Source organism: Tachypleus tridentatus, chromosome 2 (assembly GCF_004210375.1).
Source record: "Tachypleus tridentatus isolate NWPU-2018 chromosome 2, ASM421037v1, whole genome shotgun sequence".
Lineage (NCBI taxonomy): Eukaryota > Metazoa > Arthropoda > Merostomata > Xiphosura > Limulidae > Tachypleus > Tachypleus tridentatus.
Genome location: NC_134826.1, coordinates 4,508,794 through 4,580,882, shown reverse-complemented (window position 1 = coordinate 4,580,882; position 72,089 = coordinate 4,508,794). Strand labels below are relative to the sequence as shown.

General features: G+C 33.4%; 1 protein-coding gene across 1 annotated transcript; it reads left to right on the top strand.

The window, feature by feature from the left end:
- Positions 1-18,899: 18,899 nt before the first annotated feature.
- Positions 18,900-70,421, top strand: LOC143237438 (neogenin-like). Its single transcript, XM_076476685.1, has 25 exons — positions 18,900-19,061; positions 19,341-19,486; positions 21,207-21,491; positions 26,684-26,837; positions 30,712-30,854; positions 34,578-34,853; positions 36,220-36,442; positions 37,476-37,630; positions 38,296-38,583; positions 39,853-39,902; positions 40,195-40,339; positions 42,690-42,800; positions 50,278-50,472; positions 51,171-51,266; positions 53,115-53,435; positions 56,661-56,768; positions 57,891-58,085; positions 58,359-58,391; positions 60,223-60,364; positions 61,178-61,380; positions 63,326-63,442; positions 64,414-64,554; positions 66,495-66,716; positions 67,338-67,480; positions 69,650-70,421. Exons 3-25 carry the CDS (start codon positions 21,353-21,355, stop codon positions 69,746-69,748), a joined length of 3,699 nt encoding a protein of 1,232 aa, XP_076332800.1. The 5' UTR covers positions 18,900-19,061; positions 19,341-19,486; positions 21,207-21,352; the 3' UTR covers positions 69,749-70,421.
- Positions 70,422-72,089: the final 1,668 nt, after the last annotated feature.

Below are 72,089 nucleotides of genomic sequence, written 5' to 3'. Positions count from 1 at the left end.
ATAATGAACGTTGTTGATCTACTAGGTTTGTTTTACTTAAGTATTACCACTTTCCCACATCGTGTGTGTTTCTACGTAAGTAAGGTTCTTATGGAGACATTATAATGAACGTTGTTGATCTACTAGGTTTGTTTTACTTAAGTATTACCACTTTCCCACATCGTGTGTGTTTCTACGTAAGTAAGGTTCTTATGGAGACATTATAATGAACGTTGTTGATCTACTAGATTTGTTTTACTTAAGTATTACCACTTTCCCACATCGTGTGTGTTTCTACGTACGTAAGGTTCTTATGGAGACATTATAATGAACGTTGTTGATCTACTAGGTTTGTTTTACTTAAGTATTACCACTTTCCCACATCGTGTGTGTTTCTACGTAAGTAAGGTTCTTATGGAGACATTATAATGAACGTTGTTGATCTACTAGGTTTGTTTTACCACTTTTCCATATTTTTCACATTTCTTTTCTTTTATTCAGACTTTTTTTACTTATTTCAAATTTTCGCTGAAAAGCTACACAACTTCTAACTACGCATTAAATCCTTTTAATTTTGAACTGTTAGACCACAAGGTAGGTCTAACAACACCCACCGCCAACAGTTTGGCTACTCTTGTCTGCTCAAACATTATTAATTGGCATCCACGGCCTTAAAGATAAGAACGTGTGTTTTCTTATAGCAAAGCCACATCGGGGTGTCTGCTAAGTCCACCGATAGAGTTAAGAACATCTTTTTGTTTTTTGCAGCCATGGGTCGCTAACAAAGAATCCGAAGATTCACAGTCCGAGCAGTTTAAGTTATTCAGAGATTAATTGTGTATCAAGACGAGGGCGCATGCTTGTTGCAAAAGTAACTTCAAAGGTCAGAGCCCACGTGACTGCTCGTTGTCTAGAGGTCGGATTCTGAACCGTGAATCCGGATATTGACGGTTAACGCATCGTTGCTCCAAAACTTCTAAGGCTCAAAATAGAGACGTTCGGATTCTGGTATTCGATCAGTTGGTCTGCATTTCAAACTAGAGAAATATCTTTTTAACGCCATCAAACATTTCGAAATGTCATTATTCTCTCTGTGTTAGTAGATCCGCATTTATATTACAGTTTGAAATATGCGTCTCGCTTTAAAATGTTTCAGCAACACATATTTTGACAAGAGTTTGGTTTGCTGTGAGTTTCGCGCAAAGTTACACGAGAACTATTTGCGTTAGCCGTCCTTAATTGAGCAGTGATACACTAGAGAAAAGGCAGCTAGTCATCATCATCCACCGCCATCTCTTGGGTTACTCTTTTTAATAACAAATAGTAAGATTGATAGATACGTTACAATGCCCTCACGGCTAAAAAGGAGAGAATGCTAGGGGATTCGAACCTGCGACCTATAGATTGTGAGTCGAGCGCCCCCTAACCACTAGGCCACAGTAAGAGCATAATTACCATACAGAAGAGATGTATCTCATTTATATCATCAGGAACGTGATAAACGGTAAATAGAAGCTGCAGATGTTCTGAGTTTTAATAGGAAGGATAACAATTGGATACTTGTATTAGCAGCTACAGATGTTCTGAGTTTTAACAGGAAGGATAACAATTGGATACTTGTATTAGCAGCTACAGATGTCCTGAGTTTTAATAGGAAGGATAACAATTGGATACTTGTATTAGAAGCTACAGATGCTCTGAGTTTTAATAGGAAGGATAACAATTGGATAGTTGTATTAGAAGCTACAGATGCTCTGAGTTTTAATAGGAAGGATAACAATTGGATACTTGTATTAGAAGCTACAGATGTCCTGGGTTTTAATAGGAAGGATAACAATTGGATACTTGTATTAGAAGCTACAGATGTTCTGAGTTTTAACAGGAAGGATAACAATTGGATACTTGTATTAGAAGCTACAGATGTCCTCAGTTTTAATAGGAAGGATAACAATTGGATACATGTATTAGAAGCTACAGATGTCCTGAGTTTTAATAGGAAGGATAACAATTGGATACTTGTATTAGAAGCTACAGATGACCCGAGTTTTAATAGGAAGGATAACAATTGGATACTTGTATTAGAAGCTACAGATGTCCCGAGTTTTAATAGGAAGGATAACAATTGGATACTTGTATTAGAAGCTACAGATGTCCTGAGTTTTAATAGGAAGGATAACAATTGGATACATGTATTAGAAGCTACAGATGTCCTGAGTTTTAATAGGAAGGATAACAATTGGGTACTTGTATTAGAAGCTACAGATGCTCTGAGTTTTAATAGGAAGGATAACAATTGGATACTTGTATTAGCAGCTACAGATGTCCTGAGTTTTAATAGGAAGAATAACAATTGGATACTTGTATTAGAAGCTACAGATGTCCTGAATTTTAATAGGAAGGATAACAATTGGATAATTGTATTAGAAGCTACAGATGTCCTGGGTTTTAATAGGAAGGATAACAATTTGATACTTGTATTAGAAGCTACGGATGTTCTGAGTTTTAATAGGAGGGATAACAATTGGATACTTGTATTAGAAGCTACAGATGTTCTGAGTTTTAATAGGAGGGATAACAATTGGATACTTGTATTATTACCAAGTTATAACCAGTGCTCTTCCCACTACTACTCAAATACCAAGTTTTAATTTCTATTGTTATGTCTTTCATTAAACTTAGCTTAGTTCGTTATATATGGCCCGGCATGGCCAAGCGTGTTAAGGCGTGCGTCTCGTAATCTGAGGGTCGCGGGTTCGCATCCCCGTCGCGCCAAATATGCTCGCTATTTCAGCTGTGGGGCGTTATAATGTGACGGTGAATCCCACTATTCGTTGGTAAAAAAAGTAGCCCAAGAGTTGGTGGTGGGTGGTGATGACTAGCTGCCTTCCCTCTAGTCTTACACTACTAAATTAGGGACGGCTAGTACAGATAGTCTTCGAGTAGCTTTGTGCGAAATTCAAAAACAAACAAACAATTGTAGAATTTCTAAGCGTAAAAATTAGAAAATGTAAGTTATATATATTTTCTCATATAACTCTACGTGTATTTATTAGCCTATCGACGTCATAGTGCATTTCCTTATAAGGCAATGGGATCCTGACGTCACAGTATAGTCTCGTGGTTTCTCCTTAAGGCAGTGGTTGCTAGGAGTTACGCGAGAGTTTCAACAAACGGTGAAAAATTAGGAAGAGAAAGATAAAACTATTCAAAAAAACAACATTGCTTGTAATGACAAGTGTGTCATTCAAATCAAGGGCTAGGGTGTCGTCTGTGAAAATGTTTGGAAAATAGCCTTAAGGTGACGAATAATGAAACTTTAATTAATCAAAGCAAAACGAACAATGAAACTGTAATTAATCAAAGCAAAACGAATAATGAAACTGTAATTAATCAAAGCAAAAACTATAGAAATATATTCCCTGCAAGACTTCATGAACACGAATATTTTCATTTTAATACAACCCTACAAATTCTTTAAACCATTTTTCTATTCCTGTGTTTGTTTTTCTTTATACACAATGGGCTATTTATGCTCTGCCCACTGCAGATTCTTAGAATTATGAGCCGTCAGACTTCCCATTAAGCCACCTATTGGGAGGGGGTGTCTATTAACCAGTCATGTTTGGACTGCTAATTCAATTTCAACGCATATTTTATGAACTCTTGATGTAGTTCAAACTTTGCCCAACCCGTCTGAGACACTGATGACTTCCTACCAATTCACTGGGTTGCTGTAAATATTTGGACAAAGTCTGCTGGATCTTCATATTATGAATTACCAGTCTATTCCTCTGTACACGAGGTCTGTCGTTTACGACATCGTCAGGAAATGTTCCAAAGAGTTGAGGAATGCTCTTGGACAAAACGTGTTTAGGGAGTCTCTTTTATTTATTTATTTTTAATAAAGCATCTGGCTCTCTCGAGATCTAAATATTTTTTATTTTTTTAAGAAAGCGCTAGTATTAGAAGAACTTAGTTAAGTTTAGGTAAAGTATTTGTGGGAAACTGCTGGAGTTATAATTTCTCTAAACTCTGTTTTGTAGTATTTCTAAGCGTAAAAATTAGAAAATGTAAGTTAGATACTTTCCCACCCAAGTAGCTCATCGGCAAAAATGAGGGCTCATACCTTAAAAAAACAAACAAATCGGTTTTTGTGACGTAAGGTGAGAAACGTGGCCGTTAGTTTAATACGTAAATTATGGTTCGGGTTGCCATGGTTTCGTTATTAAGGCATTCGACCGGTAATGTTAAGTAATAGTTAGAATCCCGGTCACCGAAGATGTTTGTCTTTTCGGCCCAGTGCGGCGTAGGGGTGAGTGGAGAGGGAGTTATAATGTAACTGTTAATTCCACTATTTGTTGGTATTGATTGATTAAAATTAAAAATTAGTTTAATATATCATTTGTTGGTTTATTGTAAGTTCTTTCTGTTTTTAACCTGATGCAACCCGTGGGCTAAACGCCCGGGCGTGGACCAGGTCCTTAAGTCACAATTTTGAAATGTTGACCAGAGAGAAAGGATCTTAATAGCAGCAGTGCCAAGCTACTCTGAACCGACTAACACGGCTGATCGTCACAATTATGGCGCGACCAGTAACCTGTCGGATCTCACGATATGCAGAGCGACTTCCGAGTCACCTTTAAATAAAATCAATACAAGAATGTCTGACCTCATGTATTGAAATGATAAGAGTGGAGGGAAGACAGCTAGTTAATACAGAGTTCCTGTCAACTATAGGGCTACTTAACCGAATAGTGGAAATTGGCGCATTAAAAAGCCGCAGAGCGAGCATATTTGACGATGGGTTTAGATCCCGTGACCTGCATAAAGAGAGACGGTTCAAACTGTCTGATAATCCTGTATCTCTTGAACCTTTCATCAACCCTAACTGAGAATGCCGATATAATATTAAATTAAAACAAAACATAGCAGTCACACAGCAGATATTTACCAACGAGTACATTCGACACGTTGCACTTAGTTGTTGTTTTTTACATTATGTCCCTTGAGAGCTTGTAGAAAATATCTGTGTTTATAGCCATGACGAAAATTAGGACTATAATTTGGTGTGAATTTAGTGATTTGTTAAGCACAGAGCTACAGAATGGGCTATTCGTGCTCTGATCACTACAGGTATGGAAACCCGATTTCTATCACTCTAAGTCTGTTGAGGGGATGTGTTTCGTGAAATGACACGAACTTGTTTGATCTAACCCAACCAAGTTTGTCATTCTTTCTTTTAACATAATCTCATATTATTATTTTTGCTCTCGATTTCTAAGTTTTTATTATATATGTAGAAACTTGATTATTTAGAGTTTTTTTTTTGCTCAAATATGCATAATGGATTATCTGCGCAGGCTCCACCACAAGTTTCGAACTCAATAATTTTAATGTCATGAGCCTTGAAGTTCACTGTTGAGCCAACAAGGAAGGGCGGTTATCTACTGGTCAGTTGTTTCTAAAATCACCGGTTTCTTAAGTATGCTTACAAATAACCAGACTTGTATTTCTGTACACAAAACCAGAAATTAACAGATCCCTGATAAACAAGGATTCTGTTCATAAAGGTAATTCACCAGTTTCGGATCTTTGTGTTAATCACGGATCTGTTTCTTGGACCGTTGTTGTTTTTACACAGGATTTTTGTTTTGTTTGTTTTAGAGGTAAAATAACATTAGGCTATCTGCTATGTCCCTTTTATGGTATAGAACCCCGGATTTAATACTTTAAATCCATAAACTTAATGCTGTTCCACTGGTTAGTTTCAATACATCTTTCCGTATTACCAATCCTATGGAACCTCCTTCTTGCTTGTAGTTTGTTTCAATACATCTTTCCGTATTACCAATCCTATGGAACCTCCTTCTTGCTTGTAGTTTGTTTCAATACATCTTTCCGTATTACCAATCCTATGGAACCTCCTTCTTGCTTGTAGTTTGTTTCAATACATCTTTCCGTATTACCAATCCTATGGAACCTCCTTCTTGCTTGTAGTTTGTTTCAATACATCTTTCCGTATTACCAATCCTATGGAACCTCCTTCTTGCTTGTAGTTTGTTTCAATACATCTTTCTGTATTACCAATCCTATGGAACCTCCTTCTTGCTTGTAGTTTGTTTCAATACATCTTTCCGTATTACCAATCCTATGGACCTCCTTCTTGCTTGTAGTTTGTTTCAATACATCTTTCTTATCCGTATTACCAATCCTATGGAACCTCCTTCTTGCTTGTAGTTTGTTTCAATACATCTTTCCGTATTACCAATCCTATGGAACCTCCTTCTTGCTTGTAGTTTGTTTCAATACATCTTTCCGTATTACCAATCCTATGGAACCTCCTTCTTGCTTGTAGTTTGTTTCAATACATCTTTCCGTATTACCAATCCTATGGAACCTCCTTCTTGCTTGTAGTTTGTTTCAATACATCTTTCCGTATTACCAATCCTATGGAACCTCCTTCTTGCTTGTAGTTTGTTTCAATACATCTTTCCGTATTACCAATCCTATGGAACCTCCTTCTTGCTTGTAGTTTGTTTCAATACATCTTTCCGTATTACCAATCCTATGGAACCTCCTTCTTGCTTGTAGTTTGTTTCAATACATCTTTCCGTATTACCAATCCTATGGAACCTCCTTCTTGCTTGTAGTTTGTTTCAATACATCTTTCCGTATTACCAATCCTATGGAACCTCCTTCTTGCTTGTAGTTTGTTTCAATACATCTTTCCGTATTACCAATCCTATGGAACCTCCTTCTTGCTTGTAGTTTGTTTCAATACATCTTTCCGTATTACCAATCCTATGGAACCTCCTTCTTGCTTGTAGTTTGTTTCAATACATCTTTCCGTATTACCAATCCTATGGAACCTCCTTCTTGCTTGTAGTTTGTTTCAATACATCTTTCCGTATTACCAATCCTATGGAATCTCCTCCTTGCTTGTAGTTTGTTTCAATACATCTTTCCGTATTACCAATCCTATGGAACCTCCTTCTTGCTTGTAGTTTGTTTCAATACATCTTTCCGTATTACCAATTCTATGGAACCTCCTTCTTGCTTGTAGTTTGTTTCAATACATCTTTCCGTATTACCAATCCTATGGAACCTCCTTCTTGCTTGTAGTTTGTTTCAATACATCTTTCCGTATTACCAAATTCCTCGAACAACGTCACGGTATCAAGGGCTTGAAACAGTACCCCCTTCCTCTTCCCTCGAGCAACGTCACGGTATCAAGGGCTTGAAACAGTTCCCCCTTTTTCTTCCCTCGAACAACGTCACGGTATCAAGGGCTTGAAACAGTACCCCCTTCCTCTTCCCTCGAGCAACGTCACGGTATCAAGGGCTTGAAACAGTTCCCTCTTCCTCTACCCTCGAGCAACGTCACGGTATCAAGGGCTTGAAACAGTTCCCCCTTCCTCTTCCCTCGAACAACGTCACGGTATCAAGGGCTTGAAACAGTCCCCCTTTCTCTTCCCTCGAACAACGTCACGGTATCAAGGGCTTGAAACAGTCCTCCTTCCTCTACCCTCGAGCAACGTCACGGTATCAAGGGCTTGAAACAGTCTCTCCTTCCTCTTCCCACGAACAACGTCACGGTATCAAGGGCTTGAAACAGTTCCCCCTTCCTCTTCCCTCGAACAACGTTACGGTATCAAGGGCTTGAAACAGTCCCTTCTTCCTCTTCCCACGAACAACGTCACGGTATCAAGGGCTTGAAACAGTTCCCCTTTTTTCTGCCCTCGAACAACGTCACGGTATCAAGGGCTTGAAAGAGTCCCTCCTTCCTCTTCCCACGAACAACGTCACGGTATCAAGGGCTTGAAACAGTCCCTTCTTCCTCTTCCCACGAACAACGTCACGGTATCAAGGGCTTGAAACAGTCCCTCCTTCCTCTTCCCACGAACAACGTCACGGTATCAAGGGCTTGAAACAGTTCCCCCTTCCTCTTCTCTCGAACAACGTCACGGTATCAATGGCTTGAAACAGTCCCTCCTTCCTCTTCCCTCGAACAACGTCACGGTATCCTGTTCCAGACATCACATTTCAATACTTTTCTCTAGGTGGGTTAAGGCGTTCGACTCGTAACCTGAGGGTCGCGAGCTAGAATCTTCGTCACAACATACATGTTCGCCCTTTCAGCCGTGGGGGCGTTGTAATGTTGCGGTCACTCCCATTATTCATTGGAAAAAGAGTAGCCCAAGAGTTGGCGGTGGGTGGTGACCACTAGCTGTCTTCCCTCTGGTCACACACTGCTAAATTAGGGACGGCTAACGCAGATAGCCCTCGTGTAGCTTTGCGCGAATTTTAAAAAAAGAAACAAACAATTCTCGAACGCATAGTATAAAATAACTATATTATCTATATGTTGAACGAGAGCCAAACATTGATGGATCAAAGAAAGTCCATAACTGTAAAGACGAGAATCTATTGATGCCCAATGTATAATCGCTACCGACACAAATAACTGGTATAATCTCTTTTAGTGTTGGCATAGGGGAATAAAGACCAGGATGAAACCCGGGGAAAAAAACAACGACAACTGACCTTTAGGGCTATAATCATCACAAGAAATATCGCACTCGAAAAGTTTATCAAGGCGTAATTTAAATGATAGCTCAGTAACAGCTGTTCAACACTACCTTTCTGTGTTAATAATGCTATGTTTCATTAGCCTTGGTCTTCACCAATACTGTTAGATAATGATAGCTCAGTAACAGCTGTTTAACACTACCTTTCTGTGTTAATAATGCTATTTTTCATTAGCCTTGGTCTTCACCAATACTGTTAGATAATGATAGCTCAGTAACAGCTGTTCAACACTACCTTTCTGTGTTAATAATGCTATGTTTCATTAGCCTTGGTCTTCACCAATACTGTTAGATAATGATAGCTCAGTAACAGCTGTTCAACACTACCTTTCTGTGTTAATAATGCTATGTTTCATTAGCCTTGGTCTTCACCAATACTGTTAGATAATGATAGCTCAGTAACAGCTGTTCAACACTACCTTTCTGTGTTAATAATGCCATGTTTCATTAGCCTTGGTCTTCACCAATACTGTTAGATAATGATAGCTCAGTAACAGCTGTTCAACACTACCTTTCTGTGTTAATAATGCCATGTTTCATTAGCCTTGGTCTCCACCAATACTGTTAGATAATGATAGCTCAGTAACAGCTGTTTAACACTACCTTTCTGTGTTAATAATGCTATGTTTCATTAGCCTTGGTCTTCACCAATACTGTTAGATAATGATAGCTCAGTAACAGCTGTTCAACACTACCTTTCTGTGTTAATAATGCTATGTTTCATTAGCCTTGGTCTTCACCAATACTGTTAGATAATGATAGCTCAGTAACAGCTGTTCAACACTACCTTTCTGTGTTAATAATGCTATGTTTCATTAGCCTTGGTCTTCACCAATACTGTTAGATAATGATAGCTCAGTAACAGCTGTTCAACACTACCTTTCTGTGTTAATAATGCTATGTTTCATTAGTCTTGGTCTTCACCAATACTGTTAGATAATGATAGCTCAGTAACAGCTGTTCAACACTACCTTTCTGTGTTAATAATGCTATGTTTCATTAGCCTTGGTCTTCACCAATACTGTTAGATAATGATAGCTCAGTAACAGCTGTTCAACACTACCTTTCTGTGTTAATAATGCTATGTTTCATTAGCCTTGGTCTTCACCAATACTGTTAGATAATGATAGCTCAGTAACAGCTGTTCAACACTACCTTTCTGTGTTAATAATGCTATGTTTCATTAGCCTTGGTCTTCACCAATACTGTAAGATAATGAGTGCAGAGCTAAAGGTCACAGGATTCTGTGGGTTATACATAACCTTATTTGTTTACATAAACATGTATAAGATTTTTTGTGGTCTACTTGAAACGTTGGTTATTCACCGTAGAGAATGTTTTTCTAAAGCAGTTCTCACACTTTAGATACGAAGTTTGTTTACAGTGGAAAACGTAATGACGTCAAGTGTAACTGTTGACAAAGATTTTGAAATAAGTATTCGTCATATTCAGTCAGTAAATGAACAACATATCGTGTTTTGATTTATTAAAACATATCTAACCTCTCCTATCGTGAGGTAAGCATATCTGGCAGAATTAGATGAAAACAAAATTGAATAATTGTATCTTTGCACTTTGACAAAATTTTAGCATCCATGTGGAGTGGCGTTCACCAACCTTTTTACGCGCAGCGCTGCCTTCAGCAAACAACGAGCACAAGTGCTCCCTTCTAATATATTTTCAGACCAATTTACTAAAGTGAAAGTTGTAAGGCAATAATGATCAATTATTTTGGTTGAATTTTAACAAATATAACTTTGAAACCCTGAACACTTTTCTGTCCACCTCTGCTCTCCCCTCAACATTTACTTCCCCTTGAACTTTAAAATTAGACTTAATACGTACTGGATTTTCATTTATAGAAGAAACTGTTTTACTTTTTATTTACCTCCCCCCTCATTCTTTAGAAATATTCACATTTATATTTAGATTGATCTAGACTTAATACGGACTGGATTTTCATTTATGGAAGAAACTGTTTTACTTTTTATTTACCTCCCCCCTCATTCTCCAGAAATATTTACATTTATATTTATATTGATCTAGACTTAATACGTACTGGATTTTCATTTATGGAAGAAACAGTTTTACTTTTTATTTACCTCCCCCCTCATTCTTTAGAAATATTCACATTTATATTTAGATTGATCTAGACTTAATACGTACTGGATTTTCATTTATGGAAGAAACTGTTTTACTTTTTATTTACCTCCCCCCTCATTCTCCAGAAATATTTACATTTATATTTAGATTGATCTAGACTTAATACGTACTGTATTTTCATTTATAGAAGAAACTGTTTTACTTTTTATTTACCTCCCCCCTTATTCTCCAGAAATATTTACATTTATATTTAGATTGATCTAGACTTAATACGTACTGTATTTTCATTTATGGAATAAACTGTTTTACTTTTTATTTACCTCCCCCCTCATTCTCCAGAAATATTTATATTTAGATTGATCTAGACTTAATACGTACTGGATTTTCATTTATAGAAGAAACTGTTTTACTTTTTATTTACCTCTCCCCTCATTCTCCAGAAATATTTACATTCATATTTAGATTGATCTAGACTTAATACTTACTAGATTTTCATTTATGGAAGAAACTGTTTTACTTTTTATTTACCTCCTTCCTCATTCTCCAGAAATATTTACATTTATATTTAGATTGATCTAGACTTAATACGTACTGTATTTTCATTTATAGAAGAAACTGTTTTACTTTTTATTTATCTCCCTTTCATTCTCCAGAAATATTTACATTTATATTTAGATTGATCTAGACTTAATACGTACTGGATTTTCATTTATAGAAGAAACTGTTTTACTTTTTATTTACCTCCCCCCTCATTCTCCAGAAATATTTATATTTATATTTAGATTGATCTAGACTTAATACGTACTGTATTTTCATTTATAGAAGAAACTGTTTTACTTTTTATTTACCTCCCTTTCATTCTCCAGAAATATTTACATTTATATTTAGATTGATCTAGACTCAATACGTACTGGATTTTCATTTATAGAAGAAACTGTTTTACTTTTTATTTACCTCCCCCCTCATTCTCCAGAAATATTTATATTTATATTTAGATTGATTTAGACTTAATACGTACTGGATTTTCATTTATGGAAGAAACTGTTTTACTTTTTATTTACCTCCCCCCTCATTCTTCAGAAATATTTACATTTATATTTAGATTGATCTAGACTTAATACGTACTGGATTTTCATTTATAGAAGAAACTGTTTTACTTTTTATTTACCTCCCCCTTCATTCTCCAGAAATATTTACATTTATATTTAGATTGATCTAGACTTAATACGTACTGGATTTTCATTTATAGAAGAAACTGTTTTACTTTTTATTTACCTCCCTCCTCATTCTCCAGAAATATTTATATTTATATTGATCTAGCTTAATACGTACTGGATTTTCATTTATGGAAGAAACTGTTTTACTTTTTAGTTACCTCCCCCTTCATTCTCCAGAAATATTTACATTCATATTTAGATTGATCTAGACTTAATACGTACCAGATTTTCATTTATGGAAGAAACTGTTTTACTTTTTATTTACCTCCTTCCTCATTCTCCAGAAATATTCACATTTATATTTAGATTGACCTAGACTTAATACGTACTGGATTTTCATTTATGGAAGAAACTGTTTTACTTTTTATTTACCTCCCCCCTCATTCTCCAGAAATATTTATATTTATATTTAGATTGATCTAGACTTAATACGTACTGTATTTTCATTTATAGAAGAAACTGTTTTACTTTTTATTTACCTCCCTTTCATTCTCCAGAAATATTTACATTTATATTTAGATTGATCTAGACTCAATACGTACTGGATTTTCATTTATAGAAGAAACTGTTTTACTTTTTATTTACCTCCCCCCTCATTCTCCAGAAATATTTATATTTATATTTAGATTGATTTAGACTTAATACGTACTGGATTTTCATTTATGGAAGAAACTGTTTTACTTTTTATTTACCTCCCCCCTCATTCTTCAGAAATATTTACATTTATATTTAGATTGATCTAGACTTAATACGTACTGGATTTTCATTTATAGAAGAAACTGTTTTACTTTTTATTTACCTCCCCCTTCATTCTCCAGAAATATTTACATTTATATTTAGATTGATCTAGACTTAATACGTACTGGATTTTCATTTATAGAAGAAACTGTTTTACTTTTTATTTACCTCCCCCCTCATTCTCCAGAAATATTTATATTTATATTGATCTAGCTTAATACGTACTGGATTTTCATTTATGGAAGAAACTGTTTTACTTTTTAGTTACCTCCCCCTTCATTCTCCAGAAATATTTACATTCATATTTAGATTGATCTAGACTTAATACGTACTAGATTTTCATTTATGGAAGAAACTGTTTTACTTTTTATTTACCTCCTTCCTCATTCTCCAGAAATATTCACATTTATATTTAGATTGATCTAGACTTAATACGTACTGGATTTTCATTTATGGAAGAAACTGTTTTACTTTTTATTTACCTCCCCCCTCATTTTTCAGAAATATTTACATTTATATTTAGATTGATCTAGACTTAATACGTACTGGATTTTCATTTATGGAAGAAACTGTTTTACTTTTTATTTACCTCCCCCCTCATTCTCCAGAAATATTTATATTTATATTTAGATTGATCTAGACTTAATACGTACTGTATTTTCATTTATAGAAGAAACTGTTTTACTTTTTATTTACCTCCCCCCTCATTCTCCAGAAATATTCACATTTATATTTAGATTGATCTAGACTTAATACGTACTGGATTTTCATTTATGGAAGAAACTGTTTTACTTTTATTTACCTCCCCTCATTTTCAGAAATATTTACATTTATATTTAGATTGATCTAGACTTAATACGTACTGGATTTTCATTTATGGAAGAAACTGTTTTACTTTTTATTTACCTCCCCCCTCATTCTCCAGAAATATTTATATTTATGTTTAGATTGATCTAGACTTAATACGTACTGGATTTTCTTTTATGGAAGAAACTGTTTTACTTTTTATTAACTCCCCCCTCATTCTCCAGAAATATTTGGCCTGGCATGGCTAAGCGCGTAAGGCGTGCGACTCGTAATCTGAGGGTCGCGGGTTCGTGCCCGCGTCACACCAAACATGCTCCCCCTTTTAGTCGTGGGGGCGTTCTAATGTGTAGTCAGTCTCACTATTCGTTGGTAAAAGAGTAGCCCAAGAGTTGGCGGTGGGTGGTGATGACTAGCTGCGTTCCCTCTAGTCTTACACTGCTAAATTAGGGACGGCTAGCACAGATAGCCCTTGAGTAGCTTTGTGCGAAATTCCAAAACAAACAAACAAACCAGAAATATTTACATTTATATTTAGATTGATCTAGACTTAATACGTACTAGACTTTCATTTATAGAAGAAACTGTTTTACTTTTTATTTACCTCCCCCCTCATTCTCCAGAAATATTTATATTTAGATTGATCTAGACTTAATACGTACTGGTTTTTCATTTATGGAAGAAACTGTTTTACTTTTTATTTACCTCTCCCTTCATTCTCCAGAAAAATTTACAACTTACTTATTCATTTCTTTACAAAAATGAAAATAGTTCATAGTATTAAATATAATATTTTAGTTATTCAAACTATTTTCAATACAAAAATAATTACTGTACATTACATTTCCTGTATGTTCTAGTACTTATCGGCATGAACAAGGTGGTTAAGGTACTCGACTCGTAATGCGAGGGTCGCGGGTTCAAATCCGCATCAAACACTCGCCCTTTCAGCCGTGGGAGCATTAAAATAAGACGGTAAATTCCGCTATTCGTTGGTAAAAGAGTAGCTCAAAAGTTGGCGGTGGGTGGTGATGACTAGCTACTTTCCCTTTAGTCTTGCATTGCTAATTAAGGGACGACTAGCGCAGTTAGCCCTCGTGTATCTTTGCGCAAAATTCAAACAATAGTACTTAGTGGTCATAGGCTATGTTTATTTTAAAGAGTGAATATTTTTATTCTTTAAATAGCTGAGACGAAAACGAAATAGCAGTATTTATTTTTTGTACAAAAAAGTTTGTTTTTATTGCTAAACAAAAACATCCACAATGGAATATCTAACTCTGTCAATCGTAGGTATCTATACCAAATTTTTACCGATATAAGCCTGTCTATTTACCGCTAAGCCATCGGAGCAAATATAAAAATAACTACAACATAATGTTTGTAGCGTGATATTCGTAACGACCCAAAAGGCAACTTAAAGCACAAAAAACACAAACGAATGTTTCTGCGTGACGTAAGGTTGAGTAATTTGATTGATCGCTGCAGTTCGAATAGCCTGATTAGTTTTTACGATCGAGAGTTTATCCGCTTTAATATTCTCGGTGTCTAACCGTAAATACGATAATTTTTGTTAGTGGTTCGATTTTTTCTTTCGCATAAAAAACCAAAATAACTGATAAAAATTACTGATTTTCTATATATCTCTTAAAATGTTCCTTTTTTTTTAAATCAGAGGTGAAATTGAAAAGATAATCTGTGACGTAGAGGCCTAATGCATGCTTTGATTGGTTGTATCTTTCAGTGTGGACTGCAGTTTTACCTATTCAAAGCTCATCAGAACAGCTTGGGTCAGCAGTCGAAATAGATACCACCTCTGGTGGAGAATAAAATAAATATTTAACACATATATACAGATATTAAATATTGAATAATGGATTGGACTAAATACCATAGCATTATTCACAAACCTAACTTAATTTAGGTTACTATATAGTGAAGTAAAACGAACATTAAAACCACCTAATGACTTAGCTTTATTAAAACCAGCATCGTTTTCTAGAATATTTGACTGAGAGAAGGTATAAGAGAAAATACTGGATATACCTTTCTATGTATCCAGTTTAAATGTGTGGATGTTATATGTTATATGATATATATATATACACAGGTAGATACGGATATGTGTGTGCTAATGTATTTGTAACCATGTAAATGTATATACACTTTCTCAGAAATGTTTGCTGATAAAAACTCCACAACGGAAACTACATTTAATTTACAAACTTGCAGTTCACTTACAGATTTTACACTTGTAGTGTCTGAAAGAATCTTAGACTTGTTTCCTTATGTTTAACATGTTGAAAATCTTTTGGCTTCCAAAAGGAAAAAGTTCCTTTGACTTCCGTTGCATGTTATCCGACTTCGGAGCGGAAGTTGACGAATTGATAAGTACGCTTTCTGGCGAAACTCGTGCTAGAAGCGGTTCATATGCGACAGCAGAACGTTCGCTTTCCCGCCACATGAAACAGACGTTTTTTTTGTATTTTTTCACGAAGCTGCGATATATAGAAAAGTCGTTGACTTGTGCACGAGTTGTTTTGTTTTTGTTTTAATATTTATTTTTATACACGAGTAATTTCTTAAAAGACCGAAATGAGATTGATTTATCAGGTGAATGAATGTATTTTTAGTGCAAGTTTTGATGTTACATCTATTTAAATGATGTACAGAATCGGGATGATATATTTAAACGTAAGCGACGCGGAAGAGACACATAAAAGTTTGTGCATGCTACACTGAACCTACACAAAACTTACTCGATTTAATTCTTGGGAATAATTTTCTTTCAAGCAGTGAAAATGGACATCTCTTCTTCCATTTCTCTTTTACGTTGTAACTCGAAACTATTAAACTTGTTTGTTTTCTGCTTTGAAGAACTCAAACAATTGTAATTAACTTTTGAATTTTTGGGCATATTTTTGAAAAAAGATAAAATTCTTGCTTAATGTACATAAATGGTGCTTGACTCAGAAGCGTCGTAACACAAAGTTTATGTTCCTATCGACGTCTACAGTGCGACACTTTTAAATCTCTCGAAGTACATTTCCGCCCCATTCAACTCATAATATCTTCTAAGACATTAGTTCTATTAACTCACGCTTCTGTGCTTATTTGTTGAGTTTAATTTGTCTTGTATTTGTTTGAATTTCGAGCAAAGCTACTTGAGAGCTATCAGTGCTAACTGTCCACAGTCTTTAAGCGATATGTTAGAGGGAAGACAGCTAGTCAACACTACCCACTGCTGACTTGTGGACTACTCTTTACTAGCGAAGAGTGGGATTGATCGTTACATTATAACACTCCAATGGCTGAAAGGATGAAAAGGTTTAGGGACTGGATTCGTATCCGTGACCCATAAGTTGTAAGTGTAGCACACTAACCACCAGACCATCCGAGACATTCTGTTTAGGATGAATCAACACCGTAACGTTGTTAAACATTTACAGTAGTGCTTGTTTAGGATGAATTAACACCATAACACTGTTAAACATTTACAGTAGTGCTTGTTTAGGATGAATTAACACCGTTACGTTGTTAAACATTTACAGTAGTGCTTGTTTAGGATGAATTAACACCGTAACACTGTTAAACATTTTTAGTAGTGCTTGTTTAAGATGAATTAACACCGTAACGTTGTTAAACATTTACAGTAGTGCTTGTTTAGGATGAATTAACACCGTAACGTTGTTAAACATTTACAGTAGTGCTTGTTTAGGATGAATTAACACCGTAACACTGTTAAACATTTATAGTAGTGCTTGTTTAAGATGAATTAACACCGTAACGTTGTTAAACATTTACAGTAGTGCTTGTTTAGGATGAATTAACACCGTAACGTTGTTAAACATTTACAGTAGTGCTTGTTTAGGATAAATTAACACCGTAACGTTGTTATTACTGGGATTATTTTGACGTGGTTACTTTATGTCAAAACCACATATGCTGTGTACACCGTGAAGACTCGAACCTTGGATTTTAGCATTGTAAATATGTAGGCTTACCATTGTCCCTCTGATGGTCGAAACAGTGGAATTGAGTAAAAATAATTATTTTCATAAAACTCTTCGAATGAGTAAAATTGAGTTATTTAATAAAGTAAGAGAATATTTTGGAAATATAATTTTTCCATGTTGGGGGAAAACAGTCAATCCGAAAAATAAAAATATGTATTTATATATTTTTTACTGAATAATATTAAATGAGTTGAAGATTGGATACAATCATGGAGCTTATTTATCTTATCATAAACATACGCCCCTTCCCCCGTTGGTATAGCGGTAAGTCTACGGTTTTACAACGCTAAAATCGGAGGTTCGATTCCCTTTACTGGACTCAGCAAATAGCCTGGTGTGGTTTTGTTATAAGAAAACACACACATAAGCATGCGCTATTGGCTGTTTATATTCACAATGGAATTTTGTTCGAAATCTTTTCACGAACATTGAATTATATTTGTTTGCTTGTTTTAGACACTTCTACAAAGTTACATAGGGTATAATTTCGCCAGCAGTTTCTAATTTTTCTTTCACAGACTAGAGAGAAGGCGGCTATTTCAAATCACTTTCCGCCAACACTTTGGTCACTTTAATCAAATAGTGGAGTTTGATCGACATTCTTGTCATGCATTCACAACCCAAATGTGCGGAATGCAGTTTTTTTGAACAACGGCACGCTAACCATTTGGCCACGCTTGGTTACAAACATGTAATTGTTAAATACGATAGGAAAGATGGTAGAGAGATGAGTACGTTAAGAATATGTTGTGTTGGAAATATTTTTATTATTCGGGTCGTTCTTTTTGGGCCAGGTGGTTAAGGTACTCGACTCGTAATCCGAGGGTCGCAGGTTCGAATCCCCGTTTCACCATGCTGGTCCTTTCAGCCGTGGGGCGATATAATGTGACTGTCAATCCCACTATTCGTTGGTAAAAGAGTAGCTCAACAGTTGGCAGTGGGGCGATATTATGTGACGGTCAATCCCACTATTCGTTGGTAAAAGAGTAGTCCAAGTGTTGGCGGTAGGTAGTGATGACTAGCTGCCTTTCATCTAGTCATACACTGATAAATTAGTGATCACCACTCTTGGGCTACTTTTTTATCAACGAATAGTGAGACTGACTGCACATTAGAACGCCCCCACGACTAAAAGGGGGAGCATGTTTGGTGTGACGGAGATTCGAGCCCGCAACCCTCACATTATGACTCAAGCGACCTGGCCATACTGAGCCAGGAAGGTTGAATTAATTAATACTAAAGTGTTTAAAAAAAGGATATCCAATATTATGACATTGAACAAGCTACCAAGATGTCCACCAAAAAACCGTGCTTTGAACAATTATAATGGCTTACGTAAGCTATCTTCTTTACCCAACGATATATTTAAAAAACAAAATCAATTTGAATTATAATTATGAGAAATAATAAGTCAATCATATTTATTGTTTTTTCTCTTGTTTTTGTAGGTGATACCCTAATTTTTCGGATTTTCGTTTCGTGGTGGAACCCCGTGATACCATTGCAGTTAAGGGTACTTCCACATCACTGGATTGTGTAGCTAAGGGTAGGCCCCCGCCAAAAATCGAATGGAAGAGAGAAGGAAAAATCTTACAATTTATAGGCGATTCCAGAAGGTAGTAATTTAATTTTAGTTTTCGTAATATATATTTAGATACAAGACTTTTCGAACATGCTTATTATTAGTCTATTTAAAATAACTGTAATGAAATTTCGAACAATCTACAAATTATATGCGTCTTTTCTGAAACAGTAAATAAACTATATTATTTAAACCTTAGTTATAATTAATGAGCAACATTTCGAAATCGATTTCCTAAACATAAAAATGCTGAAAATTTCTTGCTCATTGAGGTTCCATACTCTTTATTTCAGTATGAAATGTCTTCCCACAGGTCAGTCCTGCCAAATGGTTCCTTATATTTTAGCAGTGTTTATCACACACGTACGGAACGACCTGATGAAGGCTTATACCAGTGTCTCGCTACAATCAAAGAAATTGGTACGATTGTTAGTCGGACAGCAAAGCTTCAAGTAGCATGTTAGTATATCACAGTGTATTATTGTTGATTGTTCAATAAACTCTGAAGTTAATTACATTATTCGAATTAACTCAGTTACCTATCAGTATGAAGTTTTCAGAAATTTATTACGTTGAGTAAAAGTCTGTGTAATAGCCAAATGATTTTAATTACTTCTAAACCAACTTTGATAATATATTGTTCTTATAATACGTAGGCCCGGCATGAGTAGGTAGTTAAGGCGCTCGACTCGTAATCCGAGGCTCGGGGGTTCGAATCCCCATCACACCAAACTTGCTCGCCTTTTCAGCCGTGGGGACGTTATAATGTGACGGTCAATCTCACTTTTCGTTTGTAAAGAGAAGCCCAAGAGTTGGCGGTGGGTGGTGATGACTAGCTGCCTTCTCTATAGTTTTACATTAGGGACAGCTAGTGCACATAGGCCTCGTGTAGCTTTGCGTGAAATTCAAAAAACAAAGAAACTTATATAACGCCAACTACTGTAGGTTTTCTAAGTATCGGTAACTTTTTGTGGATTCACGTCTAACGTCAATAATTAACGACCTTTACTACCTCTGTGTGCTGGTCGTATAAGTAATCGTTATAACAGTTACTAAGCTAGCTAATTAAGACAAAACTTGGTGTTAATTAACTCTTGAACTTAAGGTTTATCTTCCCAAAGCGCTCATACTTTTTCGGGTTACTTTAGTTGTAATCCACTCCATGTTTTTAAACTAGTAAAGGAAACTTGTATTATGTTTTAGTTACAAACGATTGAATCTAATGAGAAGTTAAACATGGAAGATGTAATATTCAGAAATGACAACAAAACTACCATAATATTAGGGTCAACTTAGCTCTTTAGATATTATTTTAAAATTAAAACACAAATGACGTGTAATAAAATATATGTAGTACACGTAAGATGCTATGCAGACAAGTAGAATATTGAGGAAGATTTATAAATTAATATCATAGTGCCACCGTGATTTCAACAGCAAAGCTCATAATTTCTTCAATGAGACGATTCAGTCTGTGGTAGATCTAGATTTGTGATAGCGAACTGAATTCGAATCTTGTAAATACCACGACATATTTCCTTGACTTTTAGCTGTAGTACATTGACAACCAACTTCTTAGTATGGATGGAAGGACAATACTGATTGGCTGCTTTCTTTCATGTCACCATTTCAAAATTAGGGACGATAGTCTCTTTGCCATAACATAAAAACACCGATTTCTTGAAAAACAATTTAGAGAAGGTCTGTACATGTGGACTTTTTCTTTCACTAGGGAATGCAAATGTCATTAAAGTGGAGCAGGTTATTAGTATTTTGTTATTTATTTGCGGTCTAGTGTGGGTTTGAGATACAGATTAATATATATGATAATTATCAAAGTTTATTTGTTGAAGACCTTTTTACAGACACCTTATTTTACTCATAATAACTTATAATTTCTTGAAGCAATGTATTCAACATTTTATAGTTCTTGAAAGATTAATAGGACGTTTCATTCTGGAAGAAAATAATAAGTGATACTTTGGAAATTTGAGATATGTTACAGGGAAACCAATTTATTATTTGTCTGGCAACCGTAAGTAAAAATCACCTTTTAGTGGTACTGACATGTATAGCTGCGTCTCCATGAATGGTTAGTTAGTATTTAAGAAATAACGAAATTTCTGTATTATGAAAGAAGTATTTAAATTTTTAGCCTATTATTACTTTTGTTTTTCAGCACTACCTAGATTTGATGAGCAGCCCCAAGATGTAACTTTATATTCTGGTCAGGCTGCTTATTTACCCTGTGCTATTCAGGGTATTCCTCCAGCGAGTGTTTCGTGGGAGAAGGATAGCTATCCTTTACAAATAGATTCTTCACGTATGATAGTCCTACCAAGTGGTGCCCTTGAAATCAAACACGTTAAAATTACAGATGAAGGAAGGTATCGGTGCAATGCTTCAAATGTAGATAAATATAGGGTTAGTGCTGAAGGATCGCTGTCAGTTAAACCAGAGGATGGTAAGGTTGCTCTTCACTTAAACTATAATGTAGGCTATATGACTGATTTCTGTACTTAAAAGTTGACATGTCTGTAAATATTTGACAAGTGATTTAAATATTGAGTGAAAAGTAATGCAGTTGGATGATTATATTGATATTCAAACATTTAATATAAACTAGAAATCACAACTGAAGATAAGTATCTTCACAAAACTGGTAGATAACTGATAAGTTACTAAAGTCACAAAGGTTTTCTTGTTAACGTTAAATTGAACGTAGTATTGGAGTACAGTTATTGACGGTGTTTACAAGTCAAAAGGAGTAATTTCTTTTAATACAGATCAGTAGTTAGATTTCACTTGGAGTATTATATAAAGTTTTGATTTCCTTCTCAACTTGTTGAAAAGGTTCCAAGGAGGGCTACTAGGGTGATTTTGGAGATATTAGGGCTATTTTGTAAGGGTACATTAAGATATTTTAAACTAGTTCTCTTCTGACAAAAGAAAGGTAAGAGTTGATATCATTGGGGTTTACAAAGTTATCAAAGTGAATTAGAGGACAAGGTATATAATGTTTTGTGTTATATCACATTGGGGTTTACAGAGTTATCAAAGTGAATTAGAGGACAAGGTCTATAATGTTTTGTGTTATATCACATTGGGGTTTACAAAGTTATCAAAGTGAATTAGAGGACAAGGTCTATAATGTTTTGTGTTATATCACATTGGGGTTTACAAAGTTATCAAAGTGAATTAGAGGACAAGGTCTATAACGTTTTGTGTTATATTCTGAAGAGAGTATCACAGAATGCAAGATTAAAAATTATTAGAGGCTGATCGTGCTCCAGTTAAAATAGTTTTATTTCTCCAACTGGATGATCGATTGGCTTATGAGATGAGTTGCTGTCAGCAGTAATGGAGGCATGCACTTTAAAGGAGTTTAAGAGGGAAGTTGATGATTTTCTGAAAAGTAAAGGGTGTGTAAATCTTTAATTTTCTCAAAGTTGCACATCCAAGGACAGCCTTTAAGGATCAACTTTCCCTTGTTATCCATAAGTTGTCTTTATTCTACCATACATCTTGGGAGTGTCTGGAAGGGTTGATTTTTAAACCTTGGCTGTCAGTTACAATAAAGGGAATGACCAAGGTTCTGAACAGTGGATGTTAGTAAATATAACACAACATAGAACAGTGGATGTTAGTAAACACCACATAGAACAGTGGATGTTAGTAAACACCACATAGAACAGTGGTTGTTAGTAAACACCACATAGAACAGTGGATGTTAGTAAATATAACATCACATAGAACAGTGGGTGTTAGTAAATATAACACCACATAGAACAGTGGGTGTTAGTAAACACTACATAGAACAGTGGATGTTAGTAAATATAACACCACACAGAACAGTGGGTGTTAGTAAATATAACACCACATAGAACAGTGGATGTTAGTAAATATAACACCACATAGAACAGTGGATGTTAGTAAATATAACACCACATAGAACAGTGAATGTTAGTAAATATAACACCACATAGAACAGTGGGTGTTAGTAAATATAACACCACATAGAACAGTGGTTGTTAGTAAACACCACATAGAACAGTGGTTGTCAGTAAACATTACATAGAACAGTGGATGTCAGTAAACACCACATAGAACAGTGGATGTCAGTAAACACTACATAGAACAGTGGATGTCAGTAAACACTACATAGAACAGTGGATGTGAGTAAATATAACACCACATAGAACAGTGGATGTTAGTAAATATAACACCACATAGAACAGTGGGTGTTAGTAAACACCACATAGAACAGTGGTTGTTAGTAAACACCACATAGAACAGTGGATGTTAGTAAACACCCCATAGAACAGTGGATGTTAGTAAACACCACATAGAACAGTGGATGTTAGTAAATACCACATAGAACAGTGGATGTTAGTAAATATAACACCACATAGAACAGTGGATGTTAGTAAATATAACACCACATAGAACAGTGGGTGTTAGTAAATATAACATCACATAGAACAGTGGGTGTTAGTAAATATAACACCACATAGAACAGTGGGTGTTAGTAAACACCACATAGAACAGTGGATATTAGTAAACATAACACTGCATAAAACAGTGGATGTGAGTAAACATAACCTTGCATAGAACAGTGGATGTTAGTAAACACCACATAGAATAGTGGATGTTAGTAAACATAACACTGCATAGAACAGTGGATGTTAGTAAACACCACAGAGAACAGTGGATGTGAGTAAATATAACACTACATAGAACAGTGGATGTCAGTAAACACCACAGAGAACATTGAATGTTAGTAAATATAACACTACATAGAACAGTGGATGTGAGTAAATATAACACTACATAGAACAGTGGATGTCATTAAACACCACAGAGAACATTGAATGTTAGTAAATATAACACTACATAGAACAGTGAATGTTAGTAAATATAACACTACATAGAACAGTGGATGTGAGTAAATATAACACTACATAGAACAGTGGATGTCAGTAAATATAACACTACATAGAACAGTGGATGTCAGTAAATATAACACTACATAGAACAGTGGATGTGAGTAAATATAATACTACATAGAACAGTGAATTTTAGAAAATATAACACTACATAGAACAGTGGGTGTTAGTAAATATAACACTACATAGAACAGTGGGTGTTAGTAAATATAACACCACATAGAACAGTGGATGTTAGTAAATATAACACCACATAGAACAGTGGGTGTTAGTAAATATAACACCACATAGAACAGTGGGTGTTAGTAAACACCACATAAAACAATGGGTGTTAGTAAACATAACACTGCATAGAACAGTGGATGTGAGTAAACATAACACTGCATAGAACAGTGGATGTTAGTAAACACCACATAGAACAGTGGATGTTAGTAAACATAACACTGCATAGAACAGTGGATGTTAGTAAACACCACATAGAACAGTGAATGTTAGTAAACACCAGATAGAACAGTGAATGTTGGTAAATATAACACTACATAGAACAGTGGATGTCAGTAAACACCACACAGAACAGTGGATGCCAGTAAACACCACAGAGAACAGTGGATGTGAGTAAATATAACACTGCATAGAACAGTGGATGCTAGTAAACACCACATAGAACAGTGGATGTCAGTAAACACCACAGAGAACATTGAATGTTAGTAAATATAACACTACATAGAACAGTGAATGTTAGTAAATATAACACTACATAGAACAGTGGATGTGAGTAAATATAACACTACATAGAACAGTGGATGTCAGTAAATATAACACTACATAGAACAGTGGATGTCAGTAAATGTAACACTACATAGAACAGTGGATGTGAGTAAATATAATACTACATAGAACAGTGAGTTTTAGTAAATATAACACTACATAGAACAGTGGGTGTTAGTAAATATAACACTACATAGAACAGTGGGTGTTAGTAAACACCACATAGAACAGTGGGTGTTAGTAAATATAACACTACATAGAACAGTGGGTGTTAGTAAACACCACATAGAACAGTGGATGTTAGTAAACATAACACTGCATAGAACAGTGGATGTTAGTAAACACCACATAGAACAGTGGATGTTAGTAAACACCACATAGAACAGTGAATGTTAGTAAATATAACACTACATAGAACAGTGGATGTGAGTAAATATAACACTACATAGAACAGTGGATGTTAGTAAACACCACAGAACAGTGAATGTTAGTAAACACCACATAGAACAGTGAATGTTTGTAAATATAACACTACATAGAACAGTGGATGTCAGTAAACACCACAGAGAACATTGAATGTTAGTAAATATAACACTACATAGAACAATGAATGTTAGTAAATATAACACTACATAGAACAATGGATGTCAGTAAGTATAACACTACATAGAACAGTGGATGTGAGTAAATATAACACTACATAGAACAGTGAATGTTAGTAGATATATCACTACATAGAACAGTGGGTGTTAGTAAATATAACACCACATAGAACAGTGGGTGTTAGTAAACACCACATATAACAGTGGATGTTAGTAAACATAACACTGCATAGAACAGTGGATGTTAGTAAACACCACATAGAACAGTGAATGTTAGTAAATATAACACTACATAGAACAGTGGATGTCAGTAAACACCACAGAGAACAGTGGATGTGAGTAAATATAACACTGCATAGAACAGTGGATGTTAGTAAACACCACATAGAACAGTGGATGTTAGTAAACACCACATAGAACAGTGGATGTTAGTAAATACCACATAGAACAGTGGATGTTAGTAAATATAACACCACATAGAACAGTGGATGTTAGTAAATATAACACCACATAGAACAGTGGATGTTAGTAAATATAACACCACATAGAACAGTGGATGTTAGTAAATATAACACCACATAGAACAGTGGATGTCAGTAAACACCACAGAGAACATTGAATGTAAGTAAATATAACACTACATAGAACAGTGAATGTTAGTAAATATAACACTACATAGAACAGTGAATGTTAGTAAATATAACACTACATAGAACAGTGGATGTGAGTAAATATAACACTACATAGAACAGTGGATGTGAGTAAATATAACACTACATAGAACAGTGGATGTCAGTAAATATAACACCACATAGAACAGTGGATGTTAGTAAATATAACACCACATAGAACAGTGGATGTCAGTAAATATAACACCACATTGAACAGTGGATGTCAGTAAACACCACATAGATATTTTTCAAACTTTAGTTGAAAACATTTCTTTTTGAAACATGGGCTATTTGGTTCACAGCCTGTGCTGTACCTGATTTTTACAAGTGGGGAGGCTGACACTAAGCACATAAGATATTGGGGAAGGGGGGGGGCTCTGCCTTTAAAATAAGTAGTTCACCAGTGCATTAGGCATACTGGTTGGAGTGAGTAAGGGATATTTTTGAATGGCTTTAGCATCACCCTTGAGTCACAGGTGGTGCTACACCACAGTAAATCAATGATTCAGAATATCCTCTTATGGATAGATAGCCTAATTTTGTAAAATAGTGATGTATAGTTTTTAAACCTAAAGTAAGGAAATTTGACACTTGTATTTTTTAATTAAACTTTCTTTGTAATTATGTAATGTTATGATGATTTATAATATAGTTTGACTATATCCACAGCTGACTCTTACAAAAGAAAAAGTCCAGAATTTATTACTACTCCAAAAAGTGTCACGGTTATAGAAGGAACAAATGTTGCACTGGATTGTGCTGGAAATGGTAATCCACACCCCCAGATAACTTGGTTAAAAGATGGTGGTACCATTGACCTGAAGTAAGTAACATAAAACCTTAACTTAAAAGAGATTAAATTACGGATAATGTTTTTCACTTACAATAACTGTTACCTCATTATTAAAGTTTATATTATTTATCAGTTGTGAAATGTGAAAAAAATAAATTGGCAGTACTTTAGGTAAAATAGGGCAAAATATAAAATATTCCTATTATACATGGTGTCATGCTGCCGTGGTATTCATGTTCATTGTGGTTTTACTCATGCTGGTCTAATGGAACTTTAGTAAGTGTTGTACTTCAAGACTCTGAAATACAACCAATCAATCCTGTTAACATCATGTTTGTACATCCTGCAGTTATTATTAATATGACATAATATTTAAGGACATCAAGAGATTTGTTGGCCTATTTAGGCTGTTCCATCCAGTAAACTTTATAAAGCAAAATAATAATAAAACTCAAATCCAACCCTTATTATCCAAACATTTATCAGGTCTTTTATTAAACTCCCTAAAAGTTACTACATCCACCACATATAAAAGCAACCCATTCCAGAGTCCAATCACTCCGTTTGAAAAGTAAAAATGTCTTACCTGAAGAGGACTCGTACCTTGCCAAGATTTATATTTGTGCTCCCTAGTCCTACCCTTATCAACATTAAGTATGAAAACACTTCAATTACATCTCTAATTTTTCTTTTTTAAAAAAACAAACATTCAAAGATGTTGACCTATCCTCATATGACAACTCTTTCATCAAAGGAGTCATCCTTGTGGCACTCCTCTGAACATTTTCCAACAATGCAATGTCTTTCGTAAGGCAAGGAGCCCCAAGATTGAATGCAGTACTTCCAGTGAGGCCTAACTTACCTCTAAGTTTGTTTGGCTGATTGTTATTTCTCTCGTTACTAAATGTTGATGGGCTGTCGTTAATCTTGCTAACAGAGTAGATGCAACTTTGATTCTTCCCAGAGATCAGATACTTTTTCTTTGTCCTCTCAGCAGAAAGTCTGACTATAAGATAAATATTCTGGTCAATTATACAACAGATTAGCATGGGTATGCAATAAAAATGGAAGTGTTTACATTTACTGAGTGAATGCTTGTTTTGTCAGTAACCTGTACAATGAAGTTATAACTTCTTTAGACTTGTATTCAGTATTTCTGTAGGTACAATCTTCTTGCAGCCAGCAACACTCAAGATCTTAATATAATTAGCAGAACTTAGCATGTTATTGACTGTTCCTTTATCTTTCATTGGTATAGATTTAAAAGAGCAAAGATTCTAAGTCTGAGCTCGAGGTATCCCACTTGTGACATTGATTGAGTTTGACTAAACTCACTTATAACAATCCTTTGCCTTCTTCCACCATGCCATTTTTTCCCAACAAGCCACACCTTTTTGGAAATATTATGTGATCCAGCAGGCTTATTATTCTCTAAACTTTCCAATTTGTTCTTAAGTGTAGAATTAATGTTGCCTTCATTTAGCAATTTTTCAGGATAAGAAAGACTGCTTATATATTCATTAGTACAACGTGAAGAAAATGTAGTACTTAGTAATCCAACAATCTCATAATAATTAGAAATGAGCTTTTTCTCTATCATTCTTACAGAATTCGTTCTAATATTTTTGTTTACCCTTAATGTGTTTGCAGAAGTCTTTACTGTTAAGTTTCACATTTTCAGTCAGCCCATTTTAATATTCCTCATGTTCTTGTATAACCTTCCAAGTTTCCCATCAAAGCAGCAAATTTAATTATCTTAAGTTTATAATATTTCTCTGGATTTCTTACTTGCAGCTACACCTTTATCTCTCAATAAGAAAACTTCATATCTTGAATGTTTTTAAAATGTTTGTGTCTGAAATTCATTCACTTACTAAATTTACAACACAAAGTTCTTGTTGCAGTTGTCAAAATGTGGTTTGTTGAAATTTGTAAACAAAATATCATTATTCCTTATCTCTATGTGCAGTAAAACTTTAAATTAATTGAGAAGTGAACACCTGCACCCAGATGTTTTCCAGTTAGCTACCTCTGAACCATTTCTCTATTAGAAGTTAACAATAATTTACAGTGGTATTGTTCCTAGTAAGTTACCTGACTGGGAAGAAAACCATTCTGAACAGTTTCTGAAGATTTGTCCTCTTATGGTTTGACTGTAAAACTTCTCCACCTGTATGAATGATATTAAATCCTGCTATAATTTTTACCTCATTAACAACTAAAGTGAAAGTTTAATCTCAATATAAATGTTCTTATTCATATATTGGTTTCCTCTGTAACAAATTTCAGCTATGAAACTCATTAAAGCTAAAGGTTAAGACTAAATTTTACTGAAGTTTAAATCATGTGGAATCACAATGCTGTTTATTACTATCTATTGATAATTACAATGCTGTTTATTACTATCTATTGATAATTACAATGCTGTTTATTACTATCTATTGATAATTACAATGCTGTTTATTACCATCTATTGATAATTACAATGCTGTTTATTACTATGTATTGATAATTACAATGCTGTTTATTACCATCTATTGATAATTACAATGCTGTTTATTACCATCTATTGATAATTACAATGCTGTTTATTACCATCTATTGATAATTACAATGATGTTTATTACTATCTATTGATAATTATATTTATAATATTCCATATGTACTCCAAAGAAAAGATAATGCAGTTTGGCATATTCATAATATTTCCCACTGTTGATAAGAACACTTGTAGTTTTTAAATGTTTTTTTTAACGTTCACAATATTTATGCAATCGTGTTGGAAGCTAGGTCCAACTTTTACAGCTAGTATGTAGAACTGGTTGAATAGCTCAGTATCTTTTAAACATTGATTGGTGTTAGGTCAAATAATCGAGTCAAAATCATTATTAACTTGATTGTCACAAAAATAATGAACTAATCAAAATTAATGCCTCTAGTTATTACTTTCTTTGATTATTCCAATTATCCAAGTAATTTAATTATAACAACTTACAATTATTTTTGACTAATTCAAGACTGTTCAGCTTAGTTTTGTAATACAGTGTCATGATTTAAAAGGGAAATCATACAATCAAAACTACTGTTTCTAATTATTACTGTATTTAGTTATTTCAACCATCCAGTTAGTAAATAATTTGAATGTAATTGATTAACTGATTCTACTACACCCATCTCTGTATAAATATTTGTCTGGTTTATAAATTGTAAGAGTGGTACTGACATATTTTCACAGTGAAATACTGTTAGTATTGAGTTTTGTAAATTAAATAAACTTGAATATTTTTAACCTTGGCTTGTTTTCATTACCAGTACTTCTATTAATTAGAAGCATTAATAAAATGTCACCTTAAAGTACATGCATATGAACACATAGGAATTTCTATACAAACTTGAAGGAAGGTTACAAACTCTCCCAACTCCATCATCTACCATCACAACTCAGAAACAGGATATCTGATTTCTCTATCTAACTTGAAAATTTTCTCAACAGCCAAACGAGAGACTGAACTACCAATAAAAAACAAACTATATATGTAAAAACATTTCTTTCATCTCTAAATGATAAAAAGTTTTTACTAGAGTTAAACTTATTTTAACTAGTTGATTTATTTTCTTGACTTAATATTTGTGTGCTAAAATTGTTTACTCTTGTATACATATTTCTGTTGTAATTACAAATATCGTTTGTTTATTTTATTCTTGAATCATGAGGATTCTGAAAAATTTGATAAATGCTTCCTGTTATCATGTTCATGTTTTGTTTTATCATTAAATTATGTTTTCCAAAAAATAAATCTATCATTACAGTACTTCTTTTGTTGTTTTGACTGGTTCATAATTGTTTTAAACAGTATTTAACAATATAGTTCAAAGTTTTGAAGGGTGTTCTCATCTATATCAGACAGATCAAAAGTCGATTCAAGATGCTTGGCATAGGAAGTTTACTGATAGAGAATATACAAACAGAAGATGAGGGTACCTACACGTGTCGTGCCAAAAATCTGGTAGACTCAGAAGATGTGACTGCAACTGTTGAAATACAAGGTAATGGTACAGTGTAATTTTATTGACTGTCACATTCAGTTATTTATGTTCAGAAAGGTTCAGAAAGCACAACATCAGCACAATACGCTAATCATTATAGAAAAACTTGGTTTCATAGTATTTGTAAGAAGTAAAGAAGTGATATGTCTTGTGCATCAATTAACACTGTTTGTTTATTAATGTCAGGAAAGGCACTAAATGAAACAGTGAAGGTAATGTTAGTGGTGAAACAGTCAAAGGTTCCACAGAATAAGGATGTTTTATTCACAATGAATTGTTGTGATGTCTAACACTTTGAACAGTGTAGGGTCATGACAGTCTTTCTTAGAGCAGCTAAAGTAAGATGTGTCTTTACTTGAAAAAGCAAGTTACTTAAAGTGCTTAGGGTTTTCTGTCATAAACTGCGATACACTGTAGAGAGAGAGACTCAAGAGAAGATAGCAAAGAAGAGAGAGTACAGATGATAAGTCTTCAATAGAAGGGTGGAACATAAGATTATTGATAAAGGCTGCATAAATCAGTTTGTATATTCTGTTGAGTGGACAATAAGTATATTAATGGCAAATCACTACAGATACTGACACTATTTAAAGTTATAGAGTTGAAATAGCTAGTTATCAAAGCTATAAGCAAGATGAACAAATCAGAGCATTGACACCATCTTAAGGGCTTAGGTAAAATTTGTTCATCGTTAAATAAAACTATTGTAATATATCAAAGTTACATCTAAGAAGCAAAAATCTATGCAAGCAAACAAACCATACAACAAATCTATATGCATCAGTGTGATGTGACAAGAACTAGGGGTACATAACTCTTTATTATTGTAAATAACGTAACTTGTGTGCCTTTACCCAAATTAATGATTAATTAATTCATTCTACTTTCATTTCAAATTTTAATGTGACAGATATTTTTGTCATATCTTTTTACCTTGTCTAGTACAAAACAAGATGCACCATAGGATGGTGATGGTGTAAATTAATCTAGTAAAGTTCACCAGTGTTGTTTGTATAAACAATACCTCGTACATACTGGCTTCTTTGTTTCTTATTTTTCAAATACCCTGAGACAAATATAAGCTAAACTACTTTCTCTAAAGGTTTAGAGAACTATGCTAATGTAGTGCTGTAACCTTCTGATTACATGCAAGTGAATGACTGTTGGGAGTGAGTAGTTAAATTTATATATAACTGTAACTTTATTTTACAGAACAATCAGTAGAAAAAAAGTAAACACATACATAACCATCTACTGACATGCTCTGTTAATAATAACCATTGGAATTATGATCTTTCATGCATAAACAGGATAACAGGAATTATTAACATCATTTGTTATTACGTAACTGTTAGTATGTAACTGTTATTATGTAACTGTATTTGTTTCAGCTGTGAGATTGAGCTTGATTTTAAAATAAATTTAAATTTCCATCTGGTTACCATCACAATGATACCATGCAACGTTTTCCATCCCTAGTGACCCAACAGATTCTGATACCATACAACGTTTTCCATCCCTAGTGACCCAACAGATTCTGATACCATGCAATACAACGTTTTCCATCCCTAGTGACCCAACAGATTCTGATACCATACAACGTTTTCCATCCCTAGTGACCCAACAGATTCTGATACCATGCAATACAACGTTTTCCATCCCTAGTGACCCAACAGATTCTGATACCATGCAATACAACGTTTTCCATCCCTAGTGACCCAACAGATTCTGATACCATACAACGTTCGCCATCCCTAGTGACCCAACAGATTCTGATACCATACAATACAACGTTTTCCTACCCTAGTGACCCAACAGATTCTGATACCATACAACGTTTTCCATCCCTAGTGACCCAACAGATTCTGATACCATACAACGTTCGCCATCCCTAGTGACCCAACAGATTCTGATACCATACAACGTTTTCCATCCCTAGTGACCCAACAGATTCTGATACCATACAATACAACGTTTTCCTACCCTAGTGACCCAACAGATTCTGATACCATACAACGTTTTCCTACCCTAGTGACCCAACAGATTCTGATACCATAGAACGTTTTCCATCCCTAGTGACCCAACAGATTCTGATACCATACAATACAACGTTTTCCTACCCTAGTGACCCAACAGATTCTGATACCATACAACATTTTCCATCCGTAGTCACCCAACAGATTCTGATACCATACAACGTTTTCCATCCCTAGTGACCCAACAGATACTGATATCATACAATACAACGTTTTCCTACCCTAGTGACCCAACAGATTCTGATACCATACAACGTTTTCCATCCCTAGTGACCCAACAGATTCTGATACCATATAACGTTTTCCTACCCTAGTGACTCAACAGATTCTGATACCATACAACGTTTTCCATCCCTAGTGACCCAACAGATTCTGATACCATACAACGTTTTCCATCCCTAGTGACCCAACAGATTCTGATACCATACAACGTTCGCCATCCCTAGTGACCCAACAGATTCTTTCAGGTCAAGCTTAGTGTCCCAGTTTTCATTTTTTTGTAGTAATTTATCTGTTGCATCTTGTACTCTATTCAGTACTATGGACTTCTGACAAGTATCAATCAAAAGATGCAAGTTTTGTTACCTGAGAAAGGAAACTTAAAATAACTGAGTATTACCTCTGTTGCTTTTAGTAAACTTGGCTGAAAGGCAGGTTGCAGCAGGCTACTTAAAGCCATTACTGCACAAGATGTTATACCTGTTGTAACAAAGACAGTTAAATGCAAATGACAAGTGTTTTTTCTTGTCAGTGTATGATTTTCATATTATGAAGCCAGGAAAATGTTTTATCCAGACTATTTTTTTTAAAATCATACTTTAATTTGGCCAAACTGGCAATATGGAAACTGTGACCAAGCAAACCAGTTTCTCAATAGTTTGGGAAACTTTCTGGCTCAACTATTTATTTAAAAACCATATAATTAACTGAAGGCTTATAATAGACAGTATGAATTTAATTTTCAGCTAAGCAAGTACTTTGAGTTAACATTAACTTGGTCATATAGTTTCAGATTACTATCTAGGTAAGAAACTAGCTCATGAGCATAAAGAATTTGATCATTCCTCGACTAAATGAGTGAAACTGATTTTCTTAGATACATTTTGAAGTATGAACTAATTTTTTTTATTTATATTTACAGCTTCAACTGCATGATATTTTGCTTTAGTTCTGTAATGTTACTTCTGTATAATAAACAGTAGGATTTGTCATTTTCAGAGGAATGCAAATGGATCAGTATGTTTCATCCAGAAACTCACTTTCACCATTATTCACATAAACAGTCTTGCTGTTTATTATCACTGTTAATCTCAAATAAACTGTTTTCATTTTGTATTTGTTATCTTTTTGTCTCTTTACTTTTCATTCTAATTAATCTGTTTCATACTGTGCTTTTCTCTGTGTTTAACATTTGTGCCTTCTTTCTTGCTATCTAACATCTTTTGAATATTTTTCTTTGTGCTACATAATAAATTACATCAAGGGATATCTCCTTGCTTCATATTGTAAGGTAACTAATCATCACCTTTTCTTCTGTTTCTTATAAACTTATATTTGAGACTTGTTCATGTCTCCCATGTTAGGGATGTTTGTTATGTTATTATCTTTAGGTCTTTATTTTAAAATTTTAATCAGAAAAATATGTTGGCATATATTTGGTTTTCTTTATTCTTATCCATCCATTAAGTTCCTCCAAAATTCATCAAGAGACCACAAAACAGATATGCATATGAGAAAGAAGACATAGAATTTGAATGTGAAATCTATGGTCAACCTGAACCGACTGTCCAATGGATGAAGAATGGAGAGGTTATTATAGAGAGTGAATACTTCCAGATTGTAAGTGGGTATAACCTAAGGATTCTGGGATTGGTTCATTCAGATCAAGGAATTTATCAGTGCATTGGGAGAAATCTAGCAGGAAATATCCAGGCTTCTGCTCAACTAATTATTTTGAATCCAAGTAAGTGTTCGTTTTTTTGTTCCTAAAGTTTTCATGCATATATCAAACACTATTATCCATTTGTTCTGTGTTGTTTTACAAATAAATAATATTAAAATGTGTTGTTTTACAAATAAATAATATTAAAATGTTCATGTTTAAGAACATGAACCCCCATTTTTAAGATTAACCATGAAGGTTTAAACTTTGAATTTTATCTTCTATCTTCTCAGTGTTAATTCATATTTATAAAAGTGTTAAAATGTTAAATTATATGTTTATTAAGAAAACAAAAATACAGAGTTTTTGGATGAACATGATATGATGTTCAGGTGTAATTTAATTTATTGAATTTGTGATTCAAGTTTGAAACATATATAATTAATACTTGAAACTGTCAGTACTTGGTAAAACTCTATAGTTATGGAATTGAGGAATCTTTAGATGATTGTACATTTTACAAATCTATCATTTATTACAACCATGGTTTTGCCAGTAATGATATCATCAGGTAGGTATTGAAAATGTGTTTGTGAATCCATGATAATAATAAAATGTACAATTGTCTGTTATACACACATAAACTACATTTACTTTTATCATTGTTATTATTATTTAGTGTTCTGAGCTTTACATATACATTCACTTGTTTTACTGTATGGAATGGAAAAAATCAAACCATTAAATTTAATAAGTTAGTATTATGAAAAACTAATTAGTTAGAGCACATATTTAGTATTATTTTGTTGTTCTCTCAGCTTAACCTGTTTTAATTAATTAATTGCATGTAGTGTTGATTTTGTACTTTGAATGACGTGCTCAGAAAATTTAATCTTTGTAACTTGTCAAATGATTATATATAAAAAAACAACTGAATTGTGTTACAAATATTTTCAGGTTTGTGTTTAGTTTTTCAGAAATATTTTGTTTTTATCTTACTTTTTTAAGGTTTATAAATACTTAAATGTAGAAACCGACTTTGAAGTTTTGTTGAAAACAAAAATTCCAAAATAATTGTAATATTTATAGCTTGTACATACCAGAACAACAGCTCCAACCAGAAGATTTTTTGTAATATTTTGACAGTTTACTGTATTATTAAAAGGAAGTAACTTTCTTAGCTTATTTACTTTTGTTCATGCATGTAAACATTTTGTGTTTCAGATTCTAAGGTTTTGTTTTTGTTTTCCACTTTTCTTCCTCACCTGCAATAACATGTTCTATTATCTGTAAATTTTTGAAAATGTGTATTCATGTCCCAACTCCATCTTCTAAACAATGTGACATGTTTTTTCTTCACTAATGATTTTATTTTTGATACTTCTTCATAATTTCCTACTTTTCCCCCAAACTGTATGTGATAATCTGTGAAACTAATAACAAACAGATCTACCATTCCCCACCCTCATTACCCCTACCTCTGTGACTACCCCTCATATGGATATTATAGGTGACCAGCCTCATCATAAAAAAGTGCCTTCAAGTCCTCAAAAGCTAACAGCTGTTGTTGTTTCCACACGATTCGTGACTATAACCTGGCAACCACCAGTCATAATTAATGGAATTATTATTGGATACTCTATTTACTACAGAGAAGAAGGCTCAAGCAGGTAATTGATATTAGGTGACAGTCAGAGCAAGCCACCTACTTAAAGCAACCTGTTCTTATCTAATTTCATTTTCGTATGTTTATACTTATAAAAACTACAATGCCTTGTTTTATCAGCTGGGTACCCTAAGTGTTAATGACACTTCAGCTGTAGTCCTAATAATGTAACATGATATTTGGCCAGCTTATGATATTGAAGTTAGTCCTAAGTCAACGTAAAATGATCTTTGTAACAAAGGTATAGTAATAAAAATAAACTTATGTTAAACATTCTAACTAATACTAATAATGAAAATAATTAGAAAGAAATAACAAAGTATGCCTTACTTACGGAAGTCAGAAATGCTTACATTCAGCCCTACATATCCGTCTTAACAGATATCTACAGGTGTGGGTCATCCTTGTTTTCTGCCCAAAATATGGATCTAGCAATTTTATAATATATTCTCTTCCTATTTCAATTATACAATTATAATATTTTTACCTGGAACATTATAATTTCTATTTATATACTTCATAATTACTGAATATGAACAACTTTAAAGTTCATGCATGAACTTGAAAGATCTATTAAACATTGAAAAATTTTTGTATAAAACTGTTTGCAGTAGATTTAATAAACACCCTGTAATCACCAACTTATGATACTAGTGATTTTAATTCAGTACAGAAATTGTGGTAATATTGAGATAAAGGTGATTATAATTGTAAAAAATGTATTGATTGTGTTACTGCTTCACAAAGTTTCAATAAATTTGTTATGTTGTCACTTTCACCTACATTTTTTTAATATTGTGCTAGTTATGAAAATTTCAAAATTTTGGTTCAGTTTGAGATAAATTCTGGTGTAAATAATTATCAATTTTTTTTAAATTAGTGTTTTTATTTTACTGAACAGTTTAGGAAAAATAAAGAAATTAAGATAATCAGAAGGAATTATTTTATTATTATATATAAAATCCTGTTTGTAGTGAATATCTAATTTTTTATGAATGTGACCATGTTTTAATATACTACTTAAAAATTGTTTGAAGGGAGAGAGTAGTGAATACAACCATACCTCATTTGGAAGAAGCCACTATTCAGAATCTCAAATCTTCCACCCGCTACACCATCCATGTTATTGCATACAATCAACATGGACCAGGAAGCAGTTCAAATGAAATTGCTGTGGAAACCAAATCTGAAGGTGAGTGTGAAAAAGAAAAATCATCCTGAACACAATGTGTTACTAAAAATGTTTAAAACTTTAAGATTTATTGTTTCAGTTCAAAGCGAGGCAAGTTACAGTTTGTATTATACAAGTGTGATAAAAATGACTTGATATTTTTACAACCCCATTTACTTTGATCAGATATTATACTTTTATACAGTCTATAATAAACTGTTGTAAAATATATTTTTGATTTTATTTATAACTTAATTGTTTGCTAGAGGGAACTGCTAACCATGATGATGCAATATTGGAAAAAGCTTTATGTAATACCTAGAGACATGGGTACATTATTTATAAATGCAAATAACCAGAAATTAGAATTCAGTAAAGTGTTCAGTATTTGAAGTGAGAGTTATTCTGTCTTTCAAGTAAATCAATTAGCAAATAAATTTTTTAACTGCAAGTTTATATGTAAGTTAGGCATAGTACAATTAGTGAGAATTTAGGTATAAAAATTGTGTCAAAGTAAAAATAGCCTTTAGAAGATTCTACAGTGAATAGACATTTATTATTCTAATGTCAACTGTACTTGGCATTGTTTTTACTGAGTAATACACCTTATGATAGAAACAATCAGCCTCTGATATATTTAGAATACAAATTTTTGTTTTTAAAGAATGGTTGATCTTTCCTTCCAGTTCATGTTCCAGGTTCTCCACATAATTTACGTGCAATATCTAACTCACCAACTTCTATCCACGTTCAGTGGAGTCCCCCTGATAAACCTAATGGCCCTATAGAAGGCTACAAGCTTTACTACATGGAAGCAGGATCTGCTGTTGAGCATGAAATTATGACCATTGGTACCAGTTACGTTATCAAACAATTGAAGAAGTTTACTAAATATAGCATTTGGATAGTGGCCATAAACAAAATTGGACCTGGGGTCAGCACTAGAGAGGTTTCAGCTCAGACATTGTCAGATAGTAGGAAATTATTCGATATCATTTATTTAGATTTAGCTTTTATTGATAAGATAGTTTTACTGAAGATTCTATTCAGATGTAGATTTAAAGTATATATACACTGTGATATTTCTGATGTTCACAGAGTACACTCCTCTTCCCCAGAAACCCCATACTTCATCAATCTTGAACGTTATGAGAAGTTGTAACAGTCATCAGTTGATGTACACTTATTTTCATTCCTTTCTGTTCCTTTAAATAAATTTTTATATTTATTTTGAAACAAGTGCATATTCTGTGTAATTAATACTTAAGGTGTATGTGTTAGTATACTCTTAACGCTTTAGGGCCTGACATGGCCAGGAGGGTTAAGGCATTCGACTTGTAATCTACAGGTCACAGGTTTCAATCCTCATCGCACCTGCTTGCCCTTTCAGCCATGGGAGCCTTATAATGTGATGGTCAATCACACTATTCGTTGGTAAGAGAGTGGCCCAAGATTTGGCAGTGGTTGGTGGTGACTAGCTGCCTTCCCTCTAGTCTTATACTGCAAAATTAGGGAGGGCTAGTGCAGATAGCCCTCGTGTAGCTTTGCTCAAAATTAAAAAACAAACAAACTTAACACTTAATTAATTGAGGAACTTGAATTACAAGACTACATTTGAAGAAGCTTGAAAAACTCAATTCCTTTCTAAAAACATTTGGAAATAACTTTAATGATCTTTGGTTTTGACTGTAATTGAAGACAATTTCTATCTTAATTTGTAAGTTTTTAGATAAAGCACTTCATCTAACAGTTTATAAAGGGTGTTTGTTTAACTGTTTTGTCATACTTTATTTTTAGTCATAAGTTAGAAAGTAAGGACTCTGAAAAAACATTTTTTTTCCATTCTTTGTTTTGAGTTTTTAAGTTAACTTTGAAAGTGTTCATAGTTGAAGCTTTTATGATACCAATTTTGTCACAGGTAATAATTTGTTATCTTAATCACTGTATATAATATATATATGGAGTTAACACTAATATCACTGGACGTACTGAGTTAACACTAATGGGTATGCTTTTGGAAGAATGTGCTCATTCATTTTGTGACAGGAAAGAAAATTTTATTAGTAATATTTTATTAATTTAAACTGTAAAATTCTTCTATAATTCATTTAATTTATTTAATTAACTCTTAATGGTTATTTCAGTGTTATCTAAATACAGATGAAATTATTCTTATGTTATCTCAGTTTGTGTTGTAAATTTTAGGGATTACCTTGGATAATATTATTTATCAATGTTTGTAGCTCCAAGTGAGCCACCACAAAATGTGACAGTCGAGGTTTCCAGTTCCACAGTAAGTTAAGTTTTGTTGTTTTATATAATAATTTGATTACTGCTGTATATTTTTTACTGTGTTTCCAAGTTTAAAATAAGTCATTATAAATTATCAAGTTAGTTATATAAATTTTCTTAAAAAATAATCTTTACAATCATCTTTCAAGTGGAATATTTTGCTCTCTGACTTTAGTTTTGTGTCCAACCTTTATAAAATATTGGATATTTTCCTTATGTCAGATGTAATCTGAAAAGAGGTTTTCACTTTAATTTCTCAGCCTGACATTCTTTTATTCCTTTTTACTTTGAAGAGCTTAATAGTTCGTTGGGAACCTCCACCAAAGGAATCTCATAATGGAATTATAACTGGTTATAAAATTCGTTACAAAGTTCGTGGAAGTCGGCGAGGTGAAACCATAACTACTGATGGAAACAGGAGGCTGTATGCCATAACAGGTTGGTACATAATGTTTCAAAGTTAGTGGAAGTCGGCGAGGTGAAACCATAACTGCTGGTGGAAACAGGAGGCTGTATGCCATAACAGGTTAGTACATAATGTTTCAAAGTTAGTGGAAGTCGGCGAGGTGAAACCATAACTTCTGGTCGAAACAGGAGGCTGTATGCCATAACAGGTTAGTACATAATGTTTCAAAGTTAGTGGAAGTCGGCGAGGTGAAACCATAACTTTTGATTGAAACAGGATGCTGTATGCCATAACAGGTTAGTACATAATGTTTCAAAGTTAGTGGAAGTCAGTGAGGTGAAACCATAACTGCTGGTGGAAACAGGAGGCTGTATGCCATAACAGGTTAGTACATAATGTTTCAAAGTTAGTGGAAGTCAGCGAGGTGAAACCATAACTTCTGATTGAAACAGAAGGCTGTATGCTATAACAGTTTAGTACATAATGTTTCAAAGTTAGTGGAAGTCAGTGAGGTGAAACCATAACTTCTGATTAAAACAGAAGGCTGTATGCCATAACAGGTTAGTACATAATGTTTCAAAGTTAGTGGAAGTCAGCGAGGTGAAACCATAACTTTTGATTGAAACAGGATGCTGTATGCCATAACAGGTTAGTACATAATGTTTCAAAGTTAGTAGAAGTCAGCGAGGTGAAACCATAACTTCTGATTAAAACAGGAGACTGTATGCCATAACAGGTTAGTACATAATGTTTCAAAGTTAGTGGAAGTCAGCGAGGTGAAACCATAACATCTGGTGGAAACGGGAGGCTGTATGCCATAACAAGTTAGTACATAGCACGGGTATAGCCAGGGTAAAGAGTAAAGTGTTGTTTTTGTTTTGTATTGAGGAGAAGATCCTCTTGTGTTTGATAAAGTGTAGTTCTGGCCAAGTCCCTGTACAGTAGTTGAACACGACTCAATTAATTTTCTGTGTAGTTTTACAGGGGAAGTGTCTAGTTAATCTTAAATCCAGAAAGATTTATATTTTATATAGTTATTGAAATAATCTGTATTGAAAAATATTATTTGTGTGTTACAAGAGGATATTATAGGTTTATGTGTTTAACCCTTAAATGGCAGCTATCATCAATTGATGCTGCTATGTGTAACATAAGGGGTAGACAGAATGCTTCTTGATATTTACAGTATCTTACAAGTGTGCTGAACTTAAAATCTGATCCCTTCTCACTCTACTTACTGAAAATAAAGGTATCTTAACTTGATTATTTCTAAACTTTAAATTGAATAAATTTTGGAAATTAGTATGAAAATAAGAGTAGATATATTAAAAGTACAGTACCTCTGGTAGGTTAGAATTCATCTCATAGTATCAAGTAAGTCTTTAACCATTATACAGATTTATTATGTGTGAGCTTCAATAATTCCATTGTTTTTGCTTCAGGTAACAGTCAGGTACTTATGAGTTTACTTTAAAAACAATTTGAGTGTTCTTCATACTATCACAATGTTGGGAAATATTTCAGTTATAATTTGTATGATGCACAATATTGTTGCCACTAGGGTTTAAACTTGGGAACTAATATGAGATGAACACATCTAAAAGAGCTAATCAAGGAATGTCTACAAAGGAAAAACAGCCTTGACATGGCCAGGTGGTTAAGGCACTTGACTCGTAATTCGAAAGTTGCAGGTTCAAATCCCTGTCACACCAAACATGCTCACCCTTTTGCTGTGGGAGCATTATAATGTGATGGTCAATCCCACTATTTGTTGGTAAAAGAGTAGCCCAAGAGTTGGCAGTGAGTGGTGATGACTAGCTGCCTTCCCTCTAGTTTTACACTGCTATATTAGGGACAGCTAGCTCAGATAACTCTTGAGAAACTTTGTGAGAAATTTAAAACAAACAAAGAAAAGTTGAAAGTCTTAATTGTGACACTTCTTGACGACAATGTAACATTTCAGTGAACTTCACTTTGAAAAGGACATAAATTATGTAAATATCTGACCAGTACTGAATGTATATTTATATATATTTTAATATTTCCACTTTAGAAAGGTTTTATGATCATTTTTAGGTTCTTAGCTCATTTTAGCCTAATTTATGTTACTGCTACAATGTTTTAGTTTAGTAGTTGGTTTGGTTTTATACTTACTATAATATCTTAACATTTGTTTAGTTTGACAGTTATAATTAACAGTGTTTATTTTCTAAGAAATATTTCACAACATTCTGGTAGACATTAATACTCATCTTATAAAAAATATGTATCTTGTTAAATTATTATTTTTTAAAAATAATTTTTAACATTTGCTTTGTTTTCAGCCATTTCTTTTCTTCTAACCTAATTAATTTAAATATTAGTTTTTATCCTTATATTTAGGCTTGGAACAAGGTGGTCACTATAGTGTCAAGATTGCTGCACTTTCAGTTAATGGCAGTGGACCACCAACACAGTGGTTTACTTTTGACTTGTATGAGAGTGATCTTGATGGTAAGACAACTGTCAGTTTTTTTGGTTTTTATGTTGATTTCAAGAAAACTGTTGTTCAGTAATATCATATTTTACTCTTCAGAGTTAATGATTGTCCCAATGTTCCTAATGGATTGTATTTCATGTTTTGTTAATTTTTTATTGTAAAATGGAGAGATTTTTTGTGAAAGAATTTCACTCTTTTGATTTCTAAGTAAGTTATTGTAAGAAGTCAGTTTTTGAAATATTGGTATTCATGGATTGCCTTCACTAGCAGATTACCCATGGTGCCAGTGCTCACTTGGGGTGCCAGCAGTTGATAGGGATGACAGTGTATGGTGGCTATTCGCATCCTTGTACAGTTGTTTACTTGGGGTGCCAACAGTTGGTAGGGGTGACAGTGTATGGTGGTTATTCGCATCCTTGTACAGTAATCTGTGTTGAATTATTTTTTTATACAAAGACAAAAACGTGCCAGAGACAAAAGGCATTTAATTAGCTATTGGTGAACAACGTGCGTAAGAAATATGTTAATTAATGGTAATACTTACCTAGAGCCTTAAAAGCTTGCATCTTACCTTATCATACACCATTCATTTGGTGGTGTTCACTTTGTGTTTTATTTTTTTAAAGTCCTGAAAAATACTGTTTTCAGGAGTGTGATTTTTCTCAAGGAAGGATACATGTTGGAAGGGTACAATAAATCACATGAAACAAAGACAATATAAACGTAATAAATAAAGTAAAGAATGTTTAAAATGCTGTTTCTCTTACATTGTTTGTTTTATCTTTCACTTTATGTTACTTAACAATGATTTGAGTGGTAGGCAGGGAGTTGCTCATCTTACATTGTTTGTTTTATCTTTCACTTTATGTTACTTAACAATGATTTGAGTGGTAGGCAGGGAGTTGCTCATCTTACATTGTTTGTTTTATCTTTCACTTTATGTTACTTAACAATGATTTGAGTGGTAGGCAGGGAGTTGCTCATCTTACATTGTTTGTTTTATCTTTCACTTTATGTTACTTAACAATGATTTGAGTGGTAGGCAGGGAGTTGCTCATCTTACATTGTTTGTTTTACCTTTCACTTTATGTTACTTAACAATGATTTGAGTGGTAGGCAGGGGAGTTGCTCATCTTACATTGTTTGTTTTATCTTTCACTTTATGTTACTTAACAATGATTTGAGTGGTAGGCAGGGAGTTGCTCATCTTACATTGTTTGTTTTATCTTTCACTTTATGTTACTTAACAATGATTTGAGTGGTAGGCAGGGTTGCTCAGTTGCTCATCTTACATTGTTTGTTTTATCTTTCACTTTATGTTACTTAACAATGATTTGAGTGGTAGGCAGGGAGTTGCTCATCTTACATTGTTTGTTTTATCTTTCACTTTATGTTACTTAACAATGATTTGAGTGGTAGGCAGGGAGTTGCTCATCTTACATTGTTTGTTTTATCTTTCACTTTATGTTACTTAACAATGATTTGAGTGGTAGGCAGGGAGTTGCTCATCTTACATTGTTTGTTTTATCTTTCACTTTATGTTACTTAACAATGATTTGAGTGGTAGGCAGGGAGTTGCTCATCTTACATTGTTTGTTTTATCTTTCACTTTATGTTACTTAACAATGATTTGAGTGGTAGGCAGGGAGTTGCTCATCTTACATTGTTTGTTTTATCTTTCACTTTATGTTACTTAACAATGATTTGAGTGGTAGGCAGGGAGTTGCTCATCTTACATTGTTTGTTTTATCTTTCACTTTATGTTACTTAACAATGATTTGAGTGGTAGGCAGGGAGTTGCTCATCTTACATTGTTTGTTTTATCTTTCACTTTATGTTACTTAACAATGATTTGAGTGGTAGACAGGGAGTTGCTCATCTTACATTGTTTGTTTTATCTTTCACTTTATGTTACTTAACAATGATTTGAGTGGTAGGCAGGGAGTTGCTCATCTTACATTGTTTGTTTTATCTTTCACTTTATGTTACTTAACAATGATTTGAGTGGTAGACAGGGAGTTGCTCATCTTACATTGTTTGTTTTATCTTTCACTTTATGTTACTTAACAATGATTTGAGTGGTAGGCAGGGAGTTGCTCATCTTACATTGTTTGTTTTATCTTTCACTTTATGTTACTTAACAATGATTTGAGTGGTAGGCAGGGAGTTGCTCATCTTACATTGTTTGTTTTATCTTTCACTTTATGTTACTTAACAATGATTTGAGTGGTAGGCAGGGAGTTGCTCATCTTACATTGTTTGTTTTATCTTTCACTTTATGTTACTTAACAATGATTTGAGTGGTAGGCAGGGAGTTGCTCATCTTACATTGTTTGTTTTATCTTTCACTTTATGTTACTTAACAATGATTTGAGTGGTAGGCAGGGAGTTGCTCATCTTACATTGTTTGTTTTATCTTTCACTTTATGTTACTTAACAATGATTTGAGTGGTAGGCAGGGAGTTGCTCATCTTACATTGTTTGTTTTATCTTTCACTTTATGTTACTTAACAATGATTTGAGTGGTAGGCAGGGAGTTGCTCATCTTACATTGTTTGTTTTATCTTTCACTTTATGTTACTTAACAATGATTTGAGTGGTAGGCAGGGAGTTGCTCATCTTACATTGTTTGTTTTATCTTTCACTTTATGTTACTTAACAATGATTTGAGTGGTAGGCAGGGAGTTGCTCATCTTACATTGTTTGTTTTATCTTTCACTTTATGTTACTTAACAATGATTTGAGTGGTAGGCAGGGAGTTGCTCATCTTACATTGTTTGTTTTATCTTTCACTTTATGTTACTTAACAATGATTTGAGTGGTAGGCAGGGAGTTGCTCATCTTACATTGTTTGTTTTATCTTTCACTTTATGTTACTTAACAATGATTTGAGTGGTAGGCAGGGAGTTGCTCATCTTACATTGTTTGTTTTATCTTTCACTTTATGTTACTTAACAATGATTTGAGTGGTAGGCAGGGAGTTGCTCATCTTACATTGTTTGTTTTATCTTTCACTTTATGTTACTTAACAATGATTTGAGTGGTAGGCAGGGAGTTGCTCATCTTACATTGTTTGTTTTATCTTTCACTTTATGTTACTTAACAATGATTTGAGTGGTAGGCAGGGAGTTGCTCATCTTACATTGTTTGTTTTATCTTTCACTTTATGTTACTTAACAATGATTTGAGTGGTAGGCAGGGAGTTGCTCATCTTACATTGTTTGTTTTATCTTTCACTTTATGTTACTTAACAATGATTTGAGTGGTAGGCAGGGAGTTGCTCATCTTACATTGTTTGTTTTATCTTTCACTTTATGTTACTTAACAATGATTTGAGTGGTAGGCAGGGAGTTGCTCATCTTACATTGTTTGTTTTATCTTTCACTTTATGTTACTTAACAATGATTTGAGTGGTAGGCAGGGAGTTGCTCATCTTACATTGTTTGTTTTATCTTTCACTTTATGTTACTTAACAATGATTTGAGTGGTAGGCAGGGAGTTGCTCATCTTACATTGTTTGTTTTATCTTTCACTTTATGTTACTTAACAATGATTTGAGTGGTAGGCAGGGAGTTGCTCATCTTACATTGTTTGTTTTATCTTTCACTTTATGTTACTTAACAATGATTTGAGTGGTAGGCAGGGAGTTGCTCATCTTACATTGTTTGTTTTATCTTTCACTTTATGTTACTTAACAATGATTTGAGTGGTAGGCAGGGAGTTGCTCATCTTACATTGTTTGTTTTATCTTTCACTTTATGTTACTTAACAATGATTTGAGTGGTAGGCAGGGAGTTGCTCATCTTACATTGTTTGTTTTATCTTTCACTTTATGTTACTTAACAATGATTTGAGTGGTAGGCAGGGAGTTGCTCATCTTACATTGTTTGTTTTATCTTTCACTTTATGTTACTTAACAATGATTTGAGTGGTAGGCAGGGAGTTGCTCATCTTACATTGTTTGTTTTATCTTTCACTTTATGTTACTTAACAATGATTTGAGTGGTAGGCAGGGAGTTGCTCATCTTACATTGTTTGTTTTATCTTTCACTTTATGTTACTTAACAATGATTTGAGTGGTAGGCAGGGAGTTGCTCATCTTACATTGTTTGTTTTATCTTTCACTTTATGTTACTTAACAATGATTTGAGTGGTAGGCAGGAGTTGCTCATCTTACATTGTTTGTTTTATCTTTCACTTTATGTTACTTAACAATGATTTGAGTGGTAGGCAGGGAGTTGCTCATCTTACATTGTTTGTTTTATCTTTCACTTTATGTTACTTAACAATGATTTGAGTGGTAGGCAGGGAGTTGCTCATCTTACATTGTTTGTTTTATCTTTCACTTTATGTTACTTAACAATGATTTGAGTGGTAGGCAGGGAGTTGCTCATCTTACATTGTTTGTTTTATCTTTCACTTTATGTTACTTAACAATGATTTGAGTGGTAGACAGGGAGTTGCTCATCTTACATTGTTTGTTTTATCTTTCACTTTATGTTACTTAACAATGATTTGAGTGGTAGACAGGGAGTTGCTCATCTTACATTGTTTGTTTTATCTTTCACTTTATGTTACTTAACAATGATTTGAGTGGTAGACAGGGAGTTGCTCATCTTACATTGTTTGTTTTATCTTTCACTTTATGTTACTTAACAATGATTTGAGTGGTAGGCAAGGAGTTGCTCATCTTACATTGTTTGTTTTATCTTTCACTTTATGTTACTTAACAATGATTTGAGTGGTAGGCAGGGAGTTGCTCATCTTACATTGTTTGTTTTATCTTTCACTTTATGTTACTTAACAATGATTTGAGTGGTAGGCAGGGAGTTGCTCATCTTACATTGTTTGTTTTATCTTTCACTTTATGTTACTTAACAATGATTTGAGTGGTAGGCAGGGAGTTGCTCATCTTACATTGTTTGTTTTATCTTTCACTTTATGTTACTTAACAATGATTTGAGTGGTAGGCAGGGAGTTGCTCATCTTACATTGTTTGTTTTATCTTTCACTTTATGTTACTTAACAATGATTTGAGTGGTAGGCAGGAGTTGCTCATCTTACATTGTTTGTTTTATCTTTCACTTTATGTTACTTAACAATGATTTGAGTGGTAGGCAAGGAGTTGCTCATCTTACATTGTTTGTTTTATCTTTCACTTTATGTTACTTAACAATGATTTGAGTGGTAGGCAGGGAGTTGCTCATCTTACATTGTTTGTTTTATCTTTCACTTTATGTTACTTAACAATGATTTGAGTGGTAGACAGGGAGTTGCTCATCTTACATTGTTTGTTTTATCTTTCACTTTATGTTACTTAACAATGATTTGAGTGGTAGGCAGGGAGTTGCTCATCTTACATTGTTTGTTTTATCTTTCACTTTATGTTACTTAACAATGATTTGAGTGGTAGGCAGGGAGTTGCTCATCTTACATTGTTTGTTTTATCTTTCACTTTATGTTACTTAACAATGATTTGAGTGGTAGGCAGGGAGTTGCTCATCTTACATTGTTTGTTTTATCTTTCACTTTATGTTACTTAACAATGATTTGAGTGGTAGGCAGGAGTTGCTCATCTTACATTGTTTGTTTTATCTTTCACTTTATGTTACTTAACAATGATTTGAGTGGTAGGCAGGGAGTTGCTCATCTTACATTGTTTGTTTTATCTTTCACTTTATGTTACTTAACAATGATTTGAGTGGTAGGCAGGGAGTTGCTCATCTTACATTGTTTGTTTTATCTTTCACTTTATGTTACTTAACAATGATTTGAGTGGTAGGCAGGGAGTTGCTCATCTTACATTGTTTGTTTTATCTTTCACTTTATGTTACTTAACAATGATTTGAGTGGTAGGCAGGGAGTTGCTCATCTTACATTGTTTGTTTTATCTTTCACTTTATGTTACTTAACAATGATTTGAGTGGTAGGCAGGGAGTTGCTCATTTTCATGTCAGATGTTGATGTTATCTGGACTTGCAACCAACTATGATAGATTTCTCCCTCACTCTGCCGTAGATGTAGGTAAATTAACCTTTATGTTTCATCAGTAATGACACTGATCATGTATTTTGTATAATATAAGACAAAACTATCAACTATATCTACAGACTAAATAAATAGGTCGTGTTGAATGTTTTGAGAAAGATCGTATTCAGTAGAATGTAAAATTAAACCTTTTTCTTAAATCTCGAAATGTACCATCGAAGAATCATAAATGACGTTCTGTGATATCATAACTGTTTCTGATGTTATTCATCACTTTGTAACTTGTGAAAAACAGTTAGATCCACATGTGATGGATTCATGACATCACATCTGCATGTTTGTAAACAAATAGCACTACTTTGACAACATTTGTCCAAGTTTTTCTCAATTTCTAGCTACAAATGGCAGGTTTTTTGCTTGAATACTTGGTAGATATTTGAAAAAACGGAACTGTTTTTGATGATATTCATCATTTTATAACTCTGTCAAATATCCTTACAACCTCTTTTCGTTCATTTGTCTCCACTATTGCAGCAAATTCAACTGTCCAATTTTTTATGTACTTTCAAATGGAGAAAAATAAAGTTCTTTGTGATGGAAAATGGAAATAAATGGAAAAATGATGATCCTTATTACAAATCTAAATGAAATCTACATGCACACAGAATAAAAATTTCATGAAGTTGAGGGCTGCACATCACGTAATAAAGTTTTTTCAGTATCATATAAGCAAGAGTTTCATTATGGTATGATGTTTGCATTATATATTTGATTAATATATATTATTTTTTGATATATTTTAAGAGACATAAACATTGTCTAAAACATAAAATATATAATGTTCCATGTATATTGTTTTATGGAAAATTGAAAATTTGAGAAGGAATGAATTCAAAGAATTAGAAATTATAATTGTAAATAGATAGTGAATTAGGCTAACGTTTACCATTTACATAATGACTTTTGTAGGCTTAGCAAAGTGAGGAAGGTTATGTATCGAACCTGTCTCACTTTTGTATAAGAAGTTTCCTTATTGACAGGGATTAATAGGTTAGACTGTAGATATGAGATTCTGTAGTTTGCATTCCATTACTAAAAATAAATGATAACAACCGTGCCATTTTCGTAAAGGACTGTGAGTACATTATAAGATTAATGGTCAAAATCCTACTTATTTGTCAAGTAAGAGTAGCTTAAGAGTTGGTGTTGGATGGTTGTCACTTCAAACTTGGTGGTTGCTGGTGCACATATTCCTCAAATAGCTTTGATATTCTGTTTCTCAGTGAGAATCCTGTTAATACCAGGATAATTCATGATAAAACAGTATTATTAATTACATATTTAATACAGATAAATATTAAAAAAAAAGTTGGTACCTATTAGTTCACAGCTTAAACATTTCAGAAAATTCACGTGCTTAACTGGATGTACTTTTAAAAATCTTTATCATTTAACTGTATAAGTTGGCTAGCCCTAGCTGTTGTATTAATCTGTTTTCAACAGAATCTGTTGTTCCTGATCGACCTAAAAGTCTCAGAGCGAGACCAAGTTCTACTTCAATATTTGTTAGTTGGACTCCTCCTCGCAATCAAAACATCATGATACGAGGTTACACTATTGGCTGGGGAGTTGGGTTTCCTGATGTCTACACCAAAGTTCTCAATGGAAAGCAGCAGCATTACACAATTGAATATCTCCGTAAGTGGATATATATCTTATTTAAGTTTCACAAGTAATTTATGTATTGATTTAGTTCAGATGTAAAGTAAGTTGATTGTGCCTTTCCTCTGTTTGATTTGATACACAAAGTTATATTTGTATATTAACATCTATAACTGACTAAGAAGTGTTGATGGAAAGCATACATAAGTTTCAAACAACGTTTCTATAAATAGGAGGTCCTTTAATGAATTGAAGCACATTAATATATTAGGGCACGATGTCGTAAAGGATTTTTTCTAGCACATTGTCTTATTGAATTATTGTACAATATTCTGGAAATACTACTATACAATAACCTATATAAAATGTAAAATCCAGTTCTATAAGATTTATGTAAATCTTGTAGGAATTTTGTGGTACTGTAATATGGTAATCATATAGAAGAAACGTGTTCCTACTTTTATAGGATATACCGTATGGTGCTTTAGTGTACTCCTAGTTAAACAACTTTTTATAAGGGTTAACTGTAACAAACTGCATGCTTTAGTTAAGTATCAGTGCTTTATACAGTGCAAAGAAAGTGAATATGTGTAGTTAGTTTCTAACTGTTACTCTGAAACAAACAATAATTAGGTTGGATTCAGTTGTCTTCATAATGATTTATTTAGTATTAATTGTATATTCACTTTTTTTCACCCTCTACTATACCTACTAAAAGATGTTTTCATTTTCAGAACCATCATCAGAGTACGTAATCAGTCTTAGAGCATTTAACCAAGTGGGTGATGGCAGACCAGTTTACGAAACAGTGAGGACACTTGTTAGAAGCAGTAAGAATTGAGAAGTTAAAAATAATCTTTTATTACAGACCTTCCTAAAAATGAGCAGAACAAGTACATTTAATTTTTGGTTATTTTAGATAAATTATCTAGCTTGAAATTAAAAATGATGTTGCTATTTGCATATGTAATAATACTTAGCTTACTAAATTGTATTTGTTGAATTCATAGTATTAATACTTTGTTGATCCAAGTTAGTTGTTCTGGATTTTTCGTGGGGTAAACTACCAATCATGATCTATAAGTTAAATTAGTTTTTTCTCTGTTTGTAAATTCATAGGAATAGATTTTTTAGTGAAAAGGTCACCTAGCACCATAGTAAGGACGTAATTCATTCTTTTTATTATTTCTTTCTTTGTTTCTCGTTAGGCTATGCGACTGAAAATAAAAAAGTATACATATGACTGAAGTATTTTTATTTTTTATGAATACAAATAAGTTTAACTACTAAACGTCCTATGAATACAAACAAGTTTAACTACTAAACGTCCTATGAATACAAACAAGTTTAACTACTAAACGTCTTATGAATACAAACAAGTTTAACTACTAAATGTCCTATGAATACAAACAAGTTTAACTACTAAACGTCCTATGAATACAAACAAGTTTAACTACTAAACGTCCTATGAATACAAACAAGTTTAACTACTAAACATCCAAAATTAGTTTAAATGTGAAGAATATTTCTTTGTAAAAACAGAATTGTAAAAGAAGAAAAGAAATTAGCTGAGGTTAATGTTATGTTAGTTTTTATTAAGTAATGCAACTGTTATGGGAATGTTTATTTAATAAATTTGAAATTTGAGAGTTTACTGTTCTTTTAATAGATGTAACTCAAAAGACTAGCAGTGGCATGTTTTAACACAAAAGGTCTCACGTGCCATCTATTTTCTAGCTGGCGTGTTTTAACACAAAAGGCCTCAGGTGTCATGTATTTTCTAGCTGGCGTGTTTGAACACAAAAGGTCTCACGAGCCATGTATTTTCTAGTTGGCGTGTTTTAACACAAAAGGCCTCAGGTGTCATGTATTTTCTAGCTGGCGTGTTTGAACACAAAAGGTCTCACATGCCATGTATTTTCTAGTTGGCGTGTTTTAACACAAAAGGCCTCAGGTGTCATGTATTTTCTAGCTGGCGTGTTTGAACACAAAAGGTCTCACGTGCCATGTATTTTCTAGTTGGCGTGTTTTAACACAAAAGGCCTCAGGTGTCATGTATTTTCTAGCCACTTAATTCATGTAGTTTTTAACCCTTAACTTGGGAGTCAGTCATAGAGACATCAATGGCTGTTTTGGCTGTGACAATCAATGGTGATTGACCAAGAATACTAAAGTTGCTTTTTGACAATAATTCAGTATTTGAACTTTTGAACAGTATTAGTTGGTGCTTATGGCTTCATCTCATGCAAACAAGTCTTTATTTAAATATTAGATGTTCCCCTGTTTGTGTCAACATTTTCACAAAGTCCCTTTTTTTTTGCAAAGTAAATCACCTAATCAGACTACTTCAAATGTTTATTATATGAAGCTTATAAACAGTTATATAACTCTGCATGAAAGAGAGTTAAAATTAATTATTTTAGTGATCTTGTAATGAGGATTGTGAAATATTTTAAAAGTCTGTTCAAATGAAGGTTATTATTAATTCATGTGAGTAGAAACTGTGGTTTATTAGACAGTGTAAAGGAATAATGTGCTGTTTTTGTAGCTGAGTGTAGATATCTTTTAATTAGGTTTAAAAAGTATTAAAAACACTTATCAAATCTACTAAAAACTATGTTTTCATAGCTTTATTATGAAAGTAAATATTGACTAATAATGTCATTGCATTGGAACAGCACCTGAACCACTGGTCCCAGTGTTGCCACCTGTGGGTTTGAAAGCTGTTGTGCTGTCTTCTACAACCGTTGTGCTCTACTGGACTGACACAACTCTTACTCAGAACCAGATTATTACAGACAGCAGGTTCTACACTGTTCGTTACACTCCTTTTAGTTATGAAGCCCATTCGAAGCCCCAGTTTTACAACTCCACTGACCTCAATTGTATGATTGATGATCTAAAGCCCAACACACAGTATGAATTTTCTGTAAAGGTGGTCTTAGGTCAACAAGAAAGCACCTGGAGTATGAGTGCCTTTAACACCACACAAGAAGCAGGTGTGTATAAACCAGTAAAAGAAAGGCTACTCCATTTTGTAGAACAAAACTCTGAAATTAAATGCATTCCTTTAGGTGGTTGTGTTTGATTCATTCTTAAAAAACTACATCCACCCATGTTTTGAAATATGTTGGAAGATGACACTTCTTTATTCTTGTATCAGATAAAGATTTACTTTAGGTACTTTAAAGAAGCTTGAAGAGATAGAAAGATGCTGTTGAACATTCTAAAAAAACTAAACAATATATTGTGGTAGTTTTTAAATATGGATTAAAGACTTTGGTCTTCAAATATATTTTATTCCAAAATCCTGTTGAAACCATTACGTGTCTCCTATAATTACTGTTATTAATGTGCTACGTGTCACCTGTAATTGTTGTTATTAATGTGCTGCGTTTCACCTGTAATTGCTATTATTAATGTGCTGCGTGTCACCTGTAATTGCTGTTATTAATGTGCTACGTGTCACCTGTAATTGCTGTTATTAATGTGCTACGTGTTACCTGTAATTGCTGTTATTAATGTGCTATGTGACACCTGTAATTACTCTTAATGTACTATGTGTCACCTGTAATTACTGTTATTAATGTACCATGTGACACCTGTAATTACTCTTAATGTACTACATGTCACCTGTAATTACTGTTATTAATGTTCTACGTGACACTTATAATTACTGTTATTAATGTACTACGTGTCACCTGTAATTACTGTTATTAATGTTCTACGTGACACTTATAATTACTGTTATTAATGTACTACGTGTCACCTGTAATTACTGTTATTAATGTACGATTACATAGAGATTAAAAAAATGAAGTAATTTCTGAAAGGAAAACTCCAACAGGTCTTATTCAACAGATGGTTCTCTAAGCAAAGTTAATGTTTGTATGTATCTCAGAACAGATGGTAGGGGTATTAACACTTATTGATAAGGAGAGAACAAAGTTTCGACCTTCCTAGGTCATCTTCATGTTAAGATCTTTCTTGTATTGTAGTTTGAAATTAAGGAAAATCATAGTGTACAGTCATGTGAAAAAATTATGACACCCTATGTAAGCCTGTGTATTTTTGGATATATAGATATTTAATCTCAATTTTAACAATAGTGAGAGATTATAGAAATATAACTAAACAATTAAAACTGAAGAAAACACTTTTCAAGATCTTCTGTAAATGTAATTCTACAAAAATGCATATTCTAACTGAGGATAAAGTTAAGACACCCCCAAATTTATTCCCACTTAAAATGGCTCAACTCACACACAGGTGTATCACACCAGGTGCACATGATTAGAAGATCGTTACTCAGCATTTTGAATGAGGCTTGCCCTATTTAAACCTCAGACATTTAGTTTGGTGTGCTCCTGACCGTTGAAGTGAGAGTGAGCACCATGGTGAGAGCAAAAGAGCTGCCTGAGGCCTTCCGAAAGAAAATTGTAACAGCTTATGAGTCTGGTAAGGGATTTAAAAAGATCCCAAAAGATTTTGAAATCAGCCATTCCACTGTTCGGAAAATAGTCAACAAGTGGAGGGATTTTAAAACAACTGCCAACATACCCATGTCTGGTCGTCCAAGCAAGATCACCCCGAGAGCAGACTGCAAGATGCTAAAAGAGGTCTCCAAACACTCTAACATGTCATCACGGGACCTACAGCAGGCTCTGTTGATGTGAAAGTGCATGTCTCTACAATCAGAAAGAGACTGCACAAGTTTAACTTGCATGGGAGGTGTGCAAGGAGGAAACCTTTGCTCTCTAAGTGAAACATCAAGGCCAGACTGAAGTTTGCCAGAGAAAATGAAGACAAAGACCAGGACTTCTGGAATAATGCTCTTTGGACAGATGAGTCCAAAATTGAATTATTTGGACATCATAACAGAGGACGTGTTTGGTGTAAACCAAATACAGCATTCCAGGAAAAGAACCTCGTACCAGCTGTGAAGCATGGAGGTGGAAGTGTCATGGTTTGGGGCTGCTTTGTTGCAGCAGGACCTGGACAGTTCACAGTCATAGAATCCACCATGAATTCTACTGTGTATCAGAGGGTGCTTGAGGATCATGTGAGAACATCTGTAAGAAAATTAAAGCTGAAGCAGAACTGGACCCAGCAACACTACAATGACCCAAAACATACCAGTACATCCACCAAGGACTGACTGAAAACTAAGAAATGGAGAGTCTTGGAATGGCCAAGTCAAAGCCCAGACCTTAATTCCATTGAGATACTGTGGGGTGACTTGAAACGGGCTGTACATGCAAGAAACCCCTCAAACATCTCGCAGCTGAAAGAATGTTGCATTGAGGAGTGGGGCAAACTTTCTTCAGACCGAAGTCAGAAACTGGTAGATGGCTATAAGAAGCGTCTCACTGCCGTTATTTCAGCCAAAGGGGGTAACACTAGCTATTAGGGGGTAGGGTGTCCTAACTTTTTCCTCAGTTAGAATATGCATTTTTGTAGAATTACATTTACAGAAGATCTTGAAAAGTGTTTTTTTCAGTTTTAATCGTTTAGTTATATTCCTATAATCTCTCAGTATTGTTAAAATTGAGATTAAATATCTGTATATCCAAAAATGTTACAAAAATATAAAGGCTTTCATAGGGTGTCCTAACTTTTTCACATGATCGTATTTGATAATACAAGCCAGTTAAAATTTCACTGATTGGATCTTTCTTGTATTGTACTTTGAAATTAAGGGAAATCATAATGTATTTGATAATACAAGCCAATTAAACTTTACATGATTGGATCTTTCTTGTATTGTAGTTTGAAATTAAGGAAAATCATAGTGTATTTGATAATACAAGCCAATTAAACTTTAACTGATTGGATCTTTCTTGTATTGTAGTTTGAAATTAAGGAAAATCATAATGTATTTGATAATACAAGCTAGTTAAACTTTACCTGATTGGATCTTTCTTAACCTAAAGATGATCTGGGAAGGTTGAAACGTTTTTCTCTCCTTATCAGTAAAAGATACATTCTGAGATACATTTCAAGTGGGTTTCTTGTCATCAAGAATCAAAAGTTAACATTTGGTGGAAATGCACACGATTTTCTGGTTTTTTAATAAGCATGTGTTTTGATTGTACAATAGTTGGCAGGGGCTAATTTTAAGCACAGTACTAGCTGTAAGTATTAATAGTTTGCAAAGGATTTTGTCATCTTTATGAAACAACATAAAAACATATAAATATTTTTGTTCATTATTTTCCTTCAAGCTCCCTCTTCACCACCACGAGATCTGACACTTGTACCTTCTGAAGATGAATCTTCAGTAGTGAATCTCCACTGGCAGCCTCCAAAGCAGCCAAACGGACTTATTACGGGTATAATTAATATGACAATTAATTATTTTTGTTTAACATTGTTCCATTAGGTGACAAAATGTACAGAAGAACTAAGACATGTTTTTTTTTATGGCATATTATGTGAACATTTTTGTGTAAACATTTTGGTATTTCTATGTGTCCATGAAAAATTGTTTGCCAAACTTTTTTTTAATATCATTAGAAAAACACTTCTGAATACTGTTACGTCAGACCTTGGAATTAACACTAGAATACTGTTACGTCAGACCTTGGAATTAACACTAGAATACTGTTACGTCAGACCTTGGAATTAACACTAGAATACTGTTACGTCAGACCTTGGAATTAACACTAGAATACTGTTACGTCAGACCTTGGAATTAACACTAGAACACTGTTACGCCAAACCTTGGAATTAACACTAGAACACTGTTACGTCAGACCTTGGAATTAACACTAGAATACTCTTACGTCAGACCTTGGAATTAACACTAGAATACTGTTACGTCAGACCTTGGAATTAACACTAGAATACTGTTACGTCAGACCTTGGAATTAACACTAGAATACTGTTACGTCAGACCTTGGAATTAACACTAGAATACTGTTACGTCAGACCTTGGAATTAACACTAGAATACTGTTACGCCAAACCTTGGAATTAACACTAAAACACTGTTACGTCAGACCTTGGAATTAACACTAGAATGAATTATAACAAAATATATTTGAGTAAAGGTAATTTGTTGTTACTGATATAAGTAGAATTAAGGTTAGATACTGTATTGTAGTTTGAAATTAAGGAAAGTCATAATGTATTTTATAATACAAGCCAGTTATGCTTGTTTTGGTGGTCTTTGTGTTACAAGTCATTATATTTAACTATTTTGTGAAGTAAACAACACTTTATAAATTGTTAACTTTTCTAATTTATTTATGAAAAACAGTTTTAAGAATAAGTTAGTATGTTTTAGAATAAAATACGATGCATTTCTTAAGTCTGTAATTCATGGTCTGACAATTATGTAATCTTAATGCTGTTTTAAGCTATACAGATCTTAATAACAGCAAAGAAAAAGAACCTAATTAAACTTGTTTATCTTCACGTTTGTAAATTTTGATAATTTGTGTTATTTTGAAGGATATGTCATCTTTTACACAACTGATAACACACAAAAAGATATTAACTGGGTTGTGGAAGGTGTTGTTGGAGATAAAATGACAACAACACTTAAAGGACTTACTGCAGCTACAACCTATTATTTCAAAATACAAGCACGCAACAACAAAGGCTATGGTCCATTTTCTCCAGAAGTGATCTTTGTCACAGATAAAAGTTAGTAGTAATCTTTATTTGTTTCCAAATCAAGTATTGTTTTTTATTAGTAAAAATTTGTATTTTAAAGAAAATGGAAGCACAAAACTATATATTTAACAGAAAATAACCTGGTAGAATTAATATTTGTACCCATATATACTACATGTGACTTTTTAAACCTTTAGGTTATATTTTGTTTATTTTACTTTTAAAAAGTGAATTTTTTTCATTAAACTATTTTTTAAATTTTAAATCTAACAAACTTTGTTTTCCTTTCAAAACAATTAACAGGCAAAGTACACGCAGTAGGTGCAAAAATCCAAGGTAATGTGATGCCATTGTTCATATTTCTATATTTTGCTAATATTAGATACACCTTAATAGAGTGGTTCCCAAGCATTTATTGTTTTAATATCAGTTTGTTTTTAAAATAACTAGAATGTCTGTGTTAGGATTTTGACAATTTAACTGTTGTTTTTTTTTACCTACCAAATTTTACTGAACAAATGATGCATTATATGGGTGTGACTATGTCAAGGTTTGAAAATCATTATATTTATAACTGGTCTAATTTAAGAATAAACATGCACACACACATACAGTAATTATATTAATTGAAGACATGAAAATTTTAAAGCAAGACACAATTACAAATATGTGTGTGTGTAACATTAAAATAGAACTCTTTGACAGTTTTTACATTATATCAATCTTGGAATGTATGTAGTAAACCAGACAAACACAGTAGGGAAATAACGTAACTTGATATTACTAGTTTACGTGTAAGTAAAAGTATCCTTTCATTGAGATGGTAATGTTCATCACACTTTGTTGGGGTCATTTACACATTCCAGGAACCTCCTTTTCATTTTACATGTCATAGGAATTTCCTCAAAACGTTTAAAAACAAGCCAGGGATCCCCAGGAAGACTTCATCTGGAAGATTAACATAAAGAAGACACTATTATGAGACAAAAACACAGTTGTTGTTTTAGGAAGAAAAAATAGTGAAGGATGACAAGGTCCACTGACTGACCTCTGGACTGGTCAGAGACAACTAAACGATGCAAATTTCTGACCCTGATAAAAGTTGGACACAGTTTATCTACAAAATTGGGTGACCTTGTTCTTTGTTAAAACCCTCAAGGACAGGTGTTCTGAGACTTTGAGTTGTGACCCCAAGAACTACTGGGGACCTTAAAGGTTGTGGCACTTAGAAGTCAAAGGGATCTGTGTATCTAGCTTTCAAAATGTGTTCTGAGTAAATGTGGCTAATGTAATTAGTTATTAATGTTTCTAGCATTGTTAGTCCACAAACATACTGTTAAGCTGCTGGGGTCAGTTATTTATGAAATTCCCAATAAATTAATATTGGTAACAAATATTTAGCCCATATGTTCATGTGTACAGCCCTTCCTTGCAGTACTATGGTTTTAAGAGAAAAATATAAAAGTGTGTGTTTTATGACAAAGTAAAATAGAAAACATGCTGTTAAACTGAGTAGCTTATTACTTTTATTGTATTCTAGTTGGCCCACAGGCCTCCTTAAGTAGTTAGGATTGACTAAATGGTGCAAACTTGAGTCCTGGCCTGTCTGTGTATGTGTTAACATCCATCACCCATAGTTGGCTGATTCAATTACTGTAATTTTTGGTATGGTAGCTATAAACTCTCTGATTCTGTATGTGGGCTATTTTGTTTTGGAATTTTTCTCTGAGAAGAGTGATAAAATATCCTGAAATAGGGCATATTCAATTCGTTTAAAATATATTTTTGACTTTCATCACCCATAGTTGGCTGGCTCAGTTACTACAATGTTTTGTATGGTACCTGGAAACTGTCCAACAACGCACATGGGCCACTTTGTTTTAGGATTCTTGCCTAAGAAGGGGGAACAACAAGTGCCTGAAATTGGGCACATTTCAAGTTTTTTATAGACTTTTGGCTCTAAATTTAAAGACAAGTATTTAATAAGTGTAAAATTAGGTCATTAGGACTTAATAAAAAAACAACAAGGGGATAATTATATAACATTTATTTATTCATTCAGTTTTTGTTTCCTTAATGGAAAACATAATTGGGAAATAAAGAACTGTTTTTATTTTAGTTCATGTTCAAACTTTAAGAAAGTTGTTCTCTCTATGTGTAACTTCAGAAACTGGCAGTGGGTTGACTAACACAACATTACACATCATCATCATCTGTGTCTCTGTATTTACCTTGCTGTTCATCACTGTTGTTAGCGTCATGGTGTGCCGAAGGCAACATGGCTGCGTTTTGAAGGGATCAAAGAAAGGGTAACTAGATATATATGTATAACCTAACTGTAAGAATGTTTCTGTTGGCCTTCTTCTAAAGTAACTTTGATAAGAAAAGCAAATTAGCGTACTTTATAGACTTAATTATTCAAGAGAAAAACATCATGTTTTTAAGAATAAAAGTAAAAACAGTAAAACAAATGAGGAGTAATTGAGCCATTATTGGTTAAAGTATAGTACATAGTATTTTATGTAGGACCATAGTAAGGTTTAAAGTATGGTACATAGTATTTTATGTAGGACCATAGTAAGGTTAAAGTATGGTACATAGTATTTTATGTAGGACCATAGTAAGGTTAAAGTATGGTACATAGCATTTTATATAGGACCATAGTAAGGTTAAATATAGTACATAGTATTTTATGTAAGACCATAGTAAGGTTAAAGTATGGTACATAGTATTTTATGTAGGACCATAGTAAGGTTAAAGTATAGTACATAATATTTTATGTAGGACCATAGTAAGGTTAAAGTATGGTACATAGTATTTTATGTAGGACCATTGTAAGGTTAAAGTATGGTACATAGTATTTTATGTAGGACCGTAGTAGGGTTAAAGTATGGTACATAGTATTTTATGTAGGACCGTAGTAAGGTTAAAGTATGGTACATAGTATTTTATGTAGGACCGTAGTAAGGTTAAAGTATAGTACATAGTATTTTATGTAGGACCATAGTAAGGTTAAAGTATAGTACATAGTATTTTATGTAGGACCATAGTAAGGTTAAAGTATAGTACATAGTATTTTATGTAGGACCATAGTAAGGTTAGTAAACTTTCATTTTATACAGAGAAGGGAAAATATCAGTAAAAAACAAGGGTATTAAACCACCTGACTTGTGGATACATCATGATCAGATGGAACTTAAGACTTCAGATAAGCAACTTGGTACTGAGGCTCCAATGACCACCACTCCAATTCCAAGGAATTCTCAAGTTTTAGGAGAAGAATCAATATTGGGAACTTTAGAGCTCAGAAAAGATTGCTACATTGGTTAGTATTTGTATACCTTTTCCTGATAGTGTCTGATCAGGAGTACCAATCTTTCCTGGAAGAAAGTTAATAGATGTTTAATGACTGAAATAAACGTTGTGCTATTTATTTGAAATCAAGTCATAATAAAAGACAGAGAATTTTATCAAAAATATCTTTGTCTCTTGATGAAGACAATTTGGAAGTTCGTCAAATTTGTGACTATCATGTTTGTGTCTGCCCAGTTTGAAAGCATGGAAGAACTAATAGCCATTGAGATTTTATATATATATATATATATTTGATGTATTTTTCTGAGTTATGGAAATGATAAAAGTTTAAGTAAACATGGTTTAAAATAACCCGAAATACTATATTTGGTTAATGACCAACAATTATAAGATAATATAATGATGGCCATCAATCAAATAGTTTTATTGTAAATGTTTTTATTATTATTTCTAACTTTATTTTCCTTTTGTTTTTCATATGGAAATGCTTTTTGGTTACAATATATTCAATCTAAAGTTGTATACTTCTCTTCAGAGTATTTTTTTTAAATCTAAGTGCTTATTTCATTTTATAGATAAAGCATTTCTGAAATGCATTTAAGAACTGTATGCAGTTAGGTAACAGGTTCATAATTAACAAAACACAGTGAAATATTTTATCTCCTTTATAATTTCTTAGAATTAAGAATTACAGATCGCTTTTTACGCACACTTACTCTGAAGTTTTTAAAGTTATTGACCAAATCGTATTCTTCTTTAATTTGATTGGGTTTTTGTTGATTTGCTAGTGCATAATACATTATCTGTGCTCAGACAACTTCTAGAAATCAAAACCTGAATTTTTACATTTTAAGCTCTGAAGCTTACTGTTCCCCCTACCCTGGGGGGTTGGAGGGGCACAATCTCCTAATAACATAGGAGTCACACAAAGAATGGTAAACAAAACTTCCACCGTTATTGCAGCCCAGCATGGTCAGGTAGTTAAGGCACTCAACTTTTAATCTGAGGGTCGCAAGTTTCAATCCCCGTCACACCAAACATGCTTGCCCTTTCGATCGTGGAGGCATTATAATATGACAGTCAATCCCACTATTCATTGGTAAAAGAGTAGCCCAAGGGTTTGTGGTGGGTAGTGATGACTAGCTGTCTTTCCTCTAGTCTTACACTGCTAAATTAGGGACGGCTAGTGCAGATAGCCCTCGTGTAGCTTTGTGCAAAATTTGAAACAAATCAAACCAAACCACCATTATTGCAGTTAAATTTACCAGTCATTTCTGAGGTTTCTTACATACCAATTAAATAACTTCACCAAGTATTTCTCTGCTGTTCTTTATACTGATTGCCGTAACAGGCGAACAGAGTTATTCAATAACATGTAATACACTGAATCCCCATTGGCAACAAACAGTGTGCAAACAAATAATTAATTTCAGAATTATCCAATCCTTTTAGACTATTGCCTACTTAAGAATTTTAATTTGTATTGGAAACTTTACATTTGTGACTGAAAATGAAGCATTATGGATTAATAATAAATGATTTCTGTTGTACTCTAACACATAAGAAGGAGATAACTACCTTTAAGGTAACTGCTTATTTTAATCATTTTCTTTTGGAATATATTAGTTGTCTGGTGGAACATTGCTTGTTTCTTTTGAGTTTGTATCCGATAAATGAAAACTGCTTAAGATAATGTTTTTATTTACAACTTCCTGTGTATTTTTTAACATACGTTCTTTAGATGTGATAATGAAAATAAGACTTCCATTAACTTATTTTGTATCCTTGTAATTAAAACGCATGTTTTTTGTTAATGACAATTTATGTTATAATTATTTCATTGGAAAGAATGCTTTTATGTTTCCTGACTAGTTTATTTACTATTTTTTCGTTTTAGTTCATTCCTTATTTACGTATATTTTCCCTTGTTTCTTTTGAATGAATGTGCATAGCAGATGGTAGAGGTGAGGAAAATACCAATAAATTCACTGATACCTCTGCATTTCACCATCGGGCTGTAAGGGCTAAACCATTAACTGTTCCTGTTGACTCTCAAACTCCGTCAAAAGAATGTAAGTTTGACTGCGTTTTATTCTACAACACAGTCGTACTAGAACTATAACACTTTAATTTTAAAAGCCCCAGCCAGAACTTTGAGTTTTCCTATAGTTACGATTAGTGTTAGGTTTTCATACACTTTAAGTGTAAGAATTTTTTGATGTTTAGATCATTGAATGTTGATTTGAATGCTGAAACATTCTTTACCATTAAAACTCGTATATTAATAATGATTATATTAGTGGTTGAAACGTCGTACCTGTTTAAAAACATATTTATTGTAAAAGCTATGTTTTGTGAATAACAAAATATATTTTACCAGTAATTAAACTCACAATAAACTATTATTCTTGTTTTCTATGTTAATTCTTAACAAGTATAATTTATGTATATATAATATAGAGGAAGGACTCCTAATAAGTAAGACAAATGCTCTGGTTTTACCTGTATGTAATATCTTAAACGTATTAGAGCAAGAGTACAGTGACAAACAAATGAGATTATATTCTATAGTCTTTGATGTATTCTTTACATTAGTTCCATGTGAGAATTGTGTGCCATGTTTTACTCCTCAGATTCTGTTAAATATTTTTTAGCTTGCATTAAACTATTAGGACAGTTAAATGTGTTTTCTAGTTATAATAACAGCATATTAGCAATTGCTATGAAACCAAATGTTAATAATAGTGCTTAATTTTTAGAAAACAAAACATATCTTTAGTGATAGATATGGGTTTGAATTTGAGAAGGTAAGAACTGAAAAGTTATTGAAAGAAATGTATGCGATGGAGCTAATACAGTGAATGTGTCTTAAAGTTAGTCATTATTCCTTTACATTTGAAAAAATAAAAATTCAAACTTAGTTGTACATCTTGGATCAAGCAGAACTATTACAATCAAGCCATGTTAATTCTGATGTTGATATACAGTTATGAATATTAAAAAGTTGTATAATTTACTGTATAACTAAATCTTTTATTCTCAGGTGTCACAACTGCTACTCTTGTTGCAAATGGAACGTTAGGTCAACATTATGATACTGTTAGCAGAGAAGAAGATCCATCTTTCTGTCCACGTAATCGGTACAGTAACCCTACACGTTTAACTGTAGACTGTAATCTGAACGGTAAGTTTTTATTCAGTGAGTGGGGTTTATGATTATTGTGCTCAACTGTGGTTTTGCGAGTCCACTGTTTACATCCTGTTATCAGAAACAAAAACCCTAAAAAACATTTTCCACATTTTAAAAGAGATAAAAATGTATTTCAGCTCTCTATCTATTAATTCTTTTATTCACCCACAGTGTGAACACAAAATACCATAGAATGAACAATTATCATCTTGTGAAAAAGTGACTTTTAAAACAACAAATAAAAAAACATGGTTACAATGATTACAATATTGAATTAAACATAATTTTGCAGACAAAAATAACATCAAGCCACTATTCACTAAGTCCCTTTGAACCTGAATAATTAGACAGGTAAATGTTGTCTACATTTAAATAATAAATTTTAACTGCTACTAAAGATTTACAATGTAGAACTGAAACTTTGCTTCTTTCAAAATGATTTCAATTCTTCTTTGTGTTATATCCCCTTATTGATGTATGGCTAATGTTTCTTTAAGTTGTATATCCCCATATTGAAGTATGGCTAATGTTTCCATGGATGTTGTTTTAAGTTGTATATCCCCATATTGATGTATGGCTAATGTTTCCATGGATGTTGTTTTAAGTTGTATATCTCCATATTGATGTATGGCTAATGTTTCCATGGATGTTGTTTTAAATTGCATATCCCCATATTGATGTATGGTTAATGTTTCCATGGATGTTGTTTTAAGTTGTATATCTCCATATTGATGTATGGCTTATGTTTCCATGGATGTTGTTTTAAGTTGTATATTCCTATATTGATGTATGGCTAATGTTTCCATGGATGTTGTTTTAAATTGCATATCCCCATATTGATGTATGGTTAATGTTTCCATGGATGTTGTTTTAAGTTGTATATCTCCATATTGATGTATGGCTAATGTTTCCATGGATGTTGTTTTAAGTTGTATATCCCCATATTGATGTATGGCTAATGTTTCCATGGATGTTGTTTTAAGTTGTATATTCCCATATTGATGTATGGCTAATGTTTCCATGGATGTTTCTTTAAGTTGTATATCTCCATATTGATGTATGGCTAATTTTTCATGGATGTTTCTTTAAGTTGTATATTTCCATAATGATGTATGGCTAATGTATCCATGGATGTTTTAAGTTGTATATTTCCATATTGATGTATGGCTATTGTTTCCATGGATGTTTTAAGTTGTATATTTCCATATTGATGTATAGCTAATGTTTCCATGGATGTTGTTTTAAGCTGTATATCCCCATATTGATGTATGGCTAATGTTTCCATGGATGTTGTTTTAAGCTGTATATCCCCATATTGATGTATGGCTAATGTTTCCATGGATGTTGTTTTAAGCTGTATATCCCCATATTGATGTATGGCTAATGTTTCCATGGATGTTGTTTTAAGTTGTATATCTCCATATTGATGTGTGCCTAATGCTTCTTTAAGTTCTATATCCCCATATTGATGTGTGGTTAATATTTTTAATGATGTAAACTTTTGCTGTAGATAGCTTGAAAGACTTAATGTTACCTGTAACATTAAACTGTATTATTATTTATAATATTTCTAGCTGAACAGTTTTAAATCACCATGTTAATTTAAAGCTGCCACCCCAGTGGCATAGCAGTATGTCTATGGACTCACATTTCTAGAAACCAGGTTTCAATACCCATGATGGGCAGAGCACAGGTAGCCCTTATCAAAATATGCTTAACTGCAAAGAAGTAATTAAAAACTTGAAATTAATGTGAGGGTTAGTTCATTACAGTATGTTTTTTAGTTCCTGTATACATACATATGTCATTGTGATCTCAGCTTATTGTTATCAAAGCATAACTCTAACCAATCCAAAGCCATTTTTAGCCTATCAAAAATGTTGTATGTGTGTTAAGGTCTTGGAACTAGGTTACAAATATTGTTTCACTTTCAGCGTGTTCTGATACACCTTCACTGCTGGCTTCATCAGCAGGTTATGATAGGTTATCTGCAAACCCACCTTCATACAATGGTACATTCATACCTAGTGACTGTGGTACTAGTGAAGATGAGAGTGGGAGTTATGGATCCTTTGGAAGAGGGCCCTTGGGTTACCCTTTAAGGAGTTTCAGTGTTCCTGAACCTCCCACATCGAGCACTACACAGCCACCAATTGGTATGTTGCACTAAATATCAGTGAGTGAAAACAGGATATAAAAATACAAGTGACGTGAATAAAGATAATTTTGTTATTGTATTCATTTTAATTTTTCAAGACTTTATGACTTGTTTCACTTACATAAGTAGGACCAGGACTCTGTGTAAGAGCACTTTAAGGTTGGCCTTCAAGACTTTATGACTTGTTTCACTTACATAAGTAGGACCAGGACTCTGTGTAAGAGCACTTTAAGGTTGGCATTCAAGACTTTATGACTTGTTTCACTTACATAAGTAGGACCAGAACTGTGTGTAAGAGCACTTTAAGGTTGGCCTTCAAGACTTTATGACTTGTTTCACTTACATAAGTAGGACCAGGACTCTGTGTAAGAGCACTTTAAGGTTGGCCTTCAAGACTTTATGACTTGTTTCACTTACATAAGTAGGACCAGAACTGTGTGTAAGAGCACTTTAAGGTTGGCCTTCAAGACTTTATGACTTGTTTCACTTACATAAGTAGGACCATAACTGTGTGTAAGAGCACTTTAAGGTTGGCCTTTTTTTATAAAATAAAATCTTTAGCCTTCAATCTTCTGTTATGCATTTTTAAAGAAGTTATGTTCATTTTTTTCTTCTCTAGTTGATAAACCCAAACTATCCACAAGTCCTCTGAAATTGGGTGAAATCGGTAATACCGCACTGTCGGGTCCTGTTTCTTCACTTAATGCTCGACCGGAGCCATTAATAACTGCTTGTAAACCTTTAAAGGAGAATGAATTACTGGTAGGGACAATTCCTTTTTATATAGATATATGTATCTGCTCTAAAGTATGTAATATGGGAAACATGGAACTTTTTAATAACTGTAATCTTGAATTGGAAACTTTTAATACTGTTCTATTTCAAATTTTTGTTGATTTCAATATGTTGTAAGCATCTTTTATCTTTTACATAAAAACAGTTATATTAGATTTTCTGTTTTGTATGACTGTTTGAAGTTTCTTACTTACATGTCATGTAAACATTTTTATTGGCATGTTGGTAATGCAGAATTTGCTATTATTAAACACTATGGTAATAAGTTCATGTTTTATACATTACATCTACATATTTATATATATAATAAATACAGTTTTCTATCTGGCATTTTGGCATCTCAAGTTACTGCTGTGAAGTGGACTTCCCTCTATATAAGAGACTGAGCAAGTTTCAAAAGCACGTATATTGGAAACAAAGTTTAATATAAAATTTTCCTTTTTAACTTGGTAGGAGATGAAACGTGGTATCTTCTCAAATGGTACACATGTAAATGATTTAATTTTTAAGTATGTAAATGATTCTGAAGAATATTCCTCAAGCCAACGTTAGGATACTATCGAATTTATGAAAAACAGTTCAACAGCTATTTTATTATAGTAAATGCATCCATGCCTTATGTGGCAATTATTGCAATGGTAATAAGAACATCAGTTGAAATGTTGGTCTACCAATGATTCACCTCTGACTGCAGCATCTAAACACTCACAGAATATTTGTAAGTTGTACCTTGTATACAACACACATTCAACTGGTGCGCTAGTTAGAAGTGTGTGCTCCACTTAGATACTTGTATTTTATTTCTTGGAGACCTAATCTTCTAGCTGCTGACATTAATGGGTTTATGCTTAGAAATGTCTGTAGGCTATGCCATTCTTAGTTTCATTTATCAAATGACAACTGGTGTAGGTATTGCATGTTATTTGAGTGAGAGAGTAACTTATTCATTCAAGTATAAGTTGTTCTTGATTAAAAGAAATCCACTTGAAATAAAAATGTATCTCAGAATGACTGGTATTGGTATTAACACTGATTGATAAGGAGAGAACAACGTTTTGACATTCCTAGGTCATCTTTAGGTTAAAATACCTTTGTTAACCTTAAGATGACCTAAGAAGGTCGAAACATTGTTCCCTATGTTATTTTAATAAATGTTTTAATACCCATACCAGCCGTCTTGAGATACAATTTTAGTACAAGTGGGTTTCTTGTCAGCATGAAGGGATTTTTCAGTCCATCTGGGCTGTCCTATTCACTAAATTCAACTAATCATATCATTCAAATATTTATCAAGCTTTTTGTCCAACTACTTAAAATTAACTGCATATGCCACATTCAAAGACAACCTGTTCAAGAGGTCAACCACATTATTAGAAAAATAAAACTGTCTTGGTTAAAGATGACTTTTACCCTGCCCAAACAGCTGATTTGTCATATAGAGTACAGTCTGTTTCTGACAGTGGATTGTGAGTGGGCCATAGACAGTTAATAGTTTGCAAAAGTTCTGTCTCCACTTACAGCAGCTGTAGTCAGTGGGTTAGATATGAATTAGAGTTTCTTATCTAGGCTTTAGAAATGGCTGACTCCTAATGATAAATGTGAACTAATTGATAGATAGGTGATCACCTATTGTATATTTACTTGTATCTGGAAGTAAGTTACATTATTTACCTTCACCTGATTTGTTATATCGGGAAATATTTATTATTGTTTAGGGTTTAAACTTTACCAAAGTGGCGAAGAACAAGATCTACTGTCTATCAAGTAAATAACTGATTGTAATCATTCACTGATTTATTCGTCTTAATTAAAATCATAAATATATCATTTATTTATATTAACCTATTGACTGCAACTGCTCTTAAACAAACACGAAATTTTGGCAAGTCATACACCATATCTACGACACATTTGCATTTATCTGCTGGGGACGGACTGTACTGTACGACCCTGCAGTCAATGAGTTAAGGGGGTGATTAGTTTTTAGGACAAGTTTCTGTTTCGTAGTCTTACTGTATAAGTTTTGTTAAAACTTCTCTATCCTTCTACTTGTAGATGAAAGATATTATATTGCTGAAGGTTCTTATTACTATATTAAGTTGTATCTGTTCCTAAGTGTTTTGGTTTTTGTTTCAGCCATCTTACAGCACGGAAGAACTTAATCAAGAAATGGCTAACCTGGAGGGTTTAATGAAAGACTTGAATGCAATAACTGCTTCTGAATTCGAGTGTTGACATTGTAAAATATTGTAAAGTGTGCTCTTTGTCATCAGGTGTTCGTACAGTGAATTAGATGTTACTGTCTAAGCTCACAAAATGCCTACTTTCTTGGTGAAAGTATGACACTCCATACAATAAATGTGAATTAATCACATTGTGCCAAAATTACGTTGGTTGATGTGTAGATAGTGTGTACATTGTTAGCAGCAGACTTTAAAAAATTTATTTTTTCTTTTGGTTTCCAATGTGTAGTAACACTTAACACAGTTATTAAACTACTTTAGTGGCTATTGTATGAAGTCAGAGTTTGCTCTGAATTTTATGACATGCCTTTTACAGTTTGGACAGACAGCCTCTAACAAATTATTTGTAGTCTCAAAAATATGTTTGCCTAACAGTATTTCACATGATAGCAGTCTCGTATCTCACGAGATAAAATTATTTTAGTATGAAACACAGGAAACTCTCTTTAGTGATGAATCTTAGCTTTATATTGTTGTTTTTCATACAAGAGACTATTACAGTTTTACTTTGTAGCATTAGTGGTATTCTGAGCCTGTACATATGGTTATAATACATATATATAATTTTGGATGAGAGATGTGTAAAGTACATAGCCAATTCTAAGCCAAGCATATTTGTTGACATTTTGTACTGATGACAACTAATAAAAGGAAAAAATGCTGAATTCTCAGTAGTTGGTTATTCTTTTAATGAGAGTGGGGGTGGGTAGCATTAAACTTATTTTCAGTGAAATTTTGATCTGAAAAAGTTATTATTCATGGTTTTTTTGATCTGAAAAAGTTATTATTCATGGTTTTTTTGATCTGAAAAAGTTATTATTCATGGTACGTTATTAAAGGGGCACGTTTTGTAAATTGAAAATGATCTTTGACTTCAATTGGAAAATATTTATCGTAGTTAAGTTCAAATACTTGTGTGTGTGGAACACCTTTCATCTCACATTTGTTTTAAAATGTGATAGAAAACTGTTTGTGGTTAAATACATTAGAAGCAAAATGTGGAATGCTGTGATTAGAGTCATTATGTGGATTAATGGACAGGTAAAACTCTTCATGAGAATTCTCCATATTTAAAAACCTCTTGCCCAACAAGCTTATTATAGGATAATTACATAATTATTATGTAAGCTTCCTAATCAACCATGAATATTGCTTGGAAAAAGTCAATAAAACATAAGAAGTGGGTCTTATGAAACATTTAGTTCAGTCATAACTCTGAATTACTCTAAGTGACAACTTGTGGAAGTAGCAACTGTTTTTATTCAATGTTCCCTTTAGACTTGAATCAAATACTAAAGTGTTTGTTTGTGGCCTTAACGACAACCTTCTTATTCTTCAGGTTCCACAGTTGTGCCTCACACCAACCACCATACTGGTACACACGTTAATGGTACAAGTGTTGGATTTACATCAAGAATTGTGTCTTACACCCAGCACCACACTGATACCTATATGTTGGCAATATTAGTGCACACACTAGTACAGATATGTTGACGATACTAGTGTTGGATTCGCATCCACAGAACACACACTTAGTTTTTTTAAACACATTAACTCCATATACCTCAACATTAAGTTCACCTATGAACATGAGAACACAAGCCAAGCAACATTTCTAAACCTCAAGATCACAAGAACCGATACACAATTCAAAACAGAAATCCATAGAAAAACTTACCATACTGGATTATACATTCCTTGGGACTCAGCACGTTAAGAAACCAAATAAACACAGCTACAAAACTATGCTCACCTAATAAAATTAATGATGAAATCAACAAAATAGAACAATGCTTCATCTAGTTTCCTTCAAAAACTGTTGAAAACATTACACACACCCAGACCAACAACAATAATACAAATTTAATGAAACAACTAAACATTACACTGATATTCCAGATATCACTGATAAATTAACCAACATTTGGGGGAAAAACAAAACAACTTACAACAAAACGTAACATTCTAGTAAACACTAAATTATTTCAAAAGCCAGGTACAAAACTAAAGTCCTTAATATCTAAACACTACACTGACAAACACAACACCAACATTATTTATAAAATACAATGCAACAACTACCATTTCTTTAACGGAGCAACAAGCAGAAAAATAGAAACCAGATTCAAAAGAAAACAAAAAGTACCTTCGCATATTTTTGAACACTACAAATCAAATAAACACAACAAATACAAGACACCTACATACATAGAAGCCCTACAAAACCAGACTATAATTAAACCATTATAAAGGAACATCTTTATACCTGTAATAATTAATAAACTACCATGTAACTACAACGCCCCCTACAATCCCGTACCTGTTTATACACG

What these genes read in the sequence shown, in the direction of transcription:
- LOC143237438 (XM_076476685.1), top strand. Translation starts at nt 21,353, where the DNA reads ATGATAGTCCTACCAAGTGGTGCCCTTGAAATCAAACACGTTAAAATT. An exon ending in GTCAGTTAAACCAGAGGATG is followed by an intron (nt 21,492 to 26,683) that starts GTAAGGTTGCTC and finishes CTATATCCACAG; the next exon opens with CTGACTCTTACAAAAGAAAA. An exon ending in AGTAGGTGCAAAAATCCAAG is followed by an intron (nt 58,392 to 60,222) that starts GTAATGTGATGC and finishes GTGTAACTTCAG; the next exon opens with AAACTGGCAGTGGGTTGACT.